The 60,948-nt window shown below is 54.7% G+C and overlaps 2 protein-coding genes across 2 annotated transcripts; one reads left to right on the top strand and one right to left on the bottom strand.

Moving 5' to 3' along the window:
- Positions 1-966: 966 nt before the first annotated feature.
- LOC125626164 (trypsin-3-like) lies at positions 967-7,732 on the bottom strand. The gene is made up of 5 exons (XM_048828875.2): positions 7,584-7,732; positions 6,179-6,332; positions 2,041-2,309; positions 1,589-1,725; positions 967-1,219 (listed from the first exon to the last, which is right to left on the bottom strand). Exons 1-5 carry the CDS (start codon positions 7,630-7,632, stop codon positions 1,067-1,069), a joined length of 762 nt encoding a protein of 253 aa, XP_048684832.1. The 5' UTR covers positions 7,633-7,732; the 3' UTR covers positions 967-1,066.
- A 19,765-nt stretch (positions 7,733-27,497) lies between these two features.
- On the top strand, positions 27,498-39,038 carry LOC125626172 (trypsin-like). Its single transcript, XM_048828883.2, has 6 exons — positions 27,498-27,504; positions 28,526-28,612; positions 31,992-32,148; positions 32,891-33,144; positions 33,969-34,105; positions 38,232-39,038. The coding sequence occupies exons 1-6, from the start codon at positions 27,498-27,500 to the stop codon at positions 38,382-38,384; spliced, it is 795 nt and encodes a 264-aa protein (XP_048684840.2). The 3' UTR covers positions 38,385-39,038.
- Positions 39,039-60,948: the final 21,910 nt, after the last annotated feature.

Here is a 60,948-nt window from a genome sequence, read left to right as displayed (position 1 = left end):
GGGGGGAATAGTGGGGCATGTACCAAGTGAGCGCCATAAAGGGGGAGGGTAGTGAGAGAACATACTAAGTGGGGTCCATGGCAGAGGGAAGCATGGGGGCATGTACCAAGTGGGGGCCATAGTGGAGGGGGGCAATCGGGGACATACCATATGGGATCAATAATGGGGGGGCAGTGGGGATTCTTTTGTGCCAAGCCAAGGAGGCTGCTAGGAGGCCGAAGTTGCTGGGCCGAGGCTCATGGGAAGGATTCTAGTGGGGCGGGGGGCACAAAGAGGCCAGAAGTTTAGCATCTGGTACATCACAGCCCCAAGCGGCCCAAACCCAGCTGGGGGGTGAGGGAGGGTCCAACGCACACAATGGATATGGGCACGTGACATTCCCCGCCTGGCCCAACCGAGAGCCCAGCCCGTTGGAAAACGAAAGGCCAAGACCCCATGCGGCCAGGCTGGCAAGGCAAAGGGCCTGGAGTGTAGCCCTGCGTGGCATTGCACCCCAAAAGCCCTCCCACTGCGGGGTCAAACAGGGGCCAGGCCCCCGTTTTAAGCAACGTCTCGAAGGTGGCCCTCTGACTGTGGGGCTGGGACCGGATTGGAGCCGGCGCCCTCTAGAGGGAAAGGCCCCAGCCCCCAGAGTCCTTCCATTCCCCACCCCCCTGCAGCCCCCAGAGTCCTTCCATTCCCCACCCCCCGGGCCAGCCAGCCCCCATCCCTAGGGCTGGATCGGAGCCAGCACCCCCTAGAGGGAAATGGCCCCAGGACCCATTCCCCGCCCCCCCGCCCCCCAAGCCAGCCAGCCCGCCCACCGCCCGCCCTAGGGCTGGATCAGAGTTGGCACCCCCTAGAGAGCAAAGGCCCCATGTCCCATTCCCTCCCGACCCCCCAAGCCAGCCAGTCCCCGCCTGGGGCCAGAGGCTATAAACGCTGCCCTGTTCGAGCGGGCCTTGCAGAGCAGCCAGGGCAGCAGAGGCGAGTTCCAGATGATTTATTGTGTTTCCATCGCTTCTGAACCCGGCTCCAGGCTGGTGTCAGTAATTAGCCCCTTCGCCCCACCGGGCCCCCGGGGCCATCAGTTCTTCTCCATGGTCTCCTGGATCCAGGCTAGGTATTTGCAGATATTGGTGTAGACCCCAGGCCTGTTGGGCTGGGCGCAGGGGTGATCTCCCCAGGAAACTAGGCCCTGCAGCTTTCCATTACAGACCAGGGGGCCCCCAGAGTCGCCCTGCAGAGATGTCACAGAAAAGTCATCAGTCAGCCACAGCACATGGGGCCACGGAGACGCAGCCCGGCCACACCATGCAGAGCCACAGAGATGCAGCCATGCCATGGAGAGCCAGGAGATGCAGCCCAAGCATGCCATGCGGTGCCATGGAGAGGCAGCCACGCCCCATGGGGCCACAGAGCAGCAGCCGCCCCACGCAGAGCCACGGAGACACAGTCATGCCACGCAGAGCCGCGGAGATGCAGCCACGCCATGCTACGGAGACAGCCCCACCGTGCCACACAGAGCCACGGCACACCATGGAGCCACTGCCATGCCAGTGTCTCCAACCTTCGTTCCCCATCTGGCCCCAGGAGAAGCCCCCCTCACCTCGCAGGAGTCTTTGCTCCCCTCCAGTACCCCAGCACAGAGCATGTTCTCAGTCACTTTGTCGGGGTACGCGACCTCACAGATGGAGTTGGAGACGATCTTGATGTCCACGCACTGGGGGACATCAGGGTACGTCTCTGGAAGGGAAGGGGTGACAGTTTTCTACGAGGGCGGGCCAAGGCCATAGGGGAGGGAGGGTAGCATGCCCCTCAGTCCCTACCCACGGCCCCCTGCTATCCCAGCCCTGCCACCCCCCAGCTCTGCTGGTGCCCCTCACTTCTGACCCGCAGCCCCTGCTAGCCCTCCTTGGGCTGCCTCGCACAGCTCTACTGGTGCCCCTCACTCATCCCCCGCTAGCCCAGCCCTGGGCTCCACCCACCCCAGCTCTGCCAGTGCCCCTCACTCCCGACCCGCAGCCCCTGCTATCCCACAGCAGGACTGGGGTCCGCTACCGGCGGGGCTGGTGATGGTGCCCCATCCCATCACGGTGCAGAGGGTCCCTGCTGGGGGGCAGCTGTCGGTCAGTGCCAGGGGCTGCACGTAGTTGGTGTAGACGGCCGGGGGTGACAGGCGGAGCAGCATGACGTCATTCTCGTAGTCCCGGCTGCCGGCGATGAGGGCACGGAACCCGGGGTGGGGGATGATGGCCTGGGCGGCTGAGAACTGCTCGTGTCCCAAGCTCGTTTCACGGCTGTGCTCCCCCAGGCGCACCTGGATGTGACTGAGGACAGAGAACAGAGAGTCCCAGGCTGCTGGCCAGGCCCAGCCCCCGCAATCCCCAGGCCCCAGAGTCCTCCCCAGCCCCCCAACACGCAGCCCCTGCAGCCCCCAGAGTCCTTCCCAGCCCCCCAACACCCATCCCCCGCAGCCCCCTAGGCCCAAGAGTTCTCCCCATCCCTCCAACACCCAGCCCCTGCAGCCTCCCAGGCCCCAGAGTACTCCCCAGCCCCTGCAGTCCCCAGCCCCCCAACAGCCAGCCCCCGCAGCCCCCAGAGTCGTCCCCAGCCTCGCAACCCCTGCAACCCCTGAAATCCCCAAGCCCCCCAGCCCCAACAGCCCCTGCAACCCCCCCAGCCCCCAAAGCCCCCACAACACCCAGGCCCCGCAACCCCCAGTCCCCCCAGCCTCCCAAAAACCAACCCCCACAGACTTCGCAGCCCCCAGAGTCCTCCCCAGACCCCCAACACCCAGCCCCCACAGGCTCCCCAGGCCCCGCAGCCCCCAGAGTCCTCCCCAGCCCCCGCAACTCCCAGGCCCCATAGTCCTCCCCAGCCCCTACAACAACCAGCTCCCCCAGCCTCCCCCGGCCCCGCAACCCCCATGCCCTGCGGCTCCCCCAACCCCCGCAGCCCCCCCAACAGGCCCCACAGCTCCCCAGAAGCGGCCAACAGGTCCAGCTCCTAGGCGGGGGAGCCACGGGGCTCCGCGCTCTATTCCCGCTCCGAGCACCAGCTCCACACTGCCATTGCCTGCGGTTCCCGGCCAATGGGAGCTGGGGGGCGGTGCCTGCGGGCAAGAGCAGTGCACAGAGCAGCCTGCCGTGTCTCTGCCTGTGAGCCGGACCTGCTGGCAGCTTCCGGGGCACAGCGCAGAGCCAGGACAGGCAGGGACTAGCCTGCCTTAGCCCCGCAGCACTGCTGACCGGGAGACACCCAAGGTAAGCCCGCGCCCCAACCCTGAGCCCCCGCAAACCTGGAGCTCCCTCCTGCACCCCAAACCTCTCATCCCCAGCCCTACCCCAGAGCCGGCACCCCAAGATGGAGCCCTCAACCCCCTGCACCCCAACCCCCTGCCTCAGCCCAGAGTCCCCTCCCCCACCCTGAACCCCTCTGCCCCACCCCCAGCCTGCATCCCAAACTTTTCACCCCGGCCCCATCCCAGAGCCTGAACCACCAGAGGGAGCCCTCACCCCCTCCCACATCCCAATCTCCTGCCCCATCCAGTGAAAGTGAGTAAGGGTGGCGGAGAGCAAGTCACCGAGGGAGGGGGGATGTAGTGAGTGGGGGGCAGGGCCTCAGCGAAGGGGTGGGGCTAGGATGTTTGTTTTTTTTTCTATTAGAAAGTTGGCAGCCTTCCCAGGCCCCTAGCCCCTCCCAACGCTCTGCAACCCCCAGGTCTCAGAGTCCACCCCAGCCCCTAAACCCCGAGGCCCCAGGCCCAACAGGCCCCGCAGCCCCCCCAGCCTCCCCTCAGACCCTACAGCCCCCCCCCCCCCCCCGCAGCTCCGCAAATCCCACAGCCCCCTCCAGCTCTGACTCAGCCCCCCTCTCTCCCCCCACTGACCCCACTGATCTCCCTGCACCACAACTGCCGCTCCAGCTCTCTCTCAGCCCTCCTTCCTCACCCAGATCTTAGTCATCCCTGCAGGTCTCACAGAGTGAAATGCACTCTTGGCTGTTGGGACAGCGACTGCCGCCAGTGACCCCCAACCAGTAACCCTTCCTGCCTACCCTCTTACCAACACCTTCCAACTGACCCACCTACCAACCTACCTCCCTACACACCTACCTTCCTACCTTCTGCCTGACCCACCTACCAACCTACCTCCCTGCCCTCTTACCTCCCTACCAACCTACCTTCCCACTGACCCACCTACCTCCCTACACTCCTACCTCCCTACCAACCTACCTTCCCACTAACCCACCTCCCTACCAACCTACCTCCCTACCCTCTTACCTCCCTACCAACCTACCTTCCCACTGACCCACCTACCTCCCTACCCTCTTACCTCCCTACCAACCTACCTTCCCACTGACCCACCTCCCTACCCTCTTACCTCCCTACCAACCTACCTTCCCACTGACCCACCTACCTCCCTACACTTCTACCTCCCTACCAACCTACCTTCCCACTGACCCACCTCCCTACCAACCTACCTCCCTACCCTCTTACCTCCCTACCAACCTACCTTCCCACTGACCCACCTACCTCCCTACCCTCTTACCTCCTTACCTCTCTACCAACCTACCTTCCCACTGACCCACCTCCCTACCCTCTTACCTCCCTACCAACCTACCTTCCCACTGACCCACCTACCTCCCTACACTCCTACCTCCCTACCAACCTACCTTCCCACTGACCCACCTCCCTACCAACCTACCTCCCTACCCTCTTACCTCCCTACCAACCTACCTTCCCACTGACCCACCTACCTCCCTACCCTCTTACCTCCCTACCAACCTACCTTCCCACTGACCCACCTCCCTACCCTCTTACCTCCCTACCAACCTACCTTCCCACTGACCCACCTACCTCCCTACACTCCTACCTCCCTACCAACCTACCTTCCCACTGACCCACCTCCCTACCAACCTACCTCCCTACCCTCTTACCTCCCTACCAACCTACCTTCCCACTGACCCACCTACCTCCCTACCCTCTTACCTCCTTACCTCTCTACCAACCTACCTTCCCACTGACCCACCTCCCTACCCTCTTACCTCCCTACCAACCTACCTTCCCACTGACCCACCTACCTCCCTACACTCCTACCTCCCTACCAACCTACCTTCCCACTGACCCACCTCCCTACCAACCTACCTCCCTACCCTCTTACCTCCCTACCAACCTACCTTCTCACTGACCCACCTACCTCCCTACCCTCTTACCTCCCTACCAACCTACCTTCCCACTGACCCACCTCCGTACCCTCTTACCTCCCTACCAACCTACCTTCCCACTGACCCACCTACCTCCCTACACTTCTACCTCCCTACCAACCTACCTTCCCACTGACCCACCTCCCTACCAACCTACCTCCCTACCAACCTACCTTCCCACTGACCCACCTACCTCCCTACCCTCTTACCTCCTTACCTCTCTACCAACCTACCTTCCCACTGACCCACCTCCCTACCCTCTTACCTCCCTACCAACCTACCTTCCCACTGACCCACCTACCTCCCTACCCTCTTACCTCCTTACCTCTCCACCAACCTACCTCCCATCTGACCCACCTACTTGCCCACTTACCTTCTATAAAAAGAAAAGGAGTACTTGTGGCACCTTACAGACTAACCAACACGGCTGTTACTCTGTTACCTTCTATCTATCTATCCCTGTACACACCTCAAAATCTATGTATCATCTCTCCATCCCCATACACACTGCAGTCAATAGATAGATAGATAGATGATGGGTGTGTACGGGACTGGCTGCATATGGGCCTGGTGGAGAGATGATGGGTGTGTATGGGGCTGGGTAGAGGGATGATGGGTGTGTTTGGGGCTGGCTGTGTAGGGGCCTGGTAGAGGGATGATGGGTGTCTATGGGGCTGGTAGAGGGATGATGGGTGTCCATGGGGCTGGCTGTGTAGGGGGCTGGTAGAGGGATGATGGGTGACAATGGGGCTGGCTGTGTACGGGGCTGGGTAGCCAGCTCTCCCGCGCCCTTTGGGGGTCACTGTAGCCCCAGGAGTGCTGTGCTGGGGCATGGGTTCAATCCCAGCTGGGACGCTGCATGGAGAATTGATGGGTATATTGGGGTGTCCCAAGCTGAGCCTCTGCACAGAGCAGCTCCCCCCACCTGCCCACCCAGGCCCCGCTCCCTTCGCCCCACCTCCTTCCCCCACCCCTCTGCCTTGCCCCCCACCTCAACTTGCAGTGGGCGGCAGTGAGCACCCAGTCCCGGTTCAGCAGGATGCCAGAGCAGTAGTGTTGGTCAAAGTAGTAGAGGAGAACCAGCCAGGGGTGCCCCAACTCTGGGCACTCGGTACCCCCAATGATCCGATCTTCTCGGGGAGAGGCTGCAGGGTGGGAGGGGCAGAGATCAGTGGGGGATGGAGATGGCAACGGGGCTACGGCCCATTGATCCCAGCTGGGATCTGGCCCCATTGACCCCAGCTGGGATCTGGCCCCATTGACTCCAACGGGGCTACGGCCCATTGACCCCAGCTGGGATCTGGCCCCATTGACTCCAACGGAGCTACGGCCCATTGACCCCAGCTGGGATCTGGCCCCATTGACTCCAACGGGGCTACGGCCCATTGACCCCAGCTGGGATCTGGCCCCATTGACTCCAAAGGGGCTACGGCCCATTGACCCCAGCTGGGATCTGGCCCCATTGACTCCAAAGGGGCTACGGCCCATTGACCCCAGCTGGGATTTGGCTCCATTGATTCCAACGGGGCTACGGCCCATTGACCCCAGCTGGGATCTGGCCCCATTGACTCCAGCGCGGCTACGGCTGATTCACGTTACACAGAAGAGATTCTCATGTAGGCACTCAAAAGCAAGCACACACACACACTGTGTGGCTCACACAAAGACAATCCGGACACAACGCACTCTGCCCGCCTCCCAGATCCGCTCACCTCGGTGGGAATACACAGACCCGGGGGATGACCGCCCCGTACTGCATCCCACCCACACTGCACACCCTCAGCCACCCCGACAGCAATGACACACACCTACATGCAGACAGATGCAACACCCGTGCACACGGGTACGGACACACACACAGCAATGCACACCCGTGGTAGGACACACTCGGAAGCAGGCCACCTGCTCCTATGTACGTGCTCCTTTAAACCCGTGCAGACATAGGCACCCCCAGCGGTGTACGTACACACACCCACACACCCACACACACACACACACCCCCACACACACACACACCCAGGTGAGGTGGCACGTTCCCCGTACACCTGCCCCCGCTACACACTCCTCTGTGAACACACAGCCGCTCTTACACGCGCACACACGGATTGAAAACACACCGTTACCCATGCTTATGCAAACAAGTCCACACACAGCATTCCCCACACATGTGCAACACACCCCCCCTTCACGCGGAAAGGACACACGCGCACCTTGCACAGCTTGCCCCTGCACACCCAGACCGGCAGGCCACGGCAATCTGCACGCTCATATGCACACGCACAACGCTCGTGCACGCTCACACCCGCATGCGCTCCCCCCCACGCGCACACGATCACAACCCTGCACGCGCACACATACGTGCTCACACGCGTGCACACGCACTGCCAGGCCCTCACCTGCGGGCAGCAGCAGGAGCAGCAGCAGCGCGAAGCCGGCCCGCTTCATGGCGAGCAGGGCGGCAGGTGCTCAAGCTTGGACCGTTCCCCTGCACTTTACGCCTCGGGCTGGGGGCTGGTGGTCAATGATTAATGGGTCATGAGGAAACAGCCGCCCCCCCACGGTGCCCTGGCTTGTTTGGACACCGCAAAGGTCACGCGGCAGGTGGCAAATTCTCACCCCCCCCCCTCCCCAGCCTTCCCCGCTGGGCACCCCTTGGAGGAAGTGCGCAGCCACCGCTCTGAAGCTCACCTGAGCAGCACGTGCTCAGCCCATCCTCCCAACCTGCTCCCGAGCCAGCCAGTCCCCCGCCCTGGGGCCGGATCAGAGCCGGCGCCCCCTAGAGGGGAAAGGCCCCGTGTCCCATTCCCCGCCCCCCGGAGCCAGCCAGTCCCCCGCCCTGGGGCCGGATCAGAGCCGGCGCCCCCTAGAGGGGAAAGGCCCCGTGTCCCATTCCCCGCCCCCCGGAGCCAGCCAGTCCCCCGCCCTGGGGCCGGATCAGAGCCGGGGCCCCCTAGAGGGGAAAGGCCCCGTGTCCCATTCCCCACCCCCTGGAGCCAGCCAGTCCCCCGCCCTGGGGCCGGATCAGAGCCAGGGCCCCCTAGAGGGGAAAGGCCCCGTGTCCCATTCCCCGCCCCCCGGAGCCAGCCAGTCCCCCGCCCTGGGGCCGGATCAGAGCCGGGGCCCCCTAGAGGGGAAAGGCCCCGTGTCCCATTCCCCACCCCTCGGAGCCAGCCAGTCCCCCGCCCTGGGGCCGGATCAGAGCCAGGGCCCCCTAGAGGGGAAAGGCCCCGTGTCCCATTCCCCGCCCCCCGGAGCCAGCCAGTCCCCCGCCCTGGGGTCGGATCAGAGCTGGGGCCCCCTAGAGGGGAAAGGCCCCGTGTCCCATTCCCCACCCCCTGGAACCAGCCAGTCCCCCGCCCTGGGGCCGGATCAGAGCCAGGGCCCCCTAGAGGGGAAAGGCCCCGTGTCCCATTCCCCGCCCCCCGGAGCCAGCCAGTCCCCCGCCCTGGGGCCGGATCAGAGCCGGCACCCCCTAGAGGGGAAAGGCCCCGTGTCCCATTCCCCACCCCCCGGAGCCAGCCAGTCCCCCGCCCTGGGGCCGGATCAGAGCCAGGGCCCCCTAGAGGGGAAAGGCCCCGTGTCCCATTCCCCACCCCCTGGAGCCAGCCAGTCCCCCGCCCTGGGGCCGGATCAGAGCCAGGGCCCCCTAGAGGGGAAAGGCCCCGTGTCCCATTCCCCACACCCCGGAGCCAGCCAGTCCCCCGCCCTGGGGTTGGATCAGAGCTGGGGCCCCCTAGAGGGGAAAGGCCCCGTGTCCCATTCCCCACCCCCTGGAGCCAGCCAGTCTCCTGCCCTGGGGTCGGATCAGAGCCGGCGCCCCCTAGAGGGGAAAGGCCCCGTGTCCCATTCCCCGCCCCCCGGAGCCAGCCAGTCCCCCGCCCTGGGGCCGGATCAGAGCCAGGGCCCCCTAGAGGGGAAAGGCCCCGTGTCCCATTCCCCGCCCCCCGGAGCCAGCCAGTCCCCCGCCCTGGGGTTGGATCAGAGCCAGGGCCCCCTAGAGGGGAAAGGCCCCGTGTCCCATTCCCCGCCCCCCGGAGCCAGCCAGTCCCCCGCCCTGGGGCCGGATCAGAGCCGGCGCCCCCTAGAGGGGAAAGGCCCCGTGTCCCATTCCCCACCCCCTGGAGCCAGCCAGTCCCCTGCGCTGGGGCCGGATCAGAGCCAGGGCCCCCTAGAGGGGAAAGGCCCCGTGTCCCATTCCCCACCCCCTGGAGCCAGCCAGTCCCCCGCCCTGGGGTCGGATCAGAGCCGGCGCCCCCTAGAGGGGAAAGGCCCCGTGTCCCATTCCCCGGCCCCCGGAGCCAGCCAGTCCCCCGCCCTGGGGCCGGATCAGAGCCAGGGCCCCCTAGAGGGGAAAGGCCCCGTGTCCCATTCCCCACACCCCGGAGCCAGCCAGGCCCCCGCCCTGGGGCCGGATCAGAGCCAGGGCCCCCTAGAGGGGAAAGGCCCCGTGTCCCATTCCCCACACCCCGGAGCCAGCCAGGCCCCTGCCCGGAAGCTGGCTTGGAGCCAGCGCCCCCCGGCACTGTGTCCTTATGGAGCAGCACGCGGTTCTCAGAAGCCACGTCACTGCGCAGCTATTCTGGAGCAGCTGCTCTCATGGCTCCTTTGTCAACACGGCCAAGGCCCTTCGCATTCCTCCCGCCTGGCACGGGGAGCCCCGTCCCAGGCACTACAGGAGAGGCAGCCCTGGTCCCTCCTCCAGGCCTCTCCACGGCTTAGCAGTGGATGGCACAGGGTGGGGGGCTGTGTCAGCTGGGCTCTGCCATGTGGCCCCCATTCCATGGACCCATGTACTGGGTTAGCAGGGGGTGGGGGGGGAGCCAGGACTCCTGGGTTCTCTCCCCAACTCTGGGTGGGGAGTGGGGTCTAGTAGTTGGAGTAGGGGGGGCTGGGAGTCAGGACTCCTGGGTTCTATCCTGGGCTCTGCCTCTGCCTCCCCATGCCTCAGTTTCCCCATCAGTCACATCCCATTCTTTTCTAAAGCGCTCTGAGCTCTGCAGAGGGCCAGCGCTATATAAGCCCTGGGTATTATTACTGCAATGCTACCTCAATGAGCTGGAGCCCGGCCTACGTATCCGACATATTCTGTCCAGGGACATGGCGCGCCTAACCCTACAGACGGTGGGGGCAGGGACAGAACCTAGGAAATCACATGGGAAGGATGGTCCAGCGGTTAGAGTGGTGCTCGATTTCCAGCTCTGTCTCCGTGAGGTAGTGGACAAGTGTCTGAGCCTCCATTGCCCAGCTGTGAAATGGGTGTGGATTGAGTTACCGCTGTAATAGGAGCTCGGTAGGTACCTCAGAGAGGCGGCCTGCATTGCCGGCAGGGGGGATTGAACCTGCGGCCTCTCGATCGAAGACCATGAGTAAGGCTACGATTTGGTCACTTCCAGCAACCTCCGTGACCTCAGTCTGCGGCAGTCGGGAGCTCTGGCGGCCCCTGGACCATTGTAGGCGGCGGGGGGACCCCCAAGCTCCTGGCTGCCATGGGTGGTGGGGGGACCCCTGGAGCTCCAGCACCCAACCCATGGGGGCAGTCCTAGCCATGGTGCAGCTACCCAATGCAGGCAGTGTGGGGACCCACAGATCCCCATTTTGTCACGGATATTTTTCGGGAAAGGCACGGCCAGGTCATGGCTTCTGAGAATTTTTCTTTATTGCCCGTGTCCTGGCGGTGACTTTTCCGAAAAATATCCCTGAAAAAATCTCAGCCCTAACCAGGAGCCTGTGTTTGCTAGCGAAGCTTCTAGCTCTGCATGTCTCCCAGCTGCCACCAGGGGGAGTAGAGTGTCACTGTGCGTCCCAGCCCAGGGCTCTAACCCACTGTTACCATGCAGGGGTGGGGATAGAACCCAGGAGTCCTGCCTCCGACTCTAACCTGGACCCCAGCCTAACCACTAGACCCCACTCCCCTCCCAGAGCTGGGGATAGAACCCAGGAGTCCTGGCTCCCAGACGCCCCCCCCCCGCTCTAACCACTAGACCCCACTCCCCTCCCAGAGCTGGGGATGGGACCCAGGAGTCCTGCTGTGATGAAAATGGGAGTTGTCGGTGCTATTTTTATGCACTCTCTGTATGACTTTGTGCCGATCCCCTTGGCATTGTGGCCTGTTGGGGGGAGGGGGGATAATTGATGGGCTACTTAGGACAGGGGAGATCAGGTTCAATTTCGGGGAGCACTCCTCCATCAGGGTTCCCTGGCTGATCACCATGCCAGGCACGGCTGGTGTGTCCCTTCGGCGCTGTGGGGGGACGTCTACATTTCGACCACAGCCCTGAGGCTGGCCTGGAGCAGCCGGCTCGGGCTCCCAGGCCTCGGCCTGCGGGGGCATGACGTTGCAGTGCGGACATCCGGGATTTGGGCTGCAACACGGGCCCTGGGTCTCCTCTTCCCTCCTGGGGGGGTCTCTGATCCTGAGCCCCAGCCCAAGCCTGACTGTCCAGGCTGCAAATTCATAGCCCCCCCAGCCTGAGCCCTGCACCTGCCGAGTCTGCCGAGGGGTTGGCATTACAGTGCAGACGTCCCCTAGCCCCCCATGTTACCCCCCACTGCCTTGGGGCCCTCCTGCAATTGCATGGCTTGCAGGTGCCTCATGCTAGCTCTGGGAGCGCTTGCTGGGGGCAAGCGAACGGGACAGAGCGAGAGAAAGAGCGGAGCTGGGCATGGCTCAGTGGTGCCCTGGCGCCGGCCAGGCTGAATTCTGCCTTCATCCCCTGGCCTGCAGCAGCGAGAGGAACGGGGAAGTGATTGTTCCCTTGCTGGGAAAAGGCTGCCTGGGGTCACTGCCAATTCCGATCAGAGCCTGGCACCCTGGAGGGGTGGGGCAGACTTCTGCCCGAGGCTGGCATGGCGGGAAGCCCTGGCGCCCAAAGGTCCAGTTTGGGAGTTGTGCTCACAGAGTTGTGCCCTGGGGTCCAGTAGGCCTCAGGGGCATGCCCAGGAGATAGGGGCATAGACCAGATCCTGTGAATGTGAGATGCCTGTCTTCCATCCCCCCCTGCTCTAACCACTAGACCCCTGTCATGGAGTCCCCGGGCGATGCTCTGGAACTGCTCCCCATGAAGCCAGTCAGGACTCTGGGGCAGTCTCCTTTCTGTGAGCAGCCTGTCTGCAGGACACACAGCTCACCCGGCTCCACCTTCCTGGGTCTGACCTCGGAGCATTCAGCCTCCTCTGCCCCTCTGCCCACAGCAAGTCCGCCCAGGCAGGGTCCTGGGGAAGCCAGAGGGTCCTGACCCCCAACTCTGCAGTCAGACGTGACTCTCAATCAGCCAGTAAAACAGAGGTTTATTAGACGACAGGAACACGGTCTAAAACAGAGCTTGTAGGTGCAGAGAACTGGACCCCTCAGCTGGGTCCATTTTGGGGGGCCGTGAGCCAGACAACCCCGTCTGCACTTCACTCCACGTCCCCAGCCAGCCCCAAACTGAAACTCCCTCCAGCCCCTCCTCCTCTGGGCTTTGCCCCTGTCCCGGGCCAGGAGATCACCAGATTCCTTTGTTCTCCCACCCTTTAGCTCTCACCTTGCGGGGGGGAAGGGCCCAGGCCATCAGTCGCCAGAAAACAGGGTGTTGGCTATTCTCGTGTCCAGACCCCTGCACACACCTGCCCTCTAGGGCTCTGCAATGATCATACACCCTTATCCCACCACCTAGATACTTAAGAAGTGCATAGGGGAAACTGAGGCACCCCCACACTATTCAGAGGAAACATTAAGAACAGTCCCACTTCGTCACAACCCCCCTCCCCTCCCCAAGCCAGGGATAGAACCCAGGAGTCCTAGCTCCCAGCCCTCCCTGCTCTAACCGCTAGACCCCCTCCCCTCCCATAGGTGGGGATGGCACCCACGTATTCTGCCCCCTAGGCTGGGCATGACTGTGACAGCCACTACCCCGTGGCTCCACTCACGACTTAATTGTTCCCAGCTGCCAGCATCCGTCCTGGCTGGCTGAGCCAGTTTGCAACACCTTGGCCCCACTTGCCCCACTCGGGGGGGGGTGTTGCTCCCCTATTCTTGGAGGCCGTGACCCTGTTTGCAACACGGCTGAGTCACCGAGCCGTACAGACTCACCCTGAGAGCTGCCTGTCACCTGGCATCCACCCTGCTGCCTCCGACCCGGGCCTGGCCCCATCTCGGCTCCGCCTCCCCATCCCTCTGCTGAGTGCAGCGACCCCCGCCCCAGAGGTCCAGCCGCACCTGCAGGGGCCACTAGAGCCAAATTTACCAGCACCCCACTGTGCAGAGCGCTGTACATTATTAGGTGTATTACAGTAGCATGCAGGAACCCCAGTCATGGACAGAGACACCCCTGCCCCCCAGTTGTGCTCGGCGCTGTACGTTATCGTTGCTCTTTATTAGACATATTACAGTAGTGCCTAGGCACCCATTGTGCTAGGTGCTGCACATTATTAGGTGTTGTGACAAAGTTCCTGCTCTACCTTGGTGGGTCTTGCGCTTATTGGCAGATTTGCTCGCCTTGGAGCTTCACGGCAGCCCTCAGCTTGGCCGTTTTTCTGAACCCACAGTCCAGGTCGACTCCTGTGTCTGACCAGGAGTTGGGAGGATTTGGGGGGAACCCGGGCCCGCCCTCTACTCCGGGTTCCAGCCCAGGGCCCTGTGCAATGCAGCTGTCTAGAGTGCCTCCTGGAACAGCTCGGTGACAGCTACAACTCCCTGGGCTACTTCCCCATGGCCTCCTCCCAGCCCCTTCTTTATCCTCGCCATAGGACCTTCCTCCTGGTGTCTGATAATGCTTGAACACCTCAGTCCTCCAACAGCCCGCGTTCTCACTCTCAGCTCCTAGTGCCCCTTGCTCCCAGCTCCTCACACGCACCCCACAAACTGGGGTGAGCTCCTTTTTAAACCCAGGTGCCCTGATTAGCCTGCCTTAATTGATTCTAGCAGCTTCTTGATTTTGCTGCAGGTGTTCTAATCAGCCTGTCTTAATTGCCTGATTGTTCTGGAACCTTCCCTGTTACCTTACCCAGGGAAAAGGGACCTGCTTAGCCTGCTCTCCTCCTACTGCTGCCCTCAGGCCTGGGGTTTTCTTGCTTTTTGCCCCTGCTTCGGCTTCCCCGCCCGGGCCAGATGCTTTCCCCCTTTCTTTTCTTTTGTTGTTTTTTTTTTCTTTCTCTGCTGTTGCTAGAGTGCTGGCCGGCTGCTGGCCGGCTGTTAGCCCCCCCGCCGCCCGCCCTCGGACCCTGCTGCCGCTCCAGCTGAACCCCCCCCCGAGAGGGGGGGCCTGCTGACCCGCTCCCCAGAGTGGGGGAGTGGAAGGACCCAGCCCCCAGACCCAGCCGCTCCATCTCCGGCTGAGAGAATTTCTTATCACCTGCTCCAGCATCCCTGGAATGTTGGAGCTACGAAAAAGAAATCCCGGACAAGGAAGGGAAACAGCCCAAAACGCCGTGGAGGGGGCCCAAGACTGAGTAACTTTCGAACTGTGCTCTCGTGCGGGGGGAGGCCTTGACTGTGTCTGTAGGGACACGGGGTGTGGCACGGAGCTGCCCCCCGATCCATCTGTGTGTCCCCCCACACTACTGTCCTCATCCCTGCCCCTCCGTCGTCACTGCTGGCTGTTTAACATCCGCCTCTGGACTTAGCTGCTCGCTCCAATTCCACCGTGTGGGCCAGAAGCACCAGCCAACCAAACAGGACTCTCTGGACAAGTGTATGGTGGTTCATGTGCCCCCCACCCCGTCCTGTGGACTGCCCATCCCACAGTCTGTCCCTTTTTACCTGACCCTAACTCCAACTGCCACCGCCCCCGCTGGGGCATCGGCAATGGAGGGCACCGGGGTGACCTCCGCCGCTGCTATGCCCACCGCAGATTCTAGGGGAGCCCCCGCAGCCGGCGGGAAAGGCCCTGCTAAAACCACCAGGCCCCCCGTGGCAGGGGCCACCCCCACTGCTGCGGCCCCGCCACTGACCACGGCGTCCCTCCCCGCTGCCCCCTCCACCGGCTCTGCGGGTGTCCCTCCCTCAGCCCCCAGGATGTATGCCCGGGCGGCGGCAGCCCCCCCCCCATCTGCCACCTCATCATCTCTCCTGCCCACCGCCTCCGCCACCATCAACAGCGGCCGGGGCCCCTTCCCCACCATAACAAGGAAGCACGGTGTCCAATGCCTCCTGGTGCCCGCCTCGCCCCACATGGAGACCTACGTGCGGGCGTTGGCAAGGGTGGTAGGATCCTCGGCCATTGTGGTGGCCTCCAAAATGTATGGGAAGGTCGTCTTCTTCTTAGCATCGGAGGCTGCTGCCCAGGAGGCAGTGGAGAGGGGCATGGCGGTGGGGGGGGGGTGTTTGTCCCCCTAGAGCCACTAGAGGACCTGGGCGTCCACCTGGTCCTGACCTCTGTCCCTCCTTTTCTCCCCAGTGCTGCCCTGTCACCCACCCTTTCCACACTGGGGAAACCTGTTTCTGTCATCAGCCCTCTCCCGTTGGGCTGCAAGGACCCCGTCCTCCGTCACATCTTTTCCTTCCGCCGGCAAGTGCAGCTTCTACTGCCGTCAGTGGCGCGTGATGGAGAGGCGCTCGAGGGGTCCTTCCTAGTCCCCCACCAGGGGGCCCGTTACCGGGTGTATTTCTCCATGGGGGAAGCCTGGTGCTACTTCTGCTGGGCGTCAGGGCATGTCCGGAGGGACTGCCCCTTAGCCCGGCAAGGAGGGGCACCTGGGATCCCCGAGACCCAGCAGGACATCGGCCCCGTCATTGCCGACGTCCCTGGCCGCCCGATACCTGAACCCGCCCCCCCTCCTTCGGACCACCACTTCTCCCGCTCAGGCCCAAGGGGCACCTCCTCTACAACGCCCAGACGAGAGGGAGAGTCCCGCCCTCGCTGCTGACAATCTGGCGGGGCCTATGGAAGAGGGCGTGGTAGAGATACCACCAGACATGGGAGAGAGCCTGCCTCAGGGAGAATCCTCCCTCATTTATGCCGCCCCACCGTCCCCCCGCCAGGCCCCTGAGCCATCGCCTTTACCCCCTGACACGACCCCTGCTAACCAGCCCCCAGATGATGCCATGGAGGGCTGGGCCCTAGTCCAGGGGAAGCGAGGCAAGCGGAAGGCTCTAGCTTCGCCTCATCTACCCGAGGCAGAGGCCCCCCGGAAGACCAGGAAGGGGGGAACCGATGCCGAACCTTCCGCTTTGTCCACGAGTGTGTCCCATCCACCGGTGTCAGCTGGGAAAGACATGGTAGCACCGGAAGGGTCCACGGGAGACCCTCCCCTCCGAGACCCTTGAGGAAGCCCCTTCTGTCCTGACACTACCTGAAGCCCCCGTGAACCCCGAGGCAACCATCATGGCGGGTGCCAGTGGGGAGAACCCCGGGGCATCGGAAAGTGTCCTCTCCTCCATGTTCGAGGAGATCGAGGCCCTAGATCTGACCCCGGTCACCCAGGGGGAGGACGACCTTTTGCCAGCAAACCTCGATTTGGGCGACCTCACTCCACCCCTCTTTTCCCCATGCTCCCTCCCCCTAACTGCTGTTTCTGCTCCCACCTCCGAGGAGCCCCTGGACTCCTCCATCAACCCGGCCGCTGATGGCACCCCACTGATGACCACCAAGCCTGCTCAGGTGACAGCCGGTGCCACGCAGCTGGGGCACGAGCCACCAGGGGCACCCCTGTTGGTGCGGAGCAATCGATTTCCTTCCCGGGCGGGGGCCCAACAGAAGATAATCCACCTCCTGATGCTGTGGCCACTAAATCCACCACAGAGCATGTGCCCAGTGTCACTGAGAGCTCCCTCCCCACCCCCTTAACCTTTGAGCCTGATTGCGAGGCGCCACCATCCAGCTGCTTGCCTCCCGAAACCCAGAACCTCGCCTCTGCCCCTGCCCCTACCCCTATCCAGTCTACCTCCTGTGATGTTATCGCCGCCCCCGGGGCTGTCTCCTTCCCTTTTCCAACCAATGACCCCCAGGGAGCGGCCTTTGCATTCTCCTGCCCCCACCCATTAGGGTCTATTGTCCTTCCACTGTCCCCTATCGCCCCAGAGCTTGAGGTGGGCCTAGAAGCTCCAGCCCATCAGGCACCCTGTCGGGGGTCTGCACCCTGCTTGTCCGTTTTAGTGGACCACAGGACTGCACCAAGGGCCCCGCCGGGGAACAACCGGGAAACCATAACCCCACCCCCCCATGAGCTGCGAGGAGAGCTGCGGAAGTTTTTAGAGGATGTCCGTGGCTCCCGCAACAAGGTGCAGCTTGCTCTCCAGTGATGGGGGGATTTTTTTCAAATCCTCCGGGCCACAAGGGCCCTCATGGGGAAAGGTAAAGGGATGGGAAAGCAGGATGCCGCGGCCTACTGGCGGGTCCGCGTCTTCCGTGACCAATTACTCACCTACGGGATGGGTCAAGGACTGTTGCACAGCCCGCTGGGGGATGCAAGCGTCCCTGCCTGTGAGGAACCCCCAGCCCTCCCCATGACACCTCTCACCATCGCAACGTTGAACACCCGGGGTTGTAGGATGGCTCTCTGCAGGTCCCAGGTGCTCTCCTTCCTTCGGGAGGGAGGGTACTCTGTGATTTTCCTGCAGGAGACCCATACGGATCCGACCGCTGAAGATAGTTGGCGGCTGGAGTAGGGGGACAGGGTCTACTTTAGCCATTCCACGATTCGGCAGGCTGGAGTGGTGACCCTGTTCTCCCCCGACCTACGGCCCGAGGTGCTAGGGGTCGCTGAGGCCGTGCAGGGTCGCCTGCTGCATCTCCGGGTCCATATAGAGGGGCTCGTGGTTAACCTCGTTAACGTCTATGCCCCGACATCGGACCTGGAGCGGCTGCAATTCCATCAGCAGGCATCCGTCTTCCTCGGCACCTTAGATTCTCACGAGTGCCTGGTCCTGGGAGGGGATTTTAATACCACCCTCGAGGAGCGAGACGGCTTGGGGACTGAGCAGTGCCCGGCCGCTGCGGACACCCTCCGGGAGATAGTTGAACATCACTCCCTAGTGGACATCTGGCGTGGAAGCCCATCGGTCGAGCCACTCCCGGTTGGACGGCATTTATCTATCATGCTTCCATCTCTCACGAGCCCACTCCTCCAGCATTCGGCTGGCCCCATTTTCCGACCATCACCTAGCCACCGTGACAGCCTCCCTCTGTGTGGAGAGGCCGGGGTCGGCCTATTGGCATTTTAACAACAGCCTGTTGGAGGATGAGGGCTTCGTGACGTCCTTCTGGGAATTCTGGCTGGCCTGGCGAGGGCAGCGGCGTGCCTTTCTCTTGGCGCGACGATGGTGGGACCTGGGGAAGGTGCACGCCTGGCTTTTCTGCCGCAAATACACCCGGGGCACCAGCCGATGGAGAAATGCGGTGATAGAGCAGTTGGAAAGGGAGGTCTTAGAGCTGGAGAGGCGTCTGGCTGCCAGCCCCGAAGACCCGCTCCTCTGCGGAGCGTACTGGGAGAAGCAGGAGGACCATCGGGCCCAGGGCACCTTTGTTCGATCCCGCATCCACATGCTTCGGGAGATGGATCGCGGCTCCCGCTTCTTCTATGCCCTGGAGAAAATGAGGGGAGCCAAGAAACACGTCACCTGCCTCCTGGAAGAAGATGGCACCCCCCTCACGGAACCGGCGGAGATGTGCGGGAGGGCCTGAGCCTTCTACGAAGTCTTTTCTCCCCGGATCCGACAGACCCTAGCGCTTGCAGAGTGCTTTGGGAGGATCTCCCTATGGTCAGCATGAGCGACCGAGACCGGCTAGAGTTGCCTCTCACTCTGGCCGAGTTCTCGGAAGCCTTCCGTCATATACCCACCAATAAGTCTCCAGGCATGGACAGGCTGACCATGGAGTTCTTCCGCGTGTTTTGGGACTTCCTTGGCCCAGACCTAGTCACCGTCTGGGCCGAGTCTCTGCAGAGCGGAGTCCTCCCTCTCTTGTGCAGGTGAGCTGTGCTCACCTTATTGCCGAAGAAGGGGGACCTCCACGATTTATGAAATTGGCATCCCGTCTCGCTCCTCAGCACGGACTACAAAATCGTAGTGAAAGCAATCTCGCTGTGGCTAGGGTCTGTGCTGGCGGATGTGATCCACCTAGACCAGACCTACACCGTCCCGGACCGCAGTATTTTTGATAACCTATTTCTGGTTCGGGACCTTTTGGAACTCAGGCGTAGAGACGGTCTGTCATTCGCCCTCCTGTCCCTAGATCAGGAGAAGGCGTTCGATAGGGTGGACCATGGGTACCTCCTGAGCACTCTGCAGGTGTTTGGCTTTGGACCCCAGTTTGTGGGTTTTCTCCGGGTGCTGTACGCCTCTGCAGAGTGTCTGGTTAAGCTCAACTGGACCCTGACCAAACTGGTCAGCTTTGGGCGAGGAGTACGGCAGGGGTGTCCGCTCTTGGGCCAGCTGTACGCTCTGGCGATCGAGCCCTTCCTCTGTCTCCTCCGTAGGAGGTTGACAGGGTTGGTGCTGCAGGAGCCGGAGCTGCGGCTGGTCCTGTCAGCGTACGCTGATGACGTGCTCCTCGTGATCCAGGACCCCGGCGACTTGGCATGGGTGGAGGCTTGCCAGGCCATCTATTCGGCAGCCTCCTCTGCCCGGGTCAACTGGGTCAAGAGCTCTGGCTTGGCAGTAGGAGACTGGCGGCGGGCGAGCTCCCTCCCACCCGTGCTTCAGACCATCCGGTGGAGCGCGGGTCCGCTGCTCTACCTCGGCGTTTGCCTTTCTGCCACGCATCCCTCTCTGCCGGAGAACTGGGAAAATTTAGAGGGTGGGGTGATAGAGCGGCTCCGGAAATGGACGGGACTACTCCGATGTCTCTCCCTCCGAGGGAGAGCGCTGGTGCTTAATCAACTAGTCCTGTCCATGCTCTGGTACTGGCTCAACACCCTGGTCCCGGCCCCGGGTTTCCTGATCAACCTCCGGATATCGATTCTGGGGTTCTTTTGGTCAGGAACACACTGGGCCCCTGTAGGGGTTCTTCATCTACCCCTGAGGGAAGGAGGACAGGGCCTGAAATGTCTACACACTCAGGTCCGTGTCTTCCACCTCCAGGCCCTACAGAGGCTCTTCTATGGTGCAGGCAGTTCGGCGTGGAGCATATTGGCACACGCCATCTTGTGCCGCATCCGAGGGCTCCGATATAACCGGCAGCTCTTTTATCTCCGTCCGGGAGGTCTTCTGCAAGACCTCTCCAGGCTGCCGGTCTTCTAACAGGACCTCCTCTGGACTTGGAAACTGTTTTTAACGACCAGGCCCGTGGCGGCCACCGAGGGGCTAGATCTCCTCCCGGAGCCCCTGCTACATAACCCCCAGCTCCGTGTGCAGGTGGCGGAGTCCCGATATGTGTGCCAGAGCTTGATCCTGGCAGAAGTCACGAGAGTTGGAGACCTTCTGGACTACGACCGGGGAGACTGGCTGGATCCCCTGACGCTTGCCCGGCGCATAGGGCTCTCCAGACCTCATACCCCTCGGTGCGTACTTCAGGAGGTGAAGGCAGCTTTGCCGCCCGCTGCTTGAGCTTACCTCGACCGGGTCCTGCTCGAGGGCACGCCCCGCCCACCCTCTACCCCAGGCCCGCCGGACTTTTTAACTGGACCCCTGCCCCACAGATCCAATTGACCCCCCCACCCCTTCACTGCAAGCCGGCTGCATGAACTGCAGCCGGTACGCTTCCAAACCGCGCCAAGGAAACATCTATACACGCTCGCGCTCCACACCCTTCACGCCCTCACCCTAGTGTCCCGCCCCGACACAAAGTGGCGAGACCTTCTGCCACCTTTGGAGGGTGAGCAGCCCTGGTGGGCCAGCCTATATTCCACCTCGGTTCTGAGGCCTGTCGGGGACATCAGTTGGCGGCTCCTTCATGGAGCTGTGAGCACAGGCACGTACTTGGCGCAGTTCACCCCCATCCCAGATACTTGTCCCTTTTGTGGTGTGAGGGAAACCCTGGCGCACGTATATTTGGAGTGCGCCAGGCTGCAGCCCCTGTTCCAGATCCTCACAAATCTCCTATTACTTTTTTGGTTGTATTTTTCCCCTCACCTTTTTATTTAAATAAATATTTATTTATTTATTTATTTATTTACTCCCCATCCGTGGCCTCACAAAGTCGCGGGATCTCCTAGTTAACCTCCTCCTGGCCCTGGCTAAAACGGCCTATCCATAAAACCAGAGAGAGGAGGTTGGCCGATGGAGTTTCCTGTGACTGTGGGGCCGTTTTCCAATCCTCGGTCCGTTCACGTATCCGGGCGGAGTTCCTCTGGGTGGCGTCCAACGACTCCCTTGATGCTTTTGAGGAGCGGTGGGCACTGTCTGAGGTTCTCTGCTCGGTGTCCGCGTCCGGGTTCCTTTGTCTTCCCTTTGATTGGGGGAGAGAGTAAGGGACCCCAGCCCCAGTCATTGCTGCTGCGGACTCCACGACCCTAGAGGGGTCCTTTCACACGTGGGTGCACGTGCCCCTCCCGGATTGTCCATCCCACAGCCTGCCCCTCTTGTTGGGTGCTTTCAGAGGAAGGAATTGTTGGTGACACTCGGGCGTGGCGCCAGGTAACTCGAGGGGGTGGAAGACCACGAGAGTCGAGGAAGCCCCCCGCTCTGGGCCCAGGCAAGCTTGAACACTTCCCTCCCCTGAAGCTAATGAGAAAACAATTGTGATTGGTTGCTGTGTTACACATTGCAAATGCTGCTGTTTTTACTTTGTAAGTGTGTTATGCAAATAAAAATATCATTTGCTTCAAAAAAAAAAATACTCTCCTATAGCCAACTGGCCCGACCCTGTCACAGTGTATTACGGCAGTGCGGAAGCCCCAGGTATGAACCAAGAGCTCATTGTGTTCAGAGCTGTATGCTATTACTGCTCTTTATTAGGTGTATTATGATAGTGCCTAGGAGCCCTAGGCTGGAACCCCGCTGCGCCTGGGGAAACCAGAAGGGGAATAAACCCAACCCAGGTGCGATGACTTGTTAAGAACATCGCGTGGTTTTTGCTTGGCCCATCTTTGGAATTTTCAACACGCGGACCTGGTGACAGTCCAGCGGTAGCATCTCTCCTCCTTCTGTATGGGGGTGTTGGAATCAGGGCACTTGGGGTCAAGCCCCAGCTGTGCCGCAGATGCAAGTCAGCTCCTTGATGCCTCAGTTTCCCCATCTGTTAAAAACGGGGCTGGGGGGAATAATCCAACCTTGCTTCAAATAGTGGGGATGTTGTGAGGCTGCTCTGCAGTATGTGGGCGGGGGGGCTGGAGAGGTGAGCTGTGGGGTTGGGGAGGCAGAATTTGTGTGTCCAAGCCACTCTCAGGTGGCATTTCTTTGCTTAGACACTGAAGGGATTGCTGAGACTCCATTGCCTCTGACCCTGAGCCACTGATAAGCTGCGCTGGTCAGGGCTGGCTTCCTAGATAGATCCCTGGAAAGTCACAAAAGGGTCAGCCCAACCAGCCCTTGGGCAGAAGCTGAATAAGCCACATCATAGCCAGCCCAATTACTGACACTGTGTTATTAGTGTTACCACAGGACCCAAATGAGACCTGGGACCCATCGTGCCAGGCACTGCCCAGACACACAGCCAGAGACAGGCCCTGCCCCAGCTGAGATTGGGGCCCCGTTGTGCTGGGTGCTGCCCTGCCCCAAAGAGCTCAGAATCTCAATTGCCAAAAGGCAGGAGGAGAAACAGGCATGGAAGGGGTTCGTGACTTGCCCAAGGTCACACAGAGCCTAACAGAGCTAAGAAGAAAACCCAGGTGTCCTGAACAAGAGATGGAGCATCCCATACACCCCTCTTCATGCTGATCCAATGTTCATTCCCCTCCCACTGAAGAATCCTCTTTCCTTCTAACCTGAACTATGCAGACTTCCTCTGCCAAAAGTTGGCTTTTGCTCTGCCTGGGTACTGTCTGCTGGGTTCAAAGCCCTCTGCTCCCCAAAATCTCCCCCTGCCCCCAGGAGGGGCTGATAGTCACCCCTTAACCTTCTTTGGGAGTGCCAGATTTCCCAGTTTTACCTGGAAGCCGATTAGCCCTAAGTGCCGCGTTTCCCAGTAGATAAGACGAGCCTGTGCAATTTACCGAGCCGCCGCCCTGCGGATTTGAGTGATTCGTTGCAAGGCCTTGCGTGATTGTTTTGTTGGCATTGGAGTGGGATTAGCCCTGAGCCCGGGTGGGAGGATGAATCATGGCACCGATCACCTTTTCCAGTGGCCGGGATTGCTGGGGGTTGGTGGATGGCTACGTGTGGGCTCGTGGAGAGTGGGACAGGCTGACTGGAGAGGATTGCTTATTAAAGCAGAAGAAAAGAAGGGGGGATTTGTAGAAATTTTGGGGATAAATTGGGCAGAGCTACAAGAGAACATGAGCGGACAGCATGGGACTCTGGGATCCAGGTGCAAGCCAACTGTCCATGGGCTCCCTGTGTGACACTATAAAGGAACGGCTCAGAGGGGACTTGATCCCGGTCCATCAGGGTCTCCCTGGGGAGAAGATTTCAGGGAGCAGAGGGTTCTTTAACCCAGCTGACAACAGCAGAGCAAGATCCAGCAGCTGGGAGCTGAAGCCAGACCAATCCAGACTGGGAATAAGGGGAACTGGCCCCAGGAATGACTTTCCAGGGATGGGGTGGATTCTCCATCCCTTGGGGTCTTTCCATAGAGATCAGGCATCTCTCTCTAAAAGCTCTGTTTTAGTTCACCCACCAGATATTGGCTTGAAATTTATGATGGGGGTGGGGGGGTTAAGGGCACACTGCAAAGGGGCAGCCTTAGTTCACTCTAGTTCAACCCCCAGATCTGGGCTGGAGGCAGGGGTCCCTGAGGGAGGTTCTCTGGCCTGGTCCATGCAGGAGGGCAAGCTGGCTGGGCAGAATGGTTTCTTTGGTTCTCAAAATCTATGACTCTACCAATGGGACAATGATAAGGGTGCAAGCACAAGCAGGTGTATTATGGTAGCATTTAGTGACAGCAGTCATAGCTCTGTTGTACCAGGTGCTGTACAAAATGAGAAACACTCCCTGACCTGAAGAACTTACCTTCTGAATAGACATGGGTAGGAAGGGAAAGTGAGGCACAGGGAGATGAAGGGACTTGATCAAAGTCACAGGGCTGGGAATAGAACCAAGCAGAGCTGTGTCCGAACCTACTGCTCTGACCTTCAGCACCACACTATGGAAAGGATTACCCTACTTCTTGAGAGCACAGCTGTTTCCAGATCTGGGTTTAAAATTTTCCTTAACAGCCTAAGTCCTATTTTCCAAAGTGATTTAAAGCCAGATTGGGAAAGGGGTTTAGGTGCTTAATTCACGGCGCGTTCAGGCTCCTGGGTCAGTTAGGTGCATTGGGAAAAAAGGAGAACTACACCCTGAAACGCCTCAGCTGGTAGTGCTCAGCAAGGATAGATGAGGGCACCCTGAGTTGGTACTTAAATCTGCCCCTTTGTCTGTGGGGGGCTGGTGGGAAATTTTCCAAAAAAACATTCTTTCCATCAGAAAAATCCCATTTCCACCCTTTGGATGCAATTGTGTTTAGAAAAGAAAAATGGAAAGAAAAAAAAAGCGGTTTGATGGGGTTGAAAGGGAACTCTTTGCTCTTTCATTTTCACGTGACCTTTCCTTTCAAAATCGAGCTGATTTTAGATTTGACTATAAATAAGACTAAGATTTTGTCCTGAGTATTTTTAGTAAAAGTCACGGACAGGACGCAGGCAATAAAAAATAAATTACGGAAGCCCAAGCCCCGCTGCCCAGGGCCGATAGCTGGAGTCCTGCTGTGCAGGACTGAAGTTGCAGAAGTCACATAAAATCACGGAAGCCGTGACTGGCTCATAGCCTTAACCCTCGATGTTCACACACTGTAAACTAAGGGGGAAAGTCAGAATCGGAGTGGAACTTTTTGATTTTTATCTCAGCAGAACCGAACCGGATATCAGCATTTCCGTGGGGAATCAGAAGAAAAATTTCTCGGTCTCAGTAGTGAGACAGAATGTTCCAGCCAAACCAAATTGAAATTTCATGTTTCCATAGGGAGTTTTCTTGTTCTTGCTCCGATTCGGAATGAAAACCGGTCGGGATTTGCCTTGGGTTGCGTAGTCTGGCTTTTGGCCAGCTCTAATCAGAAAAATCCCATTTCCTGTGCTTCCCACTTTTGGAATATTTTAACCCAGATCTTGAATCGGCTGCTGCCTAGAGCAGTGCTTCTCAAGCTATCTGATGTGGGGGACCGGCAATTTTTTCCCCAATATGCATGCAGACCAGCAGCCGGTGGCTCGCGGACTGGCACTGGTCCGCGGACCACCACTTTGAGTAGCGCTGGCCTAGAGCATTCAGATATTTCCTTGCAGTAGGCGGGATGTTGAACCCAGAACTCCTGGTCTAGGAAAGGATGAGGTGTGGGTGAATGTATGGGGCTGGGGAATGAGAATAGACACTATTGCATATTACCCTGGCCTTGATCCATTGCTCACTAGAGTGAGTGGGCATCTAATCTCACTCCTGTGTGATTCAGTCCCTTGTCTGTTGCTTCCCTGCCCAGATAACAGAGACATAAAGGATCTGTGTGGAGCAGCTGGTGGGCGTATTTCTGCTTCCCCATACTGGGCCCTAATTCAAACTGGCCCCTCCCAGTCATTATGAGAGCTGCCCTGAGGGAGTTCTGTGTTATTCTTGTGACATCTCGCTGAGATGTGTCACTTGTAATGACATTCCCGGTATCCTGTCACAGTTGAGCTAAGGTGTTAGGTGTTAGGTCAAACTCAAGGCAGCTCCCTGGGTCCCAGGCTCCCTGCAGACCCAGGCAGTGTTACTGAGTCAGGTACACTGAGGGAAGCTCCCCTCTCTCAGCGATGGGTTCAGGCTCTCTGCAGATTCAGGCTGCGTCACTGTGTTAGTTACACTCAGAGCAGCTCCCCCTTCTTGGAGCAATGGGCCAGGGGGATAAGGGGCACTTGCCACTGCATAAGCTCCCTGGGAGTGGTCAGGCCCCAGTGAGGGGTGGGGTCATAGTGAGGGGATGGAACTTTTTTTAGCAGAAGGAGTTGTTGCTTGCACATTCCTGCATCCAGCCCATATCTGATGGTCTAACTAGTGTGGTGCTTTTAGAAAGAGACGTCCATTTTCCAAGTGATGGAGAATCCACCCTGTCTCTAAGGATGTTGTCCCACTTGTTAATTGGATGACTTTGGGGTAGTTCTGGCCCTGCATTGTGCCTCAGTTTCCCCATCTGTACAGTGGGGATAATGACATAGCACTCCTTTGTACAGCACTTGGAGATCTACTCATGAACAACCAGGTATTATTACTAAGGTGTCCTCTAGGGTCAGGTTCCTTGGGTTGATGGGGAAACTCCAGGCCTGGCTGGCCTGGCCTTGACATGAGCAGAATGGACTCAGAGTTAGGGCTGGGCTGGAAGTGTTTCTCCTATCCTGTGAGAATTTGCAAGATTGCAACATTGCCCCCCAAATTGGGCCAAAAAGTCAAATTTTCAACAAGCTTTTCAAACAAACACACTGGAAACCATTTCAGCTTGGGTCAACGGAAACGGTTTGCGGTGATTGTTTCGAAACGTGTTTTGATTTCAACTGTTTTCCATGGTTTTAGCCTTGTCTGTTTGTTTTCCGGCTCAATTAAATCCAAGTTCAAAAGGTAAAATTGTTTGGAGCCGAAAAATCCAACACTTCTTGTTTAGAAAAATGTCAAAACTGAGCCATTCGGTCTTTCCAAATCAGGAGGTTTGCCCCCAATCTCACTTTTAATGAACCAGTGGTCTTTTTTTTTTTTTGCAGTGCAAAAAATCCCTCTCCAGCTGCCCCTTCTGCACCTCCTCCTGTGCCTGGCTGGCCCCGATGGCTTGTAGAATTGAAGAAGGAAGAGCATGTGACTTCTTCCTTCTTGGAAGGATTAAGAATGAAGACTGACACACCCTGTCACTAGCAGCAGCTTCCTGCTGCCTCAGGCAGGACTGAAATGAGATTGGAGCTGGTTCCTTAGGAGCTGCCTTGCACTAGGGCTGTTGCCTGACCCAAAGGGATTAATTTGCGGGGAAGGGCAGAACACAATTATCCGCCCTGCTCCTGCTCCCTGGGCCAATCCCCCTTTACGCACAGCTCCTGGAGGCGTTGGGAGGTTCCTACCTGGAGATCTTGATATTGTGCGAGCCTCAGATTGGGGGGCAGATTTGACAGCCCAGATCTCTCTTGGCCGGCCAGGAAGTCATGTTATAAAGCTACACCGCTCCGGTCTCCGTCCACAGGTCACACGAGGCTGCTGACGCCAGAGCTGCAGGTAATTCACAGGCCCAGCCCTCCTGGTTCGCTTCTCTTTTGTTCTGCTGCACGGGGGCCTCTTTCTGACCTGTCAGGGCATGTTTGAGCTACGATCGAAAATGACGTGTGGGATCACGACACGCAGGGTGTTGATGATGTGGTTTTTGGGGGGAGGGGCTGGGTTTTCATCCAGGGGTGCCACTCACTTCTCGGTGTCGGATTCTCACCCTCTGGCACGAGCGCCGGGGCCGAATCGGAGTGACTCCACTGGCGGCAATGGGACCAATTCCCCTCTCGCTCACATGGTGTAAATCAGGAGTGACTCCACTGGTGTCAATGGGGCCGATTCCCCCTCGATGACCCGGAGTAAATCAGGAGTGACTCCACTGGTGTCAATGGGGCCAATTCCCCCTCGATGACCTGGAGTAAATCAGAAGTGACTCCACTGGTGTCAATGGGGCCAATTCCCCCTCGATGACCCGGAGTAAATCAGGAGTGACTCCAGTGGTGTCAATCTGGCCAATTCCCCTCTCACTCTCCCTGGTGTAAATCAGGAGTGACTCCATTGGTGTCAATGGGGCTGATTCCTCCCTCGCTGACCCGGTGTAAATCAGGAGTGACTCCATTGGCATCAATGGGGCCAATTCCCCTTTCGCTCACCCTGATGTAAATCAGGAGTGACTCCACTCGTGTCAAGCTGGCCAGTTCCCCTCTCACTCACCCGGTGTAAATCAGGAGTGACTCCATTGGCATCAATGGGGCCAATTCTGCTCTTGCTCGTGCTGGTGTAAAGTAGGAGTGACTCCAATGGTGTAAATGGGTCCAATTCCCCCTCGCTGACCCAGAGTAAATCAGGAGTGACTCCCCTGGTGTTTACGCCCATGAAGGGAGCGTGCCGCCCATTGGCGCCATGCACGCAGTCAGGCCTCGGGGTGGAGGGGGGGTCGACCAGACCTATAGCGTCCCTCACACTCTTTTCCCATTGGTCAGCGCTGAGACGCTCTGGCAGGAACCAATCAGAGCATGGGATTCCTTGAGGGTGGCAGGTCAGCAAAGGTGATGGGCGGGGCTCAGGGGGCGGAGCCTGCAGTGGGGAGTTTCTTATGGGCCAATTCTCTGGTAATGATTCCCTTTCCTTCCCCGCCAGCCCCTTGGCACACAGGGGCCTTCCCGGAGCCAGAAGCCCCCACCGGCATGGAGCAGTTGGGCATCACATTGCTGTTGGTGACTGCAGGTGGGTGTGTGTGTGTGTGTGACCCTCTACTGGAGGGGATGAGCCCTGCTCTCTCAGTGTGTGTATCTGCACACTCGTGTGCGTTCCTGCCTGTGTGCATGTGAGTGTTTGTCTCTGAGTTTGTGTGCGATTGTGTGCTTGGGCACGACTGTGTGTGTGTATGTGTGTGCAACCCTGTGTTTGTCTGTCTTTATCTCTGTGTGTGTTTCTCTGTGAGGGTATGTGTGGGTGATTGTGTGTGTGTTAACCGGTGAGTACATGTACGTGCGTGATTGTGTTTATCTGCAAGCATGTGCGAGTGTGAGCACGTGACTGTGTGTGCGTGTGAGTCTTTATCTGCAAGTGCTGTGCAAAGAAGACTGAGTGTGTATCTGCACGGTGGGGTGTGTTGCATATTCTGTTGGTGTGCTGTTGTTTATATGCAAATGTGTGGGGCTGGGTGCACATTGAATCACAGCAATGAGGGGCTGGATGGGACCTCAAGAGGTCATCTAGTCCATCCCCCCATGCTGTGGCAGGAACAAGTAAATCTAGACCAGCCCGGACAGGTGTTTGCCGGTTCTTAAAAACCTCCAGTGACGGGTCTTCCACAACCTACCTTAGAAATCGATTCCAGAGGTGAGAAAGTTGTTCCAAATATCTACCCTCAGCCTCCTTTGATGCAGATTTAGCTGTTTCCTTCTCATTCTTGGTTGACACAGAGAATAATGGATCCCCGTCCTCGTTAGAACAGCCCTTACCGTATTTTCGGACTGCAGCGGTGCACAGTTGTGTTTGAATGTGTGAATGTGACTATGTGAGCGCGGACGTGTGAGGGGTAGGGTTGCCAGGTGTCCGGTTTTCGACCGGAACGCTCAGTTGAAAAGGGACCCTGGTAGCTCTGGTCAGAGCAGCTGACCAGGCCGTTAAAAGTCCGGTCAGCGTCACACTGGGCTTACAGCAGGCTCCCTGCCTCCCGTGGCCCTGCGCAGCTCCTGGAAGCAGTGGCATGTTCCCCCCTCCAGTTCCTTTACATAGGGCCAGCCAGGGGGCTCCATGCGTTGTCTCCGCCCCAAGTGCCGGCTCTGCAGCTCCCATTGGCCAGGAACCATGGCCTGTGGGAGCTGCAGGGGCAGCACTTGTGGACGGGGCAGTGCGCACCGCCGCCTTGCCATGCCTCCATGTAGGAGCTGGAAGGGGGGCATGCCGCTGCTTCCAGGAGCTGCTTGAGGTAAGTGCTGCTGGAAGCCCGCACCCCTGACCCTTCTCCCGCGCCCCAACCCCCTGCCCCAGCCCTGATCCCCCTCCCACCCTCTAAACCCCTTGGTCCCAACCTGGAGTCCCCTCCTGCACCCCAACTCCTCATCCCCAGCCCCACCTGAATCTACACCCCCAGCCAGAGTCCTCACCCCCTCGCACACTCCAACCCCCTGCCCAAACCTTGATCACCTTCCCGCTCTCCAAACCCCTGTGTCCAAGCCCGGAGCCCCCTCCTGCACCTCAAACCCCTCATCCCCAGCCCCACCCCAGAGTCTGCACCCCCAGCCAGAGCCCTCACCCCCTCCCGCACCCCAACCCCCTGCCCCAGCCTGGTGAAAATGAGCCACTGAGTGATGGTGGGGAGAGCGAGTGACAGAGGGAGGAGGGGATGGAGTGGGGGGCGGCACCTTGGAGAAGGGTTGGTGCATTGGAGGAGGGGTGGGGCAGGAGTGTTGGGTTTTGTGCGAGTAGAATGTTGGCAACCCTAGTGTGTGGGAGGGTGTATTTCTCAGTGTGCACATCTGCAGGCTTGTGTGTGCACCAGTGGGTGTTTTTTCAAGGCCAGATGGGACCATTGTGATCATCTCGGTTGGCATCCTGTGTCACACGGGCCTGCAAACGGCTCCCAAATGATCCCTAGGCCGATCTTTTTGTAAAACGCCCCATCTTGATGTAAAAGTTGTCAGTGACAAAAAATCCTCGGGCAGTGGGTCCAGTGATTAATTATTCTCCCTGGTCAAAATGTACACTAATGTCTGGTCTGTGTGCACGGTTTTGTGAGAGACGGGGTGAGCATGGCTTTGCACTTGAAGCAGATGCCTGTGAAGCAAATAAGGAGTCCCCCCTTCGAGGTGATTTTCATTGCTAAAGATCAATTGCAAATAGGAGCCAGGAAGGATGGCCCAGTGGTTAGCGCACAGGCCTGGGATGTGGGAGTCGTGGCTTTGATTCTTCCCCAACACAGATGTGGTGTGACCTCGGTTAAGTCACGTTGCTGCTCTGTGCCCCAGTTTCCTGTGTAGTAAGAAGAGGGCCTGAAACATAAGGCCTGGTATGAGGCCTGAACTAAAGTAGTGGTCAAAACGTTGGGGTCACCAATGTCGTCAGATGTTCGGCTGCGTGTGCGTGTTCCCTCCATATGCCGTCCCAGCCCTGCACAGACGGCTGGCACAGCAGACCTCAAACGAACCACCCGATGACCACAAGATCGTTAAGGTGCGAAGGCACCAGGCCGGGGTTATTGTCAACAGAGCACGGGCCTAGCTCCATGGATCAATGTCTACAGTTACGCTAGCACGCGGATGACCATGACAATGGACCAGCTCAGCCAGTCGTGGGACTTTCCACTGCCCCCTCGGCTGGCCAAAGACCCCCCCTCTGAGATGCATCTTTATACCCCGATACAGACAAGTCACCCATTGCCCCGATGTCTTAGGGCGCCCTCTATTTCCTTGTACCTGTAGGTTCAATCAAAACACCTCTATCCATCATGTTGTCATCCTGACCTTATCCTTCAGATGGGTCAGGGTGTTCCCGTTATGTTTGGGGAGTGGTGTTCTGCTACCACCCTTCTGGAATGTGTTTGCCTGAGTGTCCTGTGCTTAGCCCCTCTGAGGAATGTGTCTTTTTCCAACATCAGCCCTGTACTTGCCAAATTCTGTGAGCGGGGCCTGCCTCTTGCTCACAACATAACTTTCCTTTACATCAGCAAAGTTTTGACGACTTTAGTTCCATCCTCAGGCCTCATACCAGGCCTCTGATACATGGCCTGATGTTTCAGGCCCTCTTCTTACTACATCCCCTAGTGTACAAAGGGGACAATTGCCCTGCCCAGCCTTCCAGAGGTGGAGGTGAGGGTCACTGTGCTAAAGAGCGGGAGGCGCCCAGGGGCTGCGGTGATGGTCAGGTCAGAGACAGAAATGCTGGGGGACTGAGCTGGCTAACGGCGAGGGCACAGTTTGGTGAAGTTTTCTAATTTCCACTGGCTGCACCTGGGGCACATTTGAATCAGACACTGAAGCAAGAGGAGGAGGGAGCTGGGGGACCCTGATCCTGAGCTGGGGCAAAGCAGGGTGGCGCTGCTGCATGACAGAACTTCCCCTCCCTCCCCAGTTGTGACCCTTTCTGCTTTGCCTCCCAGTGAGTGGCCAGAATGACCGGATCATCGGCGGCGCCCCCTGCAGGCCTCACTCCGTACCCTGGCAGGCCGCCCTCTTTGTGGGCTCCCAGCTCAACTGTGGAGGGACCTTGATTGCCAGAAACTGGGTGGTGACTGCAGCCCACTGCCACGTCAATTGGTGAGTGTGGGTTTGTGGGGGCGTCGGGTGAGGTGGAGGGTGTCGGGGAGAGGGTCTGTGTGTAGCTGAGTGGGTGTGTGATTGTAAGTGGGTGTGACGGTGTGGTTGTACGTGTTTTGGGAAGTGTATGTCTGATTGTGAATGGGTGTGAGAGTGCAGTTGTGCATGTGTGTGTGCGTGTGTTGGGTACGGCATGTGTGATTGTGAGTGGGTCTGAGAGCATGGTTGTGCATTTTGTGAATATGTTAGGGAGTGTGAATGTGTGTGATTGTGATTGAGCATTTGTGAATGGTTTGGGGGGGGCATGTGTGACTGTGATTGGGAGAGTGCAGCTGTGCATTTGTGTGTTTGGGGAGAGCATGTGTGACTGTAAATTTAGGGGGGAAGAGTGTATACATGATTGTGTATATGTGTGTTTGTAAAAGGACGTTTCTGTGTCCATGGGATTGTTCCTGTGTTTGACCTCATAGCCAGGCCTAGTGATTTCTGCATCCAGCCCATATCGGATGGTTGAGCTAGCGCACCCTTAACTCCACCCCCGTGTGTGTGTGCCCTTAACTCCACTTTCAGAGATTCATGGATTCCATAGATTCATGCTCTACCCATCCAGTTTGGCTTCCTATATAGCCCAGGCCAGAGAACCTCTCCCAGGGATTCCAGCCCAACAACCAGTGCCCAGTTTCCACCATGGACTCCGTCCCCCACCCCACACTTTTCTCTACATGTGTCTTTTTCTCTGCAGCCCCATCAGCGTGCGCCTGGGAGAGCACAACATCAAGCATCTGGATTGGACAGAGCAGCTGAGAGTCTCAGAGAAAACAATCCTCCACCCCCAGTATAACCCCACCAGCAAGGACAATGACATCATGCTCATCAAACTGCTCACCCCGGCGTTCTTCAACAAAAACGTCCAGCCCCTGGAGCTACCTACCAGTTGCCCCTCCACGGGGGAGAAATGTGTGGTATCCGGATGGGGAACAACAAAAAGCCCTCAATGTACGGTAACACCAATGTTTGGGGGCGGTCTTAGCTTCAAGGGGGAAGAAGCCAGCAGGTCGGAAAAATGAGAAAAATATACATTACTAGAATTTTGAACATCCCCCCACATTTCTTCTTCTTCTTTCTTGCCATGTCCCTATTTGCCTCAGCAACTTTTGTGGCCGTTTCCCCTGAAAACTTTTCCAGGAATGTATTTATTTATTTATTTATTTTTCAGCAATCGATCATTCCTGAGGTTCCAATTAGAACCATTGGGAAATTTGCCATCGAAATTTTATCTCCCCCCCAGCCTAAAATTGGGTAGCCGATGAGTGGAAATTTTCCATGGCATGGGGCTGCTTCCTGGGAAAAGTTTGATTTGTGGTTGAAAAAATGAGTGCTGAAAAACTTTTGCCAAAAACATTTTGGTTGGAAATTGGAGAAGACTTTGGCCAAAAATGAAAGGTTTTGACTAAAAATGAAAACAGATTTTGGCCAGAACCCAAAGAGGTTTTTCTGGTGGAAAGTTGTAGATTTTGGGGGTGAAAAAGGAAAAAATTTGGCGAAAAACAGAAAAAAGTTCGGAGATTCTGTATTTTTTTGAGGAAAAGATGAAATTCCACTCCCTCTCCATTTTCCAACTAGCAAGGGTTTGATTTTTGAAAGGTTGATCTAAGGTTAACGTGTGCCTCAGAGAGGTTCTAGGTGTGTCCATTGACCCCGGCCCTGGATCTAACCCTGTGTCCGTGGAGCTGTGTCCATTGACCCCGGCCCTGGGTCTAACTCTAAGACTTTTTCCCACTGACAAAACATCCATTGTGCTGTGTTGCTGTTTTTTGTAGTGTACTTTCCACCTGTTCTCCATTGTGGCAACATCTCCATTATCTCCCAGCAAAAGTGCCGCAGTATCTACCCTCGCTACTACACCGAGAACATGCTTTGTGCTGGGGTGCTGGAAGGGGGAATAGACTCGTGCCAGGTGAGGGGAAGGCAGAGCTGAGGGTGGGATTGGGGGGCTGGCCTGATGGTCCTACTGCCTTGGGGGCAGCTGGTGCAGGAATGGGACCAAGTGCGGGGAGAGAGAATGGGAGGAAGGTGAGACCAACTCCGATGGATTCTTGAGTGGTTTTCTATAGAGGCATCGTTTTCAAGGCCAGAACAGACCATTCTACCGACCTAGTGTGCCCAGGCTGGAAAACCTCCCCAGGGATTCCTGCATTCAGCCCATATCTAGGGGTCGAGCTAGAGCATCCGTAATGCCGCCTCGTAGTATGTTTGCTCTTAACTCTGACCAATTCAGAGTTCTGATGTCTAAGAAGGATGATTAGATCAACTAGGGTGCAAAATTTCACCCAAATACTCCTGTATTGAACCAAATTTGATGTACAAGGTTGCCTAGAGCTTTACTAAGATGCATGTTTATGTGAGCACCGTTTACTGTGCAATCAGATCGCTCTGTAGAATTGACCTGTTCTCTGCTGTCTGGTTATTGAGCCTCTCCACGGATCACATTTTTCCAGCCCAAGAGGGTTAGAAAGATGCTTTATTTTTTAAATCAGAACTGAGATTCTCCTACACTGACCAGGGCCATAATGGTCTCTGGCCATTCCGGAAGGGAAAAAATTCGTTTCTGCTCCAACCACATCTGAAAATTTTCATAATTTTTGGTCAATCAAAAAGTCAGAAAAAATAGCTTCGGGTCGAGGGCAAGGTTTCATTTTGAGAACATCAAAAATATTTGTAACTAGGGTTAGTTTTAAAAGGAAATTGTGAAAAGCAAAGTCATTGCGAGCCGGAAAATTACCAGATTTGGTTTCCAAACTGGAGAGACGACACATTCTGATGTTTCAGAAATGTTGGGTCAGTTTCTGTCCATCTGAAACAAATTTGGTGAAATCGAGGTGACGTCACAAAATGTTTCCATGTCACCAAACCGCTGCTTTTAACCGAAAGAAAGCTTTGTGCAAAAAATTTTGTCCAGCTGTCCTCCCATTGTCATAAACTCATGGAGGTTCAGGCTAGAAGAGATCACCAGACCATTTAGCCTCCTGTAGATCACGGGCCATCAGCACTGAAAACAACGACCAAACTGAGACCAAATTATTATAGCCAGGATCCTGTGACTCTGGGAGCTGGGGGTTTAAGAAAATCCTTAAATATCCTGAGACTCACCAGAGTTTGGCAAGTCTGGCGGTGAGCCCAGGAGTTCTCAGGAACCCAGGATAAAGAGCAGGAGCGAGTGGGTGCAATTATAGTGGGTGGGACTTGCTTATCTGATTGTTGCAGTAGAATCTGAGTAGCTAATGGGCAGACATGTCTTGACAGGGGAGGGTTGGAGGAACCCAGATTAGCCCGTCACAAAAACGATCCCATTGTGGCTGCAAAGACAAGAAGTTCTCTGAAATCTGCTGAGTGCTCTGCTTTAGACAATGGAAAGGATGCATAAACCTGGCCCCACCAAGAGTGTCCCGGCGGTGGGAGTGGGGGGGAGGCTTCCCATGACAAGAAAAGCCTGGATCTCCTCGTTCTTCCCCCATATCGGCAGCGTGGTCCACACGTTAGAGAAGGGGAGTGTATGCGCTGTGGATCTGTGTTTCCCACTGTCCGTGAATTTAAATAGAAGCCGAATAGCCACATTTCCTTCCTCCGCCCCACTCCCTCAAACTGGGTTTGAAAATCCCAGCCCCACCTGCTGTGGCAAGCGACTGCCCTGCTCTGTGCCTCAGTTTCCCCACCTGGGGTATAAAAAAAATGGCCGCTCCTCCCATGGCTAGAATCAGTGTGTCAGGGAGTCAGGACACCTTCATTCTATTCCCAGATCCTGCTGGGAGACCTTGGCCAAATCACTTCTCCCCACTCTGTGCCTCAGTTTCCCCCTCTGCATAATGGAGAATAAGGGAAAATCACAAGCTCCGCCCATGCAAGTAGCCATCAAGTGACTTAGACAAAGGTGCTGGATTAGAAATCAGGACACCGGGGTTCTGTTGCCACCAGGTGACCTTCTCCTTGCCTCAGTCCCTCCCCCCGACTTTGTCTGCTTAGACTGTGCTTTTTTTTGGAAAGGGGCGGGGGCAGGGAATTAAACCCCAGACTCCCAGAACCCAAGCTGGCACCTTAACCATTGGACTCTCTTTCCTAGCCAGTTAGTGGAAACCTAAACGAAAGGCATTTTTGAAAAACATTGGCCTGTGGTTTTAAAGTGGTAGCAAGAATCCAGTCAGTGGGAGGGGCTGGGGATTGTCATAATCAGGAATGAAGCAGAAGAGGGAGACAGAGCAGCTTTCGAGGATAACACCATTTCCTTTATTAGAACAGAGCTCCTTGTTCAGTGTCAGAAGAAAGTGACTATGCACAGTGCAGGTGAACACAGAATGGCTCGCAGCCCCCCTCTAGTGGCTGCTGCATTGGTTCCTGGTGCCCCCGTCACCTTTAACGAGCTATTTCCCGCCGAGATGCAGAGCCCTTGGGACTGCGCTGTTCCTGAAGTTCTCCATCTAGTGGCAGACAAGACTGATACCGCCCATGCTTTCGTTCCCTAGCTGTGCAATCGCTTTGGGGGTCTGCCGATGGGGCTCGGAAGAAGCTATTCACGTGCAACCCTGTGCATTTGCATCACAGCAGGGAGGGGAATTTTGCTCCTGGCTGTTGCTGAAAGCCTCAGGGCCTCTGTTCAGCCACAAAGAAGAATGAAAGTTGCTGAAGGGAAGAGCCATTTGGTGGGTCGTACAACACCCAGGACATGTGTTACATACTCTTGAGTGCCACCTATTGGCACCTTTTGCCTTGACGAGCTATTTGCTAGGGCTGGTTGGAAATTTTCCACAGAAATGGTGAAAGTGGGTTTTCGACTAAACTAAGCTTATGGTGAAAAGCGTCTGCTGTCCACAAACATTTAAATTTTTTGGTGACAAACCAAATGCCAGAGAAACAAAAATCTGGAAGGGCCACTGTGATGCTTCATAGGAGTTATAGTTCAGGCAGCACATGTCCCCGTTCTCTATAGGCTGGACTCCCCAGCCAGACAACGTCACCCGTCATGCACCACAACCTAGGACTTCCATGATGCACCACCTCCCATCTCCAAGAGGGGAGACCGTGGTGCATCATGGGTGGTGTAGTCCGACCTATAGAGGAGAACGTGAGATACCTAAAGTACAATTTCCATGAAGCATCACAGGTTTAAAACAACCAGTCAAAACTTCTTCACACAACGCACCGTCAGCCTGTGGAACTGGTCCCCAGGGGATGTTGTGAAGGCCAAAAAATGAACTGGGTTAAAAAAAGATAACTTCCGGAGAAGTTCATGGAGAATACGTCCATCAGTGGCTATTAGTCAAGATGGTCATGGTTGCAACTCCATGCTCTGTGTGTCCCTCAGCCTCTGAGTGCCAGAAGATGGGACTGGACAGCAGGGAATGGCTCACTCGATAATTGCCCTGTTCTGTTCATTCCCTCTTAAGCATCTGGCACCAGCCACTGTCAGAAGAAAGGATACTGGGCTATATGAACTGTTGGCCATTCTTATGTTCTTTACAGATGGAACTGCAGTAGTTTTCAGGCAGTTGGTTTTTCACCAAATTTTCACAGCGAGCAGATACTTTTCACCAAAATTTACGTTAGTCAAAACCCCAATTTCCCACCGAAAAGTGGTTTCTATGGAAAATGTCCTTAGCATATAGTTCGTCAAGGCAAACGGTGCCAATAGGTGGTGCTTAAGAGTATGTAATATGTGTCCTGGGTGTTCTAAGACCAGTCAAATGCGTTGTGCTACAAATGACTTCCCCTGCATATTGCTTCCCATCAGCCGAACATCATTTCCGAGTTGAAATATTTCAGTTGGGGCCAAACTATTTTGGCATTTGAATTTTCAACAAAGAAAATCAAAAAGTTGGGTGGAAGACGTGGGCAAAAGTGAAATTTGTTATCATTTTCGTTGATCGTTTCTACTGGAAAAGACCCCCTTTTTGGGTGCGCTCTGCTCTGTACCCATATACAAAGGCAGAGAACTCTTGTCACGGCGTTGTAGGTTCGATAATGTTGCTGGTGAGGTGCATTCTTGCCTGTCGTTCTTGGCTATGATGTAGTGTTGTCTTGTCTCCTTCTAGGGAGATTCCGGGGGACCCCTAGTCTGCAATGGGAAATTCCAGGGTATTGTGTCTTGGGGGAGCCAGACATGCGCACTGTCCAACAAACCAGGTGTCTACGTCACCGTCTGTAGATACGTCAACTGGATCCACGAGACCATGAACAACAACTGATCCTTGGTTCTTCAGGACACCGACAACTCCCTCTCCTACCTGCGCTGCCGCATAGGGTCCATACAGTGCCGTTGCAGGCACATTAGCTAGATTGTCCCTCCTGGCTCTGTGCACAGATGTTAAATAATAAAGGCCCTCTGCTGTTGGGAGCGGTTAGTTCACAGAAGCTCCACATTATTTCATGCCTTGTTCTTAGTGAAACACCATGCCCTGGAAGTGTAACCATTCACTGCAGCATCTGGGCACCTCACAGTTGCCAATGTCTTTATCCTCACACACCCATTTGAGGCAAAGCAGGGCTATTCTCCCCATTATATAGCTGGGGAAACTGAGGCATGGAGCAGCTAAGTGATTTGTTCATGCTCACACAGGAAGTCTGTAACAGAGCTGTTATAAATATAAAGGGAAGGGTAACAACCTTTATGTGTGCAGTAATATAAAATCCCTCTTGGCCAGAGATGCAGAATCCCCTTACCTGTAAGGGGTTAATCAGTTCAATTAACCTAGTTGGCACCTGACCAGAAAGACCAATGGGGAAAAAAGATACTTTCAAATCTGGGGCAGGGGGGAAAGGCTTTGTTTTTGTGCTCTGTGTGTGTTCTCTCCAAGACAAAGAGAGAGACCAAGCAAGTAATCCAGCTCCTACTGAAATGATACACCTAATATTACAGAAATAGTAAGTAATAGCAAGGAATGCGTTAAATTATCTTTTGTTTTAGCTCGTGAATTTTCCCTGTGCTAAGAGGGAGGTTTATCCCTGTTTTTTGTAACTTTGAAGTTTTGCCTAGGGGGGAATCCTCTGTGTTTTAAGTCTTATCACCCTGTAAAATTACCTTCCATCCTGATTTTACAGAGGTGTCTCTTTTACTTTTTTTTTCTTTATAATAAAGTTCTGTTTTTTAAGAATCGGATTGGTTTTTAGTGTCCTAAAAACCCCAGGGTCTGGCCTGTGCTTGCCTTGTTTACCTATCTGGTTGGTAGATTATTCTCTAGCCTCCCCAGGAAAGAGAGGGAAGGGGCTTGGGGGAATATTTTCGGGAAACAGGAACTCCAAGTGGTCCTTGTCCTTTTCCTGAATCTTTGTCTGACTCACTTGGTGGTGGCAGCAGTACTCATCCAAGGACAAGGAAGGATTTGTGCCTTGGGGAAGTTTTTAACCGAAGCTGGTAAAAATAAGCTTCGGGGGTCTTTCATGCGAGTCCCCACATCTCTACCCTAGAGTTCAGAGTGGGGAGGGAACCCTGACATCATAGCAGCGCAGTGGGATCATTCTGAACCAGAAGCACAGACCTTAGGATTTTAAAAAGAAAATATTTTTTTCTTTTGACTGCTTGAAGTCATGGAGGTTTTTTTTGTTTTGTTTTGTTTTTTTTTAAAGGACACTTTTTTTTTTTAACCGAAAGCAGCTGGAGGGTTTTTTGTTTGTTTGTTTGTTTGTTTTTTCTTTCTTCTCTGCCTCAGGGCAGAGTAGGTAAGTTACAGCAAGGGAATTCACAAGCTGGGTTTTTTTCTTTCTTTCTAGCTCTCGGGTTAGGCTAGGCTAAGCACAGGGAGGCTAGGATGACGAAAAGTAACGTCCGAAAAAACCTAGATTTAGCCAGATTGGAAGCTGAAGAAAGAAAGAAGAAACATAAAAAACAACTGAAATTAAAACAGATGAAGATTGATGCACAAGTGGTCAGAGAAAAAGCTGCTAGGGTGGAGAAGGAAAAAGAGAGGCAGCATGCTCAGGAGGAGAGGGAAAGAGAGAGAAAGCACAAACTGGAGGTGATAAAGTTAAAAGGACAAAACCCTTCAGCACTTGGCTCCACCTCCTCAAAAATCCACAGATGGGAGCGACTATGTCCACAGTATGATGAATCCAGTGATATTGCTAAATATTTCATCACCTTTAAGAGACTGTGCACCCTCCTTGCAATTCCTGAAAATCACAAGATGACCACATTGGTAGCAAAATTGACTGGCAGAGCTCTGGACATATTCAACAAGATGCCTATTGAGGATGCTTCTGACTGTGGTAAATGCAAGGATTTGGTTTTAAAGCAATTTCAAATTACACCTAAAACTTACAGAGTAAAATTTAGAGCCCTTAAGAGAGGGGCTGGACTAAGTAATGACCAGATGAAGGATCTGTTAGATAAATGGGTCAAAGAAAGGGGTGTAACTAGCTCTGAAGGAATGTGTAATTTGGTTGTCCAAATGCGGTTCCTGACTATGACCAATAATAATGTAAAACAGTGTTTATGGGATAAAAAAATGGACTCAGCAGAAAGTCTTGCTTCTTATGCTGATCAATTCAAGCAGTCCCAGACTGTCAGAGAGGTGGGGCAAATCGAAACAAAATGGGTGGAGGTAGCAGAGAGGAACAACCCTGGTCGCAGTTTGGGCGGATACCAGAGGGGACACCCCGTGACCACACACTACCACCAGGGGAAGCCCAAGGCCCCAACTACACCCCAAGGAAAACCCCAGACACCTTATCATCCCACCGCTACCACCATGTCAGGGTTCCCTCCCCACTCTGAACTCTAGGGTACAGATGTGGGGACCCGTATGAAAGACTCCCTAAGCTTATTTTTACCAGCTTAGGTTAAAAACTTCCCCAAGGCACAAATCCTTCCTTGTCCTTGGTACATTCCCTCAAGAATTAAACCTTTCCTCGCACGTCAGGTTTTCTAAACCTTCTATCGCTTTTGTCGCTCTCCAACTTGTCCACATCTGTCCTAAAGTGTGGTGCCCAGAGCTGGACATGGGACTGCCACTGAGGCCTCATTAGTGCTGAGTAGAGCAGGACAAGTTCCTCCCACGTCTTACTTACAACGTTCCTGTTAATCCACCCCACTGTGACATCAGCCTTTTTCCCAGAGGCCTCACACTGTTGACATATTCATTCGGACACACTGTAACCCCCGGGTCCTTTTCAGCAGGATGACCGCCTGGCTCGCTAGTCCCCATTTTGTCGTTGTGCGTTTGATTTTTCCCTCCAAAGTAAAATTGTCCGTTCTTGATTTATCTTTTCTGGAGGTGCCAGACGGAGGCTGAGCTCCATCTCCTGTCCAATAGGCAGGTGTCTGCACATCATGGTGTGGGTGTGGGATTATCAAGATATGAATCAGCCGGGCGATAAAGATCTCTACCCTGCTAATAATCCCTCTTGGAAGCAGCTGCTGGTGGAGCTGGCGGGAGTGCTAATTAGGGCTAATTATGGGGGAACCAGATGCTGGCAGATGTTCCCTTCCCTGCACATTCCAACTCCAAGTATCAGAGGGGTAGCCATGTTAGTCTGTATCTACAAAAACAACAAGGAGTCTGGTGGCACCTTAAAGACTAACAGATTTATTTAGGCATAAGCTTTCATGGGTAAAAACCCACTTCAGATGCATGGATTGAAAATTACAGATACAGGCATAAATATATATTGGCACAGGAAGAGAAAGGAGTTACTTTGCAAGTGGAGAACCAATGCTGACAAGGCCAATTCAGTCAGGGTGGATGTGGTCCACTCCCAATAACTGATGAGAGAAAATTGCTTTTGTAGAGAGCCAGCCATTTCCAGTCCCTATGCAAGCCCACATTGATGGTGTTAAGTTTGCAAATGAATTGAAGTTCTGCAGTTTCTCTTTGAAGTCTGTTTTTAAAGTTTTTTTGTTGAAGAATGGCTACTTTTAAAACTGTTACTGAGTATCCGTGGATCTGAAGAAGTGGAGTTTTTACCCACGACAACTTATGCCCAAATAAATCTGTTAGTCTTTAAGGTGCCACCAGACTCCTCGTTATTCCAACTCCAGGAATTTCACAGCCCTGCTCCCACTGTGGGAGGGAGATAACTTAGATACCACCCTAAACAAAGACCTGGGCCCTGCCAAGAATGCACAGAGCTGATCCCAGCCCGTGGCATGTTCTGTTCATGTCCTTTCCATACTAACGCAACCCTAAATTCATACTCTGTTGAGCTGACCCCAAGCATGAGTGTTCCACTTCCCCTGCCTAAGCTCATCCAGCCTTCCCTGCAGGACTCAGCATCCCTCTGCCATGCCCAGCCATGCCCCCAATCTTCACAGCCACCCCACCCGCCCCAGCCACCCGACCTCCACGCATACATCTGACTCTGAATTTCCCTTCTCCCCTCTCCAGAGGAGCAGTCGCTTCAGACTGGAGCTCAGAGGGCAGTCGGGATTAGCGTCTGCCCCATCTGGGGAGGTGGAAGGTTTCAATAACGCCCGAACTGTCTTGCAAAACTCATTTGGGAATGGGAGCTTTGTGGCAGGAACTCTGGCCCTCCAGCAGCATCAATTTCACTGCAGTGGCCCTTTCCGATGGCATTTTCACCCTCTGTCGCCTATTCAGTGGTGGCGCTGGGCAAATGCATCCTGGGGGTGGGGGGGGTGTTCTTTCAGCCAGATCCGGCCCACCAGGAGTTAGCTGCTCCATCATGCTAAGTGCCGCCCAGGGCTCCGAGTGGCGTTTTGCACCCAGCACATTGCACACGCGGGGTCCCTGGTAGGGGCCCCAGAATTAAGCTTTGCAGGGGAGCAACTACGGCCACAGCACCCGCTTGTATTTCCAACCAAGCCCCTTCGAGGCAGCTCCCACGATAGATAGATAGATAGATAGATAGATAGATAGATACTGGAGGTGTATGGGGATAGATAGATAGATAGATAGATAGATAGATAGATACTTGGGGCCCATGGCTAGCATAGAACAGAGGACATTGACCATGGGCCGTCTTTAGGGTGCTCAGCAGGCCAGCTGCAGGGCACAGCTGTGTACAGTTGCTGTGGAGAGCCCCTAGTGGCTGATGATAAACAGTTCCATGTCCTTCTGCCTGGGTGTCCCATACTCACTGTTTGATCCCCAGCTGGTGTCAATCGGCTGTAGCTCCATTGGAGTCAGAGCCAGCTCCAGGCACCAGCGAAGCATGTCCAGGTCTTGTGCGGCAATTCGGCGGCGACTCAATCAGGTTTTTCTTTTCTTTTTTTTCTTCGCCGCTTGGGGTGGCAAAAAAGCTGCAGCCGGCCCTGATTGGAGTCAATGGGGCCAGATCCCCAGCTGGGGTCAATCAGCCATAGCTCCACTGGAGTTGTCAAGGTTCCTTCCCCACTCTGAACTCTAGGGTACAGATGTGGGGACCTGCATGAAAACCTCCTCAGCTTACTTTTACCAGCTTAGGTTAAAACTTCCCCAAGGTACAAACTATTTTACCCTTTGCCCTTGGACTTTCGCTGCCACCACCAAACGTCTAACACCGGTATTATTATTTTTAGGAAAGAGTTCTTTTGGAAACGTCTTTCCCCTCAAAATCCTCCCAAATCTTACCCCCTTTTTTCAGGGGAAGGTTTGATAAAAATCCTCACCAATTTGCATAGATGACCACAGACCCAAACCCTTGGATCTTAAGAACAATGAAAAAAACATTCAGTTTCTTAAAAGAAGAATTTTAATAGAAGAAAAAGTAAAAAAGAATCACCTCTGTAAAATCAGGATGGTAAATACCTTACAGGATAATTAGATTCAAAACACAGAGAATCCCTCTAGGCAAAACTTTCAAGTTACAAAAAGACACAAAAAACAGGAATATCCATTCCATTCAGCACAGCTTATTTTCTCAGTCATTTAAACAAATCATAATCTAACGCATCTCTAGATAGATTATTTACTAAATTCTAAAACTCCATTCCTGTTCTGTCCCTGGCAAAAGCATCCCACAGACAGACCCAGACCCTTTGTTTCTCCCCCCCTCCAGCTTTGAAAGTATCTTGTCTCCTCATTGGTCATTGTGGTCAGGTGCCAGCGAGGTTATCCTAGCTTCTTAACCCTTTACAGGTAAAAGGGTTTTTCCTCTGGCCAGGAGGGATTTTAAAAGTGTTTACCTTTCCCTTTATATTTATGATGGGGCCAGATACCAACTGGTGTCAATTGTCTGTAGCTCCATTGGAGTCAATGGGGCCAGATCCCCAGCTGGGGTCAATGGGCCGTAGCTCTGTTCATGTCAGTGGGGCCATATCCCCAGCTGGGGTCAATGGGCCGTAGTTCCATTCATGTCAGTGGGGCCATATCCCCAGCTGGGGTCAATGGGCCGTAGTTCCATTCATGTCAGTGGGGCCATATCCCCAGCTGGGGTCAATGGGCCGTAGCTCCGTTCATGTCAATGGGGCCAGATCCCAGCAGGGGGCAATCAGCTGTAGCTCCATTGGAGTCAATGCTTTATGCCCGTTTAGCTGAGCGTCTGCTTCATGGTGTTTTTTGGTTCCTCTTGGCTGATGGGCCTGGCTTTCTCAGCCCTTGTCCTGGGTGGGAGCTGCCCTTCCTGTCCCTCTACTGAGCATGTGCTGCATCGAAATCCACTGGCACCCAGCCAAGAAGAGATTGTTCTGCTGTTGGACTAGATGTCTCGGCCTCGCCCATGCATGGAGCTAATGTGGGCTGGGAGCAAGGTGGCAGAAGAAGCACCCTTCCCATCCAGCGCATTTGCATGACGCCTGGTCCCTGCCCACCCCAGACTGCATCCAGCACCTTATGAGTATTCCATGGACGCTGCAACACTAGTAATTCACCCAGCTTGCGATCATGGGAAGCAGTCCCTCAGAGGTGTGGTAGATCTTCAAAGATTTCCACTTAATATCCACAGCTTGCCTGGGCGGGAGGAGGCAATGACCTTAATCCCAGCATGGTGCCATGAGAACATACATATCCGTGGACCCGAGCCAGTTCTCTTCCACAGCTCACCGGTCTTGGGTGTGACTGTCAATAGCTTGTCAACAGCCGTGTGGCGCCTGGCAATTTCTTTAGTCCAAGGAGTTCGCAGGCTCTGTACCAGATTCCAGTTTCCCAGGGTACAGTGTGAATCGGCCATAGCTCCATTGGAATCAATGGGGCCAGATCCTGGCTGGGGTCAATGGGCCATAGCTCCATTGGAGTCAGTGGGGCCAGATCCCAGCTGGGGTCAATGGGCCGTAGCTCCATTGGGGTCAATGGGGCCAGATCCCAGGTGGGGTCAATGGGCCGTAGCTCCATTGGAGTGAATGGGGCCAGATCCCAGCTGAGATCAATCAGCAGTAGCTCTGTTGGACTCCATGGGGCCAGTTTCCCCTTCACATTTTATTCTGAAGATGTGTGATTTGTGGTTCATAGTTTCAGTGTGTTTAAGGCCAGAAGAAAGTAGCTTGACCATAGCAGAGGCCAGAGAAATTCACTCCATTCCCTATGGATTGAGCCCAGTAACTTGTGCTGGACTAAAGTGACTTCCAGGAAGGCCTCCAGTTGGACTGGGAGACCCCACAAGATGGACAATCCAGCCCTGCCCTGGGGAGTGTGTCCCAGTGGTTAATCGTCTGGCTGTTCAAAATCAGTGCCTGATTTCAAACTGAAATGCATCTGGCGTTAACTCCCAGCCCTTGGTTCTTGTTCAGCCCTTTCTGCCCTAGCTTCAAGAGCCAGTTAGTACCTGAGTTCTTCTCCCCATGAAGGTCCTTACACACCTCACGACTGCTTTAATCAGCTAAGCCGATCAAGCCCCGCTGCAGTTGTTCAAAAACACACCCCAGAGCTGGGTGCATCATCCCAGAGTCGCTGTCTCCAGTGCCCTCCTCAGCTCCCCCTCCCTGGCCCCCTGTTTACACCCCAAAGGATCGCATTGGCCTTTTCCCCCCAGCCACGCCCTGGGGGCTCCCTGAGTCGCTTGTCTGCTGGGACCTTCCCAGCGCCCCACTCAGGAGGCACAGCTTGCATTCCTTGCTGCTGCAGGGCTTCCCTGGCATTTGGCTGGATTCAGGTTGATGGGACCCAGGTTTCCCCACGATCCGGGTCACGCTGTAACACTGCCCTCTCTGGGTTGTTGTTTGCCATTCCGCTGCAAAGTCTGATCAGCTGTAATCAAAAAACCCGAGGGCCAGCTCACCGAAGGGAACGCTGAGTAGCGTTGGGCCTATATCATAAGGCTCACTACCTAAGAGTGCCCCCTTGAGGCACTGTCACCTGTCTCAGGCAGTGGGGTGGTCGGGTCTAACTGGAGTCCTGCTTCTTTCCAGGCATCAATGTCCAATTCTGCTTTGGCCCGTCATCAGATCGCCTTAGCTCCAGGTCTCCTCCCTCCACAGCTCTGATCTCCTGCCTTTAGGGCAATAGCCCAGCTGGGTCCAATACTGATCTGAGCTTGATCCGTGCACCAGATGGGTGTGAGGCTCCATGGGTCCTGAACCCAGCTCTGCAGAGCCTCAGCCGGCTGTCTTAACCTGATAGCCACCCCATGGCTTGCCAGGAGGTTGTGGTTAATGGGACCCTGGCCCACTAGTGACGACGCCCTGCCTGGAGGAGCCCGGTGCGCTATTTAAGCTGGGGGAGGCATAGGAAATTGTCTTTGGAACTGGCCAAATAACTGGCTGACTGCTACATCGGAGCTCCTGAGCTGTGCCTAGCTCCTGATCTCCGGCCCTGGTCTCTGACTCCAGCTCTGGCTGTGTCCCTCGGGTCAGCTCCAGACTCCAGTTCCCAGCTCCAAACCGGGAATCCTGGCTCCAACCCTTGGGCTGTCTCCAGGCTCTGTCCCTCGGGTCAGCTCCCGACTCCAGTTCCCAGCTCCAACCCGGGAATCCTGGCTCCGACCCTTGGGCTGTCTCCAGGCTCTGTCCCTCGGGTCAGCTCCCGACTCCAGTTCCCAGCTCCAATCCAGGAATCCTGGTTCCGACCCTTGGGCTGTCTCCAGGCTCTGTCCCTCGGGTCAGCTCCCGACTCCAGTTCCCAGCTCCAACCCGGGAATCCTGGTTCCGACCCTTGGGCTGTCTCCAGGCTCTGTCCCTCGGGTCAGCTCCCGACTCCAGTCCCCAGCTCCAATCCCGGAATCCTGGCTCCGACCCTTGGGCTGTCTCCAGGCTCTGTCCCTCGGGTCAGCTCCCGACTCCAGTTCCCAGCTCCAACCCAGGAATCCTGGCTCCGACCCTTGGGCTGTCTCCAGGCTCTGTCCCTCGGGTCAGCTCCCGACTCCAGTTCCCAGCTCCAACCCGGGAATCCTGGCTCCGACCCTTGGGCTGTCTCCAGGCTCTGTCCCTCGGGTCAGCTCCCGACTCCAGTTCCCAGCTCCAACCCAGGAATCCTGGCTCCGACCCTTGGGCTATCTCCAGGCTCTGTCCCTCGGGTCAGCTCCCGACTCCAGTTCCCAGCTCCAACCCGGGAATCCTGGCTCCGACCCTTGGGCTATCTCCAGGCTCTGTCCCTCGGGTCAGCTCCCGACTCCAGTTCCCAGCTCCAACCCGGGAATCCTGGCTCCGACCCTTGGGCTGTCTCCAGGCTCTGTCCCTCGGGTCAGCTCCCGACTCCAGTTCCCAGCTCCAACCCGGGAATCCTGGCTCCGACCCTTGGGCTGTCTCCAGGCTCTGTCCCTCGGGTCAGCTCCCGACTCCAGTTCCCAGCTCCAACCCGGGAATCCTGGCTCCGACCCTTGGGCTATCTCCAGGCTCTGTCCCTCGGGTCAGCTCCCGACTCCAGTTCCCAGCTCCAACCCGGGAATCCTGGCTCCGACCCTTGGGCTATCTCCAGGCTCTGTCCCTCGGGTCAGCTCCCGACTCCAGTTCCCAGCTCCAACCCGGGAATCCTGGCTCCGACCCTTGGGCTGTCTCCAGGCTCTGTCCCTCGGGTCAGCTCCCGACTCCAGTTCCCAGCTCCAACCCGGGAATCCTGGCTCCGACCCTTGGGCTGTCTCCAGGCTCTGTCCCTCGGGTCAGCTCCCGACTCCAGTTCCCAGCTCCAACCCGGGAATCCTGGCTCCGACCCTTGGGCTGTCTCCAGGCTCTGTCCCTCGGGTCAGCTCCTGACTCCAGTTCCCAGCTCCAACCCGGGAATCCTGGCTCCGACCCTTGGGCTATCTCCAGGCTCTGTCCCTCGGGTCAGCTCCCGACTCCAGTTCCCAGCTCCAACCCGGGAATCCTGGCTCCGACCCTTGGGCTGTCTCCAGGCTCTGTCCCTCGGGTCAGCTCCCGACTCCAGTTCCCAGCTCCAACCCGGGAATCCTGGCTCCGACCCTTGGGCTGTCTCCAGGCTCTGTCCCTCGGGTCAGCTCCCGACTCCAGTTCCCAGCTCCAACCCGGGAATCCTGGCTCCGACCCTTGGGCTGTCTCCAGGCTCTGTCCCTCGGGTCAGCTCCTGACTCCAGTTCCCAGCTCCAACCCGGGAATCCTGGCTCCGACCCTTGGGCTATCTCCAGGCTCTGTCCCTCGGGTCAGCTCCCGACTCCAGTTCCCAGCTCCAACCCGGGAATCCTGGCTCCGACCCTTGGGCTGTCTCCAGGCTCTGTCCCTCGGGTCAGCTCCCGACTCCAGTTCCCAGCTCCAACCCGGGAATCCTGGCTCCGACCCTTGGGCTGTCTCCAGGCTCTGTCCCTCGGGTCAGCTCTCGACTCCAGTTCCCAGCTCCAACCCGGGAATCCTGGCTCCGACCCTTGGGCTGTCTCCAGGCTCTGTCCCTCGGGTCAGCTCCCGACTCCAGTTCCCAGCTCCAACCCGGGAATCCTGGCTCCGACCCTTGGGCTGTCTCCAGGCTCTGTCCCTCGGGTCAGCTCCTGACTCCAGTTCCCAGCTCCAACCCGGGAATCCTGGCTCCGACCCTTGGGCTATCTCCAGGCTCTGTCCCTCGGGTCAGCTCCCGACTCCAGTTCCCAGCTCCAACCCGGGAATCCTGGCTCCGACCCTTGGGCTGTCTTCAGGCTCTGTCCCTCGGGTCAGCTCCTGGCTTGGGTTCCTGTCTCCTGATTCTAACCACTAGGTCTGGCCACTCAAGGCCTGGGCAGGACAGTGGGCCTCTTGGCCTCCATTATCCCTTTGTTTCCCATGTGCGGTTTATACCCCAAGCCTAGTATTATGGTAGCAACTCAAAGCAGAGCCAAGTGTAGAATGGAGTTTTCAGCTGACCTGAGAAATCTGGGAGAAAACGAAATCCCATGAGACTTGGACTACAACACATCTTTTCAATTCTGGCCATTTTGGATGTTGTTTACCTTTTGTGTGTGTGTGTGTGTGTGTGGCCTGCCCCCTGCTGGAGGGGCTGAGCCCTGCTCTGTGTGTGTGTGTGTGTGTGTGTGTGTGTGTGTGGCCTGCCCCCTGCTGGAGGGGCTGAGCCCTGCTGTGTGTGTGTGTGTGTGTGTGTGTGTGTGTCCCTGCTGCCCCCTGCTGGAGGGACTGGGCCCTGCTCTGTCTGTGTGTGTGTGTGTGTGTGTCCCTGCTGCCCCCTGCTGGAGGGGCTGGGCCCTGCTCTGTGTGTGTGTGTGTGTGTGTGTGTGTGTGTGTGTGTGTGTCCCTGCTGCCCCCTGCTGGAGGGGCTGAGCCCTGCTGTGTGTGTGTGTGTGTGTGTGTGTGTGGCCTGCCCCCTGCTGGAGGGGCTGAGCCCTGCTCTGTGTGTGGGGGGGGGCTGCCCCCTGCTGGAGGGGCTGAGCCCTGCTCTGTGTGTGTGTGTGTGTGTGTGAGTGGCCTGCCCCCTGCTGGAGGGGCTGGAACCTGCTGTGTGTGTGTGTGGGGGGGCTGCCCCCTGCTGGAGGAGCTGGGCCCTGCTGTGTGTGTGTGTGTGTGTGTGTGTGTGTGGCCTGCCCCCTGCTGGAGGGGCTGGGCCCTGCTCTGCATGTGTGTGTGTGTGTTTTAATGGCCAGAGTTAAATCTGAAATGCCATTTTGAAACCAAACATTTAGAAATGAAAAAGCCGAAGTGAAACGTTTTGGCTCTTGAAATCTGCCCCCCAACGCCGCCCCCCCAGCCCCCCGCCGCCAATGGCTTTGGACCCTGAAAAGTGCATTTCTCAGTGAACAAACCATTTGCCGGAAAAAAATTCACTGGGCTAAAGGCTATGAGGGCACGTGGTGTCCCAGCTGGTGTGTGCAGAGTCCCACGGCGCCGGAGCACGCCCGCTGGGTCAGGCCCCGCAGGCAAGTTCGGAGGCCGAACGCCTGCCCTGCCCCAGGCTGTGGCTGGCTCTGGGGCTTTGGCAGGGGAGCGCAGTGGGGATGGCTAGAGGGAACCAGCACTTAGTGCGCACAGCCGTAGCCAGTTAGGGGCTGAGGGGCAAGAGCTCGGGCACAGAGCGGGTTTGAGCAGTTTTGTGACTCACAACGGTGCCTGAAACCCTTCGTGACTCTCGCCTGGGTGCCTAAACCCTTTAGGTAGTGCTGAACGTCTCACGTCACACAGGGCTGGCCCAAAAGCCCATTAAAATCATTGGGGAAAAGCCCAGTGATCAGACTCATGAGTCCAGCCGGTTGGGATTATTTTCCACTACATGTTTTTTTCAGCAGCAAAATGCCAAGTGGTTGAAACCGAAACTTTTCATGGGAAAGGGGCGGTTCTGAGAAATATCTCTCCTGGAACATTCCCCTTTCCCATCCCACGCCCCTCTGGTTTTCCAAAGTTTCCCTCCGATAGTTCAACCTTTTCGGGGGGGGGGTCCCAAAACGTCCCCATTTTTTCACAGAACGATCAAGTCGGTTCGAAATTTCAGCTTGTGTCCAAAAAGGGTGTAAACAAGGCTTGAAACCGCCAGGCAACGGTTTGGAATTACCCCCAACGAAATAGGTTCGTAGGACCTGACTTGATTTTTGTTTCATCTCGAGACAGGAAAAAAATAGTTTGGAATCCCAAAACTTTCCCCAGGGTTTTGAGTGGGACTCATGATGGGTGGTTTAACTGACGCTAAAGGAACGCAGGTAATTGCAGAGCCATCGGGCTGCATACTGAAAGGGGGGAAATGGGAGACAGATGGAGCCCCTGCCATTTGATTAGCACAGCCAGAGCTCTGAGCACATCTGCAGTTGTCTAAAGATCAAATGATTGATGGAACCAATTTAACATGTTGACACGCTAAATTATTTATCTCCCAGACAGAAAGAAGAATAACGGCGGAAGGTGAGGAGGAGAAGTGGGGATGTGTACACAGCCCCTGGCGTGGGAGGGAGATTGGGGAAGCCTGCTATGGAGGGATTGGAGAAGATGGGTGGCATAGAGAATCCTAGCATTGGGGAGGGAAGGTGGGAATGGGGGAAAGGGAGGAATGGAGGGCAGACTGAGCCCTGGCATGGAGGGGGAAGGAAGGAATGAAATGAAAGTTCCCTTTCATCTCACCAGCCGGGAATCAGCACGGATCCTCTCTGCAAGGCTCCTGGCCCTAGAACCTCAGAGATAGGATTTCCTCCCAAGCACCTGGGACTGCTTCCTCTCTCTATCCCCCTTAAGTCCATATACTGGCCCTTTCAAACGCCTAAAGGGACATGCTTGGCAGTGGGGTGGGCTGACCACTAGGCACCACTTCCTTTAAGGGGCAGACTACCCCATGGGGGGTGGCACTCAGAGCCCCTTGCATGGAGAGCACACAGAGAATATGTCATGGTGGGGAGGAAAGGGGGGGTACTTTGGAATTGGGGATGGAGGGCTACACCAATCCCCTGGCAAGGCGGGAGATCGGGGGTTCCTGGTGTGGAAGGAGGGGGAATGGTAGGCATGGAAGGGAAGAGGGAAATGGGATCACACAGACAGCTGCTGCCATGGGGGAGGAGAATGAAGGAGCCCCAGATTATGGAGGGTGAGGGAATGATGAGGTACACAGAACCCCTGGTGGGGAAAGTTGGGTAACCTAGTATGGCAGGAAGGGGGTCACACAGTGCACCTGGCATGGGGGGAATGTGGAATAGGGGACATAGGGGGAAGTGAGAATGGGTTTGCACACAGCTGCTGATATGGGGAAAGAATGGAGGACCCTGGCATGGGAGGGGGGGGAACACAGAGAACTCCTGCCAGGGGGAGGTTTGGGGGACTTGTAAGGAGGTCCTGAAATAAAGGGGGATGGGAGAGTGGCACACAGGGAACTTATGGGGGGGATGGAAGGATGCAAGAAGCCGCTGGTGTGCTCAGGCCTACACAAACTACAAAGTGTGCGGCCCTTTAGTTATCAATTATATCAGTTTGCGGACGATACCAAGCTGGGAGGGGTTGCAAGTGCTTTGGAGGATAGGATTAAAATTCAAAATGTTCTGGAAAAACTGGAGACATGGTTTGAAGTAAACAGGATGAAATTCAATAAGGACAAATGCAAAGTTCTCCACTTAGGAAGGAACAATCCGTGGCGCACATTCAAAATGGGAAATGACTGCCTAGAAGGGAGTACTGAGGAAAGGGATCTGGGGTCATAGTGGATCACAAGCTAAATATGAATCAACAGTGTAACACTATTGCAAAAAAAGCGAACATCATTCTGGGATGTATTAGGAGGAGTGTTGTCAGCAAGACACGAGAAGTAATTCTTCCAGTCTACTTACTCTGCCTTGATTAGGCCTCAACTGGAGTATTGTGTCCAGTTTTGGGTGCCACATTTCAGGAAAGATGTGGACAAACTGGAGAAAGTCCACCAGAGAAGAGCACCACAAATGATTAAAGGTCTAGAAAACATGGCCTATGAGGGAAGATTGAAAAAATTGGGTATGTTTAGTCTGGAGAGGAGAAGACTGAGAGGGGACATGATAACAGGTTTCAACTACATAAAAGGTTGTTACAAGGAGGAGGGAGAAAAATTATTTTTCTTAACCTCTGAGGATAGAACAAGAAGCAATGGGTTTAAACTGCAGCAAGGGCGGTTTAGGTTGGATATTAGGAAAAACTTCCTGACTGTCAGGGTGGTTAAGCACTGGAATAAATTACCTAGGGAGGTTGTGGAATCTCCATCATTGGGGATTTTTAAGAGCAGTTGGACAAACACCTGTCAGGGGTGGTCTACAATTCAGGGGTTCTCAAACTGGGGGTCGGGACCTCTCAGGGGGTTGCGAGGTTATTACATGGGTGGTTGCGAGCTGTCAGCCTCCACTCCAAACCCCGCTTTGCCTCCAGCATTTATAATGGTGTTAAATATATTAAAAAGTGTTTTTAATTTATAAGGGGGGGGGTCGCACTCAGAGACTTGCTGTGTGAAAGGGCTCACCAGTACAAAAGTTTGAGAACCACTGGTCTAGATAATACTTAGTCCTGCCTTGAGTGCAGGGGACTGGACTAGATGACCTCTCAAGGTCCTTCCAGTTCTATGATTCTATGATTCTATGCCTTGAGTCATAGATTCATAGACTCCAAGGCCAGAGGGGATCACTGTGATCATCTAGTCTAGGGGTTCTCAAACGTCTTTGCACCGCGACCCACTTCTGACAACAAAAATTACTACACGGCCCCATGAGGGACCAAAGCCTGAGCCCACCCGAGCCCCCTCTCCCCCTGGGCAGGGAGAACAAAGCTGAAACCTGAGCCCTGCCGCACCTGGCAGTGGGGCCAAAGCTGAAGCTTAAGCACCGGGGGGGGGGGGAGGGAGGCAAAGCCGAAGCCTAAGGGGCTTCAGCCCCTGGCGGGGGGCCTGTAGCCTGAGCCCCACTGCCCAGGGCTGAAAGCCTTGGGCTCTGGCCCTGGGTGGTGGGACTCGGGCTTTGGCTTTGGGCCCGGATCTTAGAAAGTCTAACACCAGCCCTGGCGACCCCATTAAAACAACATTGTGACCCACTTAAGGGTCCCGACCCACAGTTTGAGAACCGCTGAACTAGTCCGACCTCCTTTATAGCCCAAAACTTCCCCAAAAATAATTCTTAGAGAAGATCTTATAGAAAACCATCCACTCTTGATTTAAACATTGTCAGAGATGGGAACCCACCCCCCACAACCCTTGGTAAATTGTTCCCAAATTGTTAATGATCTTCTCCGTTAAAAAGGACACCTCATTTCCAGTCTGAATTTGTCTTGCAGCCATTGGATTGTGTTAGACCTTCCTTTGCTAGATTGCAGAGCCCATTATTAAATATTTGCTCCCTGTGCTGATTCTCCCTGTCCTGTTGCTGGAAATATCTCCAGTGGTTTCACACAAAAATTCCCCTTTTGAGCAGAAGAGGAGGCTGGGAAATTTCAGCCCTACAGGGCGTGTCAGCATGACATGGTCTCCAAAGCAAGGCCCTGTTGCCACTCTGCTCTAGCGCAGCAGAAATCGGGGCCTTGATGCTCTGCTTGCCGTCGGAGGAGACAACAGCGCTACGGAGCCTAGCGGTTTTCTCTGCACAATGTGTTGATTTATACTGTAGACCAGGGGTAGGCAACCTATGGCCCGCATGCCAAAGATAGCACGCGTGCTGATTTTCAGTGACACTCACACTGTCCGGGTCCTGGCCACCGGTCCGGGGGGCTCTGCATTTTAATTTAATTTTAAATGAAGCTTCTAGAACATTTTAAAAACCTTATCTACTTTACATACAACAATAGTTTAGTTATATATTACAGACATATAGAAAGAGACCTCCTAAAAACATTAAAATGTATTACCGGCACGCGAAACCTTAAATGAGAGTGAATGAATGAAGACTCGGCACACCACTTCTGAAAGGTTGCCGACCCCTGCTGTAGACGCTGGTCCTAGAACAGAGGCGGTCATAAACGGCCACTATGGGCATACTCAGCTCAAGCACCAACAACCAGGGAGCAAGTGGCCCTCGTTAGAGTAATTAAGGAAGGTGCCAATTTCCCTGCTGCTTGCAACAGATCTGCTACAAAGAAAACTACAGCACAAAATTAACAACAACGGGCACTTCTTCAAAGGCTGGCCACTGCCCATGCATTAAGGGAAAGAGCTTGTAAGAGCATATGTAATAGCTCCACCTGGTGACCATAACAATAGAATCGTTCTGCACTGAAGACCTGTCGAGGCTGGTACCTGGTTGGGGTCTATGCAGCGCCTGGCACAATGGGGCCCTGATCTTGGTTAGGGTCTGTGCAGCGCCTGGCACAATGGAGCTCCTGTTTTGGCTGGAACCCTTAGATGCTACCATAATACCCCTAATAACTTTTAAATTATACATCACCCTTTGTCCTTAGAGTATATTGGGAGTGAATTTAATTTCTGTTTGCCTGTGGTTACTCAATAACCTAATTTCATCCCATTTTGCCCTCGGTCTGTCAAACATTCCAAGTACTCCTGTGTTATTGTAGGGCCTAACAAAACACTCACCATCACAAACTAAAAACTCCTCCACTGTACCCTCTATCCTTTTAATTTCTTCAAATGAAGCTGCATCTCTTTGGATGCAACTGGAGTGTAGATGGGCCCTTCCGCTAGGGCATCTTATTGGGAGTGGTAAATAGTGATGTGGTAAATATGGAAGAGGACAGGGCACTGACTCAGAGCAATCTGGATCTGGGTGCCAACAACAGTGTGTTTTAATGTCAATGTATCCACCTGAGAACAAAGAACGTCAGCCATACATCCAGGATGGGGGATTCTATGCTGGGAAACAGTGACTCTGAAAAAGATTTGCGGGGGAGGGTTGTTCATAGATATTTAGGTCAGAAGGGACCATTATGATCATCTAGTCTGACCTCCTGCACAATGCAGGCCACAGAATTTCACCCACCACTCCTGCAAAAAACCTCACACCTATATCTGTGCTATTGAAATCTTCAAATTGTAGTTTAAAGACTTCAAGGAGCAGAGAATCCTCCAGCAAGTGACCCGTGCCCCATGCTACAGAGGAAGGCGAAAAACCTCCAGGGCCTCTTCCAATCTGCCCTGGAGGAAAATTCCTTCCCGACCCCAAATATGGTGATCAGCTAAACCCTGAGCATATGGGCAAGATTCATCAGCCAGATACTACAGAAAATTCTTTCCTGGGTAACTCGGATCCCACCCCATCTAATATCCCATCACAGGCCACTGGGCCTATTTACCATGAATATTTAATTACCAAAACCATGTTATCCCATCTCCTCCATGAACTTATCGAGTTTAATCTTAAAGCCAGATAGATCTTTTGCCCCCACTGCTTCCCTTGGAAGGCTATTCCAAAACTTCACTCCTCTGATGGTTAGAAACCTTTGTCTAATTTCTAGTCTAAATTTCCTGGTGGCCAGTTTATATCCATTTGTTCTTGTGTCCACATTGGTACTGAGCTTAAATAATTCCTCTCCCTCTCTGGTATTTATCCCTCTGATATATTTAGAGAGAGCAATCATATCTCCCCTCAACCTTCTTTTAGTTAGGCTAAACAAGCCAAGCTCCTTGAGTCTCCTTTCATAAGACAGGTTTTCCATTCCTCGGATCATCCTAGTAGCCCTTCTCTGTACCTGTTCCAGTTTGAATTTATCCTTCTTAAACATGGGAGACCAGAACTGCACCCAGTATTCCAGATGAGGTCTCACCAGTGCCTTGTATAACGGTACTAAAACCTCCTTATCCCTACTGGAAATACCTCTCCTGATGCATCCCAAGACCGCATTAGCTTTTTTCACAGCCATATCACATTGGCAGCTCATAGTCATCCTATGATCAACCAATACTCCAAGGTCCTTTTCCTCCTCCATTACTTCTAATTGATGCGTCCCCAGCTTATAACTAAAATTCTTGTTATTAATCCCTAAATGCATAACCTTACTCTTCTCACTATTAAATTTCATCCTATTACTATTACTCCAGTTTACAAAGTCATCCAGATCCTCCTGTAGGATATCCCTGTCCTTCTCTAAATTGGCAATACCTCCCAGCTTTGTATCATCTGCAAACTTTATTAGCACACTCCCACTTTTTGTGCCAAGGTCAGTTATAAAAAGATTAAATAAGATTGGTCCCAAAACCGATCCTTGAGGAACTCCACTAGTAACCTCCCTCCCACCTGACAGTTCACCTTTCAGTAGGACCCGTTGTAGCCTCCCCTTTAACCAATTCCTTATCCACCTTTCAATTTTCCTATTGAGCTCCATCTTATCCAATTTAACTAATAATTCCCCATGTGGCACAGTATCAAATGCCTTACTAAAATCTAGGTAAATTAGATCCACTGCATTTCCTTTGTCTAAAAAATCTGTTACTTTCTCAAAGAAGGAGATCAGGTTGGTTTGGCACGATCTACCTTTTGTAAAACCATGTTGTATTTTGTCCCATTTACGACTTCAATGTCCTTAACTACCTTCTCCTTCAAAATCTTTTCCAAGACCTTACATACTACAGATATCAAACTAACAGGCCTATAATTACCCGGATCACTTTTTTCCCCTTTCTTAAAAATAGGAACTATGTTAGCAATTCTCCAATCATACGGTAGAAGCCCTGAGTTTACAGATTCATTAAAAATTCTTGCTAATGGGCTTGCAATTTCATGTGCCAATTCCTTTAATATTCTTGGATGAAGATTATCTGGGACCCCCGATTTAGTCCCATTAAGCTGTTTGAGTTTCGCTTCTACCTCAAATATGGTAATGTCTACCTCCATATCCTCATTCCCATTTGTCACGCTACCATTATCCCTAAGATCCTCTTTAGTCTTATTAAAGACTGAGGCAAAGTCTTTGTTTAGATATTGGGCCATGCCTAGATTATCCTTGACCTCCACTCCATCCTCAATGTTTAGCAGTCCCACTTCTTCTTTCTTTGTTTTCTTCTTATTTATATGACTATAGAACTTTTACTATTGGTTTTAATTCCCTTTGCAAGGTCCAACTCTACTTGACTTTTAGCCTGTCTCACTTTATCCCTACATGTTCTGACCTCAATAAGGTAGCTTTCCTTGCTGATCCCTCCCTTCTTCCACTCCCTGTATGCTTTCTGCTTTTTCTTAATCACCTCTCTGAGATGCTTGCTCATCCAGCTTGGTCTACAACTCCTGCCTATGAACTTTTTCCCCTTTCTTGGGATGCAGGCTTCCGATAGCTTCTGCAGCTTTGATTCAAAATAATCCCAGGCCTCCTCTACCTTTAGATCTATAAATTCTTCAGTTCAATCCACTTCCCTAACTAATTTCCTTAATTTTTGAAAGTCAGCCCTTTTGAAATCAAAAACCCTAGTTGCAGATTTATTTTTGTTAATCCTTCCGTTCAGTTTGAACTGAATTAGCTCATGATCGCTTGAACCGCGGTTGTCCCCTACAACCATTTCTTCTATGAGGTCCTCACTACTCACTAAAACCAAATCTAAAATGGCATCCCCTCTAGTCAGTTCAGCAACTACTTGGTGAAGGAATCCATCAGCTATCGCAGCCAGGAAAATCTGAGCTCTATTATTATTACTAGCACTTGTCCTCCAGTCTGTATCTGGGAAGTTAAAGTCTCCCATGATCACACAGTTTCCATTAGTATTTACTTTATTAAAACATTAAAAAAGGCTCTATCCATATCCAAACCAGATCCCGGCGGTCTATAGCACACCCCAAGCTCTATCCCAGGGGAGGTCGAATAGTTTTCTTCCCCAATGTAATTTTTGCCCAGACAGACTCAGTCATATCCATTCCATCGCTTCTTATTTCTTTACATTCTACCTCATCATTGATAGACAATGCTACTCCACCACTTTTACCTTTATTTCGGTCTTTCCTAAACAGCACATACCCTTCAATACCTGCAGCCCAGTCATGACTACTATTCCACCCTGTTTCCGTTATCCCTAGAATATCTGGTTTCACTTCCTGCACCAGTAGCTCTAGTTCCTCCATTTTGTTACCTAGGCTCCTCGCATTGGTGTACAAACATCTTAATTTTTGCTGTTTGGCCTCACTCACATTCTGTACCCTATTAGGCACGGTCATTCTACAGCCAGTATAACCTATTAGACTGGTATCCACACTGCCCTTCCTCCTACCCACGGCTGTATCCTTTCTTACTTTGTTTTCTTTCCTCTCAATGCTAAAATCCAGCGTGGAGATTACCTGGACATCTCCCAGCCAAATTCCTAGTTTAAAGCTCTCTTAATCAGTTGTGCCAGCCTCCATCCTAGAAGTCTATTTCCTTCCCTACTCAGATGAAGTCCATCCCGAGAGAACTGTCCTCTGTCCATGAAGGCCTCCCAGTGGCCATCCATCTGAAAGCCCTCCTTATAGCACCACTGCCTAAGCCATTGTGGTGGGGAATCAGCTGAACACGAGCTCCCAGTACAAAGTTGTGCCCAAAAAAGCTAATGCCATCCTGGGAGGCAGAAACAGGGGAATCTCGGGTAGGAGCAGAGTGGTTATTTTGACCTCTGTGTTTGGCCCTGGTGCAACCGTGGCTGGAATCCTGCATCCAGTTCTGGTGTCCACAATTCAAGAAGGATGTTGATCAATTGGAGAAGGTTCAGAGAAGAGCCAGGAGAACAATTAATGGATCAGAAAACCAGCCTTATAGTGAGAACTCAAGGAGCTCAATTTATTCAGTTTTACAAAGAGAAGATTGAGGGATGACTCGATCTCCATCTATAAATATGTACCAGGGGAACAAATACCTAATAACATGCTCTTCAGTCCAGCAGAGGAAGGTCTAACCCCATGCCCTGGCTGGAAGCTGAACTTATACAAATCCAGACTGGTAAGAAGGCTGACAGTTTTGACGGTGAAAGTAATTAACCACTGGAACAATTCGCCAAGGGGTTGTGATGGATTCTTCATCAGGGACAATTCTAAAATCAAGAGAGGATGTTTTTCTAACACCTCGGCTCTAGGAATTATTCTGGGGCAGTTCTCCGGCCTGTGCGATACAGGTCAGGCTGGATGATCACAGTGGGCCCTTCTGCCCTGGGAATCTAGGAATTCCTCAGCACACAGAGAAGCTTAAACAGCCCAGCCTAGGGACCCCGGTGAGCTGTGCTCTATTAGTGACCTATATCCCCAATGGCCTGCTTGCATGTGAGTTTCTCCGGGCCTCCGCCCCAGTAAAAGTGACTCACATAGTACGCTTTTGCTTTATTGCAAGGAGGGGGCTGAATTAAGGAGGCGTCTCCGAGGGAGCGAACGCTCACCATTGCCTGGGGCCACCGGCTGGCAGGAGGTTAAAAGCAGGCAGCCCAGGGAAGTGCAGCGGACGAGACTGGGGAGCTGAGCCGGGCCGGATCCAAGCTGCCCGGGTGCCAAGCAGGGCGTGGGGCAAGTGCTGCTTGTGGAGGTGATGGGACAGGATCCGATTCGTCGAGCCCGCGTCGGCACGGGCGAGACAGGGAGATAGCCAGGCTAGTTCTGCAGGAGGAGGGCAGTACAAGCTCGGTCCTCCGGGACTGCGCGGAGCTGCCGGGTTGAATCCAGACTCATCCAGGAGGCCGTGACTGGTTGCGTCACGGCCAGGTGCTACTCTGGAAAGCCTGGCTGCTTTGCACCAGACCTAGCTTGTACATTTGGGAAAGGGGTCTGGGGTCTGTTGGAGGTAAAAGGAATGTGTGTGCGTGCGTGCGTGTGTTTGATGTGATGTGTATGTGCACCTGTTTAACTCTGGGTGTGTGTGTACGTTTGTGTGTGTGTGTGAGCGTGTGTATGTGTATGCACGTTTCACTATGATCATGTGTGCACACATGTACGTGCCATGTGGGTGTGCCCCTGGGTATTTGAACATGTCTGTGAGCCCGTATGTGCTACTCATGTGTGTGCTTCCATGCGCCTCTGCGCGTGTGGACTCATTTGTAGGTGTGCACACATCTATGTGGATTGTGTGCGTGAACACACGCAGGTGTCATGTCTGTGCCTCTGTGTACTTAAATGCGTGCCTGCCTGTATGTGTGTGTTGCCTTGGGGGTGCTGCAGCATGGGTTGATATGTTCGCGCGTGTGTGTACATATATGTATGAGACACGTGCCG

Source organism: Caretta caretta, chromosome 24 (assembly GCF_965140235.1).
Source record: "Caretta caretta isolate rCarCar2 chromosome 24, rCarCar1.hap1, whole genome shotgun sequence".
Lineage (NCBI taxonomy): Eukaryota > Metazoa > Chordata > Testudines > Cheloniidae > Caretta > Caretta caretta.
This window is presented reverse-complemented; position numbering and strand designations above follow the sequence as displayed.

Excerpts from the sequence above, each read along its gene's own strand:
- LOC125626164 (XM_048828875.2), bottom strand. The coding sequence starts at position 7,632 with ATGAAGCGGGCCGGCTTCGCGCTGCTGCTGCTCCTGCTGCTGCCCGCA. Across the intron at positions 6,333-7,583 it reads GCTCCTGCTGCTGCCCGCAG|CCTCTCCCCGAGAAGATCGG; the intron begins GTGAGGGCCTGG and ends CCCACCCTGCAG. Across the intron at positions 1,220-1,588 it reads GGAGCAAAGACTCCTGCGAG|GGCGACTCTGGGGGCCCCCT; the intron begins GTGAGGGGGGCT and ends ACATCTCTGCAG.
- LOC125626172 (XM_048828883.2), top strand. Across the intron at positions 28,613-31,991 it reads ATTGCTGTTGGTGACTGCAG|TGAGTGGCCAGAATGACCGG; the intron begins GTGGGTGTGTGT and ends TTTGCCTCCCAG. Across the intron at positions 32,149-32,890 it reads GCCCACTGCCACGTCAATTG|CCCCATCAGCGTGCGCCTGG; the intron begins GTGAGTGTGGGT and ends TTTTCTCTGCAG.